The sequence below is a fragment of the Cannabis sativa genome, chromosome 8 (genome assembly GCF_029168945.1).
Source record: "Cannabis sativa cultivar Pink pepper isolate KNU-18-1 chromosome 8, ASM2916894v1, whole genome shotgun sequence".
Classification (NCBI taxonomy): domain Eukaryota; kingdom Viridiplantae; phylum Streptophyta; class Magnoliopsida; order Rosales; family Cannabaceae; genus Cannabis; species Cannabis sativa.
Window position 1 is genome coordinate 42,188,284 of NC_083608.1, and position 72,089 is coordinate 42,260,372.

Here is a 72,089-nt window from a genome sequence, read left to right on the forward strand (position 1 = left end):
TGAAACAAATCTAAAGTCTCTAGGCATTTTGTTGAAACAAATGCATTTTAATTATATGTTTGATTCAACTTTGAATTGTCCCTCGGGCACATCTGATAAAATTGGAACGATACAGAGAAAATTAGCATGACCCTTACGCAAGGATGACACGCACAAATCTAGAAATGGTCCAAAAAAAAAATGATTCAACTTTGGATTATTATTATTATTATTTTTTTGTTCAGCATAAACTCTTAAAATAAACAAATACTATTCTTTATTTCTTTTCCTTTATAGTGTATATTGGTGGGAAAAGAAAAAAAAAAGTTATAGAAAGACATAATTGCATCGATTTTAATTCAATGGCACCATTAAGAATTGTGGCTAAGTAAGTGTTGCTTTCTTTTACAGCAGGGTAACTTTGTTCCCAATAATACCAAAAAAGGAAGCATAATTGAATACATATAATCTTTGAATAAAATTTCCAATAAGTTGATCATATACTACTTACCAGACATGTGTCTCTTCTCATCAATGCCTTTACCCAATTTACTGTATGGCTATGTAAACACGCACATAGTTCTCTCTTTTCATTTGTTCTTTTTGGGCACTTTGTATTTGAAATAGAAGAGAATTATCAACAAAAAACAAACATATATTAACTAGTGGTGAGGACAGGCACAAAAGACATTAAGAACTTTCTGAAGAAAGCTTCCAAGAATTTTTATTATTTAACCTAATTGCCCCTAATCTTAATACCCCTATTTAAGTATGAATTACTTTTCTCTTCTTATCAAATATATATTTATGTATCAACAAAAAGTTAATGGGAACACAACTCTAAAAAGCCAAACATTCATATGACTGATCTTTGTTATGTGGAAAAGGGCCATTACCAACTTTTGAAATTATTCACCAATCCATTTAATATTTTTGTTTGACCTTTTACTTTAGTTCCTGAAACCCACATGGTGCTACTTCCTTTTCTAAGTTTTTACAGAAGTGTATAGCTAACTAAATTAATTCTTAATTGTATAATTTTTTTTTTTTTTTGACAATAAGCATTTTTAGAAGGGGCCCTCATAGACAGTAAGAGTGCAAAAACAAAGTAAGTTTGGCATATTGGCATACATATTTATCTTAAAAAGTTTGGCATATGTATAAATTATAATGAACTTGTGGTAGCTATATATTCAAAAAAAGTTAAATTAAAAACCCTTCAAAAATAAAATAAATAAATAAAAAACAACCCGAAAAGAGGCCCAGCCTGCATGATAATTAATTTGTAACAAACAATAACAGGATTGTCATGTAATCATAACTGAGTTGTCTAGAATTGCCCCCTTTGGAATTTAATTACATCATTATTGTTTCACGTTTTTCTTAGAGGTTCAATCAGTACGTACCTTCTTCTTCTTCTTTACAAAACTCTTTAACACGACAGTACATTATTAATATTGTTTGGCTTCTTCTTCTCAAACTTTGGTTTATTTGTCAATCATCTTACTATCATTTTTTTAAAAAATAAAATAAAATAATGTTCTTGCTATCATTGGTGAAGCTCTGTGTTTTTTTCATTATTATTATATATCTCTCTTTCATCCCTACAAATGGAACATGTTGGTCTTCGATTCTGTTCATGAATACATCACATGATTTGTCAACTGTGACAACCTAATAATAAATATTTTTTATGCAATAATGATATCAATATGATTATCATGCCTTATGATGAAACATACAATTTTACTCCAAAATACACCTTTTTCTTAGAAAAAAACCCAATTGATGCATTTAATTAACATCAACCAAAATCAAGATCGAAAAATTCAAATGTTGAAAGAAAATTAAGGACAAAGTATAATTAGATGATAATATTTATTGGACATGTTAGCAAATTAGCAATGATGAAGCTAGAAAATTATTTTAGATTAGACAAATTAATATGTACTATCAATTTTTTTTTAGATGATATGTACTATCAATTAAAAGAATGTATATATGCAAAAAAAAAAAAAAAATCATAAAAATAAAATATTTCAAAATAATATATAAGTTTAGCAAATATATTCAATTATTTGATTTTGCATTATTTTGATTTTAAACCACAAATGGCTTTTTTATATCGAAAATAATGTTTTTTTTATTACTTTGAAAAGGAATTACTAAAGGGATCCCTTACTAAATTATAATACTTTTTACGATTAACTCAATTTTAACAATTTTAATAAAATAATTTATACAAAAATGATTTTCAATACAATAAAAAAGAAATTAAAAGTTAGGAATATTTTTTCATAGAATTATTTCACAAATACACAAAAATAACATAAAAAATTACAAAAATATAGTTGTACGGAGTTTTAAATATTTTTATGATGTTATAACAGAAAATACAGTCTTTTAATTTTTTTAATGTTGTACTTGTTAGTTTTTGTTGATTTTTTGTTATTTATTTCTTGTTGTTTTGATGTTATTTGGATGTTACTTTTATGTATTTTTTTTTTGTCATTTTCGTATTATTTTTATAAAACTTCGCATAAATATTAAAAAAATGTAAATTTATAAAATTTTAAAAAAAATAATTTTTTATGTAATTATTCTTTTTTAATTGCTAAATATTATTTTAATAATAAAAATTATTAATATGTATTATCACAAAATTCAACATTTCTACTTATATATCATCCTAGATTAGATATATAATATGATATATATAATTAAATATTACAATATATCTATAATGATATAGTGTATTAATATTATTAGTCTGTTATATTATTATATTTTGATTTATAGTATTTACTTTATATAAATATATATTTGATAAAAAAATTGAGGTGAGGCAACTACACTTAAGATAATTTGTCCTTCCCTGTTAGGATCACAATTCCAACACCAATTTTGAGATCAATATACACACACACTAAACAATTCACTATTACAAAAATGCATTTTTTTTGACGTCTTTAAACAGTCGTTTAAAGTATTCTCGTCGGTTTTTATAATTGTCGCTTATATGACCGTCGTAAAATGGGCAGAATAGGCGATGGTTCAAAACCGTCGCTAATGTGGATTTTCTGACGGTTAAAACTGTCGCCTATAATTGAGTATACGCGATGGTTTATAACCGTGCCCTATACTATAAGCAACGATTTTAAACCATCGCCTATAGTATAAGGCACGGTTATAAACTATAGGGAATGTAAAAAAAAATAAAAAAATAAAAAATAAAAAAGAGAAAAAATACAGTTTTTTCTGCCATTAATGGCAGAAAAATCTATATTTTCCTCCATTTTTTTCCTGTATTATTTTTATAATTTTACCTAAATTAAAATAAAATAACTAATAATTTTGTTACAATAACAACTTAAATTGTTGTGTATAGGGGTTGCAGACTGGTTTGACATCTTGAAAACCAAATCTACTTAGGATCATAGAAATGTAACCACATTGAGTAAGCATTAGCTTCCTTGCTGATCTGTCCCTGGTGATTTCCATTCCTAGAATCTTTTTTGCTGGACTAAGGTCTTTCATTTCGAATTCTTGGTTCAACATCTTCTTAACTTTTTTTATTTTTCCAATGCTCTTGTTGGCTATGAGCATTTCATCCACATATAGGAGAAGATAAACAATTCCTTTTGTACACCACTGTCATATGCACTTCTCTTAAACCATGTTCGATCAGTACAAAGTCATTAAACCTCTTATACCATTGCATCGGGCTTTGTTTAAGTCCATATAGGAATCTCTTGAGCAAACAGACATGGTCATCATTTCCCTTGATTTCATATCCTCTAGGCTGCTTCACGAGAATTTTTCATCCAATTCTCCATGTAAGAAGGCTGTCTTCACATCCCGCTGTTCCAATTCAAGATCTTCAATTGCCACAATGCTCAAAAGTAATCTGATTGAAGTGTGTTTCACAATAGGGGAGAAAATTTCATTGTAGTCTATTCCTTCCCTTTGTGAGAAACCTTTGGCAACTAGTCTTGCCTTGAACCTTGCCCTTTCAACACCTGGAATGCCATCCTTAACCTTGTAAACCCATTTGCAGCCTATGACTCTATGTCCAGCAAGTCTTCTAATCACAATCCATGTCTTATTTTTTCTCAAGGAATCCATTTCCTTATCCATAGCATTATCCCACTCTTCCTAATCTTCAAATTGCATAGCTTCTTCATAGGAAGCAGGTTCTTCACCTTCAATGCCATCTATGCTAAGAGCAAAATGCACAACATCAGCATAGCCAAACCTTTCAAGGGGTTTTACTGCTCTTCTTTTCCTGTCTCTTACTAACTGATAATCAAGAGTTTCTTGTTCATGATCTGACACCTCTTCCAGATCTTCTTCATGGCCTGAATCTTCTGCTGCAATCTCATTTCTCTCTACAATCTCCTGATCTGGTTCCATCTCCACCTCAAACTGAGATTTCTCTTCATTCTCCTTTGCTGCAGCATTCCCAATTCTTGCTGCAGCATCACCATCTTGTGGACTAATCAAATCTTTGTACATGGTTCTCTCATCAAACACCACATCTTTACTGATACAATTTTTCTGGTGATTACCATCTTCGATGCTCCACACTTTATACCCTTTTACCCCTTATGGGTGTTGCGAAAATTATTAATTACTACGCAAGTGCACGCAATCAAGTAGTATACTCACGCAAGTGAGGTCGAACCACAGGGAATTGGATTAATTACTACTAAACTATACTTATAATTCTATTTGGCAAATCAAAAGTATTTATGATTGAAAAAGGAAGAAAGAAATTCAAGAAACTTAAAGAAACAAGTGAATATTAATCAAGATAAGAAAATAGGGAGACGAATCCTGTTGTTAAGTTACCAATGTTAATGTCTAATTGCTATCCTTCTCTTGAAGTGAATGACAGATTATAAATTAACCTAGCTCTTTTCAGATCTTCTAGGTTCTAAATCTCATGCTCTCTAATTAATCTCTTAATTAAACTAACATGAAATCAGCATTAAGCAATAATCTAAATGTCACAAAGGCTATGTAAATACTTTCGTTTCACATCAAAACCTAGACTATCCAATTTTAGCATTCTCAATTCTCACTTTTCAGATTTCGAATTGAGATCATAAAACATGTAAAAGGTGATCAATCTTGCACATGGAAATTAAACACAAATATGAATAGTGTTCACAATCAAGATGGAGGAATGGCAATTATTCATTAACTAGGAAAAACTTAAACAACATTCATCATTCTCCCTAAATAGGAGTTTAGTTCAAAACATCCATAATCAAATCCATAATTAACATTGAAATAGAAAAGAACATAGAAAAATTAAAGAGAAGAGAAAGAACTAGTTGAAGCAATTGATCCGGGTCGCCACAAGCCGCTCTTCTAGCCTCCTCCTTTGTTTCTAGGGCTCCAATTCTGAATGAACCCTAATTTTCACGAACTCCCTCTATTTAAACCAAATCTCATCTTTAAAATTCGTGAAATTACGAAACTGCCCAAAAATCCCGTCACTGGGGTCCCCGTCGCGACTGGCAATGCCCCCGTCGCGACGGGGTTAAGCAGCGAATTCTTGAAAATCTTTCTGCCAGTTCCCGTCGCGACTGGGATATTGCCCGTCGCGACGGGATTTGGCAGCAACATAATTTTTTGATTTTTCTTCTCAATTCTTTCACCACTTGTCCTCAATTCTTGTAAATACTTTCTTTAAACACTCGAGGACCTGAAACAAAAGAATCAAGCGTAAAATAGTCCTAAAACTAGAAACAAAGAGTGAAAACTAACCGAAAATACGACCCGAAACTTAGACTAATTTTAGCCTAACACTGGGTACCCAAGGAAAATGCATTTCCTAGCTCTGGGTTCAAATTTGCCCTGTTTGATGTGAGCATGTGCCAAACAACCAAAGATCCTTCGATGATCATAACTAGGAGTGCCCCCTGTCCAGACTTCTAGTGGAGTTTTGAATTCAATGGTTGATGAATGACTTATGTTGATTAAATAGCATGCTGTTACAGCAGCTTCTGCCCAAAATTTCTTAGGCAAGCTTGCATATATCAACATACATCTAACCCTTTCAAGAATTGTTCTGTTCATTCTCTTAGCAAGCGCATTTTGCTGAGGATTTCTTGGAACAGTAAGGTGCCTTCCAATGCCATTATCTTTACAAAACTGATTGAACTGTTCTATACAGAAGTCCAATCCATTATCTGTCCTCAGCTTCTTCATTTTTCTCTCAATTTGAGTTTCCAACATAACTTTCAATTCTTTAAACTTGTTAAGTGATTCATATTTATTTCTCAAGATAAACAACCATACATGTCTTGAAAAATCATCAATAAAGATCAGAAAATACCTTGCTCCTTCTCTGGATAAAGCTCTTTATGGCCCCCAAAGATCTGAGTGAAGATAGTCCACAATGTTCCTGGTTTTATGCTTTCCAACTCCAAACTTTGCTTTGGTAGCCTTTCCCATAATGCATTGTTCACATAGATCTAACTCCTTGATTTGATCTTTACCAAATACCCCCATTTTACTCAAAACTTTCAGGCCACCATGGCTTATATGTCCAAGCCTCCTATGCCATTTAAGAGTGACACTATCATAAATTTTCATGACTGAATTTGCTTGGTCCCTTTTGATACATCCTTGTAGCACATAGATACCATTATCAATGGTAGCTTCCATGACCTTTTATGACCCTTTAATCACCTTTAACAGTCCCTTTTCAATCTTGACTTTGAACCCTTCATGATCAAGCATTGCAACAGAAATTAAGTTTCTCTTATGTTCTGGAACATGTCTTACTTGCTTCAGCTCTACCATGTTTCCATTATCGATCTGCAACTTAATTGTTCTAATTCCTTGTATGGAATAGAAATGATTGTCACCTAACTTGACAGTACCACTATTTCTGGATTGATAATTAGAAAATTGACTCTTATCTGGGCAAATGTGGAAGGAACATCCAAAGTCAATTATCCATACCTTATCCCTGTTATTCTTGGTGATCACAAGAACACTTGCACTGTCATAGCCATCAATATCATCACCATCTGAGACCACACTAGCATCTCCATCTTTCTTCAAGTTGTAATTCTTGAGAATTGGGCAATATTTTCTCAAATGTGATGGCTTGTTGCAGACATAACACCTTCTCTTAGTCTTTGAGTTTGCCTTCCCTTTGTTTGGACTGTCCTGTGTCTTGTTCCCCTTCTTTTGAAATTTTCCTCGAACTAGTAAGCCATCCCCAGCATTTTCAACTGAGTTCTCAGATTTCCTCTTAATCTCTTTCGACAATAAAGTAGTAACAACTTCTTCTAATGTCAAAGAACTCTTACCATACATCATGGTGTCGACAAAATGCTCATACTGTTCTAAAGGCAGTGAATTCAAAACAATGATGGCTTGGTCTTTATCCTCGATCTTGATTCCTATGTTCTCCAAAATAAGAACGATCTTGTTGAAATCATCCAAATGATCTTCAACACTTTTCCCTGGTAACATTCGAAAAAGAATACAACTTTTGCTTCAAGAACAACCGATTTGCCAGGAATTTAACCATGTAAAGGTTTTCTAGTTTGAGCCACATTCCAGCTGCTGTTGTTTCTTTGGACACTTCCCTGTAACTCAATCACCAAGACTAAGAATAATTGCACTATGCGCCTTTTTAAGAATCTCTATTTTCTCCTTCTCAGATAGAGCTGCAGGGAGTTTTGATTCTCCCATCAAAGCATCTTGTAGTCCTTGCTGAACCAACAAAGCTCGCATCTTGACTCTCCATAACCCAAAATCATTCTTGCCCGTAAACTTTTCCAGATTAAACTTTGCTTTTCCCATCAACTAAGAATTTCTTCTCTGAACTTATTCAAGATCTTCAAGAACTCCCTTAGCTCTGATACCACCTGTTAGAAACCTACAGTTCCGATCAGCACTCATACCAGAATTCCAAATAGGCATTCAAACACATACACACAATCACAAACTATCGAGAGAGAAAGAGAGTAAAAACTAGAGAGAATAGAATGGTAATTCTTTATTGCTTTGAAATTGAATCTTACAAAATGTACTCAACTCGTTAACCTTGAATTACAAAATATACAATGTATTTATAATAGTCCAAAGTAGACAAAAGACTAACTGTCATAACTGTCAAGACAGTTATGACATTAACCAACTTAACAGTATATTACAGGACACACAATACAACAATTTCTTTTAGACTTATTGGAATTTCAATTTTAGACATAGCTTTTAGACTTAAACTTTTAAGTACTTTTCATGTTGTAAACTTTCACTTTGTTAATACAATTAAATTGTAATTTTATTTCAAATCACTACTACAAAATAGGCTATTCCCAACGGTTTAGAAGAGGGTTAATTATGGGAACCGTTGGAAAAGGTAAGTGTAAGTTTTTCCCATCGGTTTAGCACTGTAGCAAAAAAACTGTTGGGATAGTTATTGCCAACATTGAATAACCGTTGGCAATACTAAATAGATTTTTTTTAAAAAAAAAAATAGTTTATTCCGACGGTTTTTAACTGTTGCGAATAGTAAGTATTCCCAACGGTTTATAACTGTGGAGAATAGTTAGTATACCCAACTGTTTGGGAAAAGATGTATTTTATATCTAATTAATAATTTATTCAAAAAAAGAAAAAAAATTGGGTTGAAACTATTGGGACAGGTGGTTCGAATATTGGACCAAGCTGAAAATTCAGACTAATACCCAAAATCTCATCTCTCTCTCTCTCTCTCGACAATAACCCTAAGTTTCAGACCTCACCACAACGATTTTGTCCGACGATTCACGATCTTGGGAGATGATTCACAAATCTCATCTCCTTTCTTCTCAGATTCTGACGGCAGCTCCTCACCACGAGCTTGAGAGACGATTGACAAGTCTCTCCGCTTCTCCCGCGTGTCTTCCTCCACCAGCGGCCTCCCTTCTCTTTTTCGTTGTCGATGTCAACAACGGAAAAAAAACCAGCAGCAAATAGGCGACGCGGTACCTCTCTCTCTCTCTCTCTCTCTCTCTCTCTCTCTCTCTCTCTCTCTCTCTCTCTCTCTCTCCCTGTCGGATTCAATGGCACCTCGTCGTTGAGCTTCAATTTCGGTGATATCCCTCTCTCTATTTATGGGTTTCATGAATGCTTTGCACACATATATATATAATTGTTCATTACTGTATAATTACACGCCAGACTTGGGTTTAGAACATATTCCTATGGAATTTTAGTTCAGAACATACACTCATAATGTGTTTCTTATCTTGTCAATAGCTGTGAGTGAAGGTACTATGGTTCAATTTGTTATGTTTCTTCTTTGTTTATTAGACTTTGAAAAATAAATAAATGTATGACACATAATCAAATAAATTTCTTAAATAATTATAAGAGAGATGTTATACCATACTCATACAAATCTCTTCTCCCTTCCACGCTCAACAGCTCTTCCCACCCTCTGAGCTCTGTTATTTCTCCTTTCGCTTGAGACAAAAATGCAGGTTTCAAACTCATACTCATGGTTTCTCTTTGTTATTTCTTTACTTTTTCTAATTGCAAGGTCACATCCATGGTTTCTCTATGATTCTTTTTCTTATTCAACCATTTGTCTACAACATTTCAGATTTGAGGTAATCTAACCTCTTCTTTATTTGTGAAAATTTTCGGTAACATTTGAATCTTTTGTTTAATTCAGATTTTTGTATATTCATGTGATTGTATATATGTGTTCAGTTCAATAATGGCGTAAATTTTATTTTATATTGTGTTTGTCTCATCTGTTTGTTTTAAAAATTGATGTTGAAATTAATATCAATATGTATGCCTATATCTATATCTTTCTTTTATAATATTTATAATTTAGATTAGTTATTTGCGTTTAACATCATAAGTTTATATTAGAAGTTGGGTTTAGTTATAGTGCAAACTTTGTTATAAATCTTTTGAGAAAATAGATTAAGTCTGAGAATATCTGTGTTGTTGGGAGTATAGCTTATTATATTAGTGCACCTTCAAGGTAACTAATTATAGATTTTCTCTCTTAATTGTTTTAAATAATTGATTGATTTGGAATTAATTTAATAAACGTACATTACTGCATTGAAGATTTTGATTCATTTACTGTGCAACTTGGAAGATATGGATGCTAATCCTTTCCATTCATTGTACAGAAGTGTAGTTGTTGTTGTGGTACTGGAGCAAGATTAGGAAGATATGTTGCATGTTCGGAGGTGTTGCCGTGTGTCCCCTCCAAGTGCTTGGTTTTGATTCAAGAAAAGTGTGTCGTCTGCTCAAGCAATTATCAAGTTGATCAAATGGATTCAGCGAAGAAGAGGATTAGAAAGTGAAGAAGCAGGTGTATATATTGGTAACTACTGCTCTTATATATAGAATCTGGTATACTAGGAATGATAAGTATTGGAATCATTCAAATAATTTTGTTGATTCAATTTTTCATCATACAAAGATAAATATGAAAGGGAGGCTTGCAGGAATTAGCTTCAATAAAGTTAGTCAAATAGATAGAGAGTGAATGGAAATGTTGCAAATGTTACAAGTCTATTATCAGGCCTTTAAGGTACTGTTGAACAATTGTAAAGTTTCAAGTTGTGGAATATATATTTAAATGATGATTCATAAAAAAATATATTAGTCCAGTGAAATAATAATTTGAATTTATATTTCATGATTTTTATTTCATTAATTTTTATTTATATTATTATTTTTGTTAATTTTTATTTATATTATTATTTTTGTTAAAATTCATTTATATTATTATTGTAATTAGATAATAATTTATATATAATAAATTAGTTTAAATGATTTTTTTTTTTAATTTACATAATACTTTTGCCAACAGTTATAAACAGTCATTTAAAAAGATTTTTCCCAACAGTTGTAAACTGTCATTTAAAATAACTTTTCCCAACAGTTATAAACTGTCTTTTAAAGTTCCGTATTTTTATGACACCCACATAGCCAACGGTTTTAGGAACCGTTGGGAAATAGTATAAAAGACAGTTATAAACCGTTGGGAAAAACTAATTTTGTAGTAGTGAATTAAACTTTTATTATTATAATTCATCTATAATTATTTATACAAAATTTAATATATAATCACTAAAAATATTAATATATAATAATTAAAATTAAAAAATAACATTTAAAATTATATAAATAAATAAAAATTTAAAAAAATGGACACACCTTCATCTTCGATTATTATTATTATGTAATAATCGAAGATATAAGGCATGCCCTTCGCAATTTCGACAATTAGGTTCACCTATCTTCAATTATTTTGTACTAACCGAAGATATAGTTCCCTTTACGTTTTCGGTGTTTTCGAAACATACATCTTCGCTTCAATTGTTTTTAGCAGCGAGTATTTTAAAAACCGATAATAAATGAGCTTAAAAACCAAATTTAAAGCCTATATTAATTTGTAGTAGTGTTGCTCTAACAAAATTATAATAAGTGAGACTTTCGTTTGTCACATTATTTAATTAGATTTATATTTGTAACCATTACAAATTGAATAAAGACATGCATGATTGAAATCACTACAATTGTGGGGGCATAACATGATTTAACATCCAAAAATAAAATACAGAAATCTAAATATGTACAATTGAATGTGTGGGGCAATTTGCAAGGTTGGCAAATCGTATTGGTAGGGCTGTAACACATTAATGATATACATGTAGAACAAATTTTGGTTTATATAGTATCCAAATTTATATATAGAGAACATCATATAATATCCACAATAATACTAAAAATTTAACAAGTAGAAGTAGCCAGTGACATTTCATTTTCATCTTATATATATATACATATATATAAATATTTATTGTACAAGTCTCCATAGGATTCTACTTTGTACACGATCGAGTCAACCCCAGTAGAAGTAATTAACTGAATAGAGTTAATTTAATTAATTGAATATTATTGGGAGAGAAGTTGTATTGTAATCTGGGAGACAAAAAGCTAGCTAGAATGCCTGAAGAAGCCAATTAGCTTTAATCGAGTGTTTTTTGATCTCCTCAAAATGTTTTTGAAGAGCGTTCCTTTTTTTTTTTATTGAGTGGGAGAAGATTAGGAAGGCTTGCTAGCTCCTTCTCGTAATCCTCAGTTTAATCATTGATATTTGGTACCGTTTCTTTCACTCTTTTTAATATTTTTATTATCTCTTTTTGGTTATATATAATTGCCTTTATTTATTACTTTCCTAGTTGGGTTTCTTCTACTTTGAATCTTTCATTGATATAAATTATGGGTTCTCTTTTCTCCACATTGGTGCAAGAGAAAGCCTTATTAAAGAAAGACCAAAGAAACCATGTACTCTCCCATCCTTTTTCTTTTCTTAATTCTCTCAATATCTTTTGTTTTCCTAATTTAAATAGTTATCTCTCTTATAAAATAATATAAAATTATATAAAGTAGATGAAAAAAAATAAGAAGAAAAAAATGAAAAGAGAAAGAAAAAGTGTAAAAATTTCTCAGTTGTTTATTCTAATGGGGTGAACTCCTATTTATACAAATACAAGAGTGAAATATTAAGAAACTAAGATAAAGAGAAACTAAAAAAAAAATGTTAATTACAATTAATAATAATAAATAAAAAATTTAGACATCCACATAATTATTAATATCTATACCAATCTCTTATTATTATTAATTCTGTACAAAAGTCTAAAAAAAAAAGTCTTGTACAAAAGAGGAGGAAAGCAGCGCAGAGACTACGTAGATTAACAAATTAGATGCTTAAAAATGATAACATAGTATTTTTTAAAAGTACTAAAATTCTTCACATCACTTAAATATTTAATATTTTATTTTTGGCTTATTAGTTCTAAAAATACTCTAATAACAAGCTATTATGGTTCCACTTATTATTATTTATTATATTATTTATTTTAGTTATTGTCTCACTAAATTTTAAAAATCATATATTAATATAAATAAAACATGATTTAAGGTACTCTAAACATTTTGACAATAATAAATGTTACACTAAATTAAAGAATAACTTGTAAAATATCATAATTATAATTAAACAATATAACATAAAATTTAAGTTAAATAAAATTTAAAATTAACACATAAAATAACATAATTAAATCTAATTATGTCATAATTAAGAATTATGACATATATTTAAAAAAATGCTAATTAAATCTACTATAATTAGTAAGAAATATAATTATAATATTGAATTGTAGAAGAAAATGCATGAAAATTTATGAAGAAAAATTGGTATGAGAAATAAATGATTGTTTGTGATTATTATAGGGATAATCAGCTAATTTTCAAAAAAAAAAAAAAAGAAGTGAGTATTTACGAGGAGAAAAGAACAAAAAGAAAAATCGGTAAAATAATTAAATAATTAATAAAGTTTAAATTGAATTTATATATGGTTTTTTCATAAAAAAAAATATTGCAAAATGTAGTAGAGTTTACTTTTATACAACATAAATAATTAATGAAAAAAATATGAGATTAAAAAATAATTAAATTTTAAAATATGAGAAAAAAATAATAAATAAATTTAATAAAACTTGTAATAATAAGTTTTGCCAGAAAAGTCACCGATACCGAAAAAGTCACTGGCATCGAAAAAATTGTCAGAAAAGTTATTGTCGCCGAAAAAGTCATCATCACCAGAAAAATCACTGAAAAAGTCACCAGAAGTAGATGTCTCAGATATAAATAAAAATAGAACCGGTTCTAAAAATAATGAATAAAAACAAATAACTAAAACCAGTTATAATAAAAATTAAACTTGTTCTGTAAGATAATGAATAAAAAATAAATAACACAAAATAACTCAAACTACTTATAATGATGATAGAATCAGATTCATAACAGTGTTATAATAAATAAAAACAAATAACACGAAATAACTCAAATCAGTTATAACTAAAATAGAACCGGTTGTATAACACAATAAATACAAACAAGTAACACACAATAACTCAAATCGATTACATTAAAAAAAATCAGTTCCTAAAACACTGAAACATAAATTAAAAACAAAACTAATTCCACAACAAAATATCTCATAACACATAATACCTCATCAAATGGTTATAATTTTTTTCTTAAAAAAAAGTAGGGATTAATTTCAAAAAATATTGCGGCATAAATATGAAAAGAACCGGTTTTACAACAAAATAAATAAACACAAATAATAACACACAATAATCCAAATATAATATAAAAAAATCTGGTCATATCAACTAGTCAAAAATTTGAGACAAAAAAACTGGTTCTGTAAAACAACTAAATTAAAAAATCACAACACAAAAATCAGTTAAATAAAATTACTCATACAAAAATACCCATTCAACATGCTCCAACTTACCAAATAATTACACCCATACCATATCTACCCTAAAAATATGCATTCATTATGTTATATAACTAGTTCTATTTTAGTTATAACCAGTTTGAGTTATTTAGTGTTATTAATTTATTTTTATTCATATTATAATACTGTTATAGAACCGATTATATTTTAATTATAACTGGTTTAAATTTTTTTGTGTTATTTATTTTTATTCACTATGTTACAGAACCTGTTATATTTCAATTATAACATGTTTGAGTTATTTAGTGTTATTTGTTTTTATTCATTATGTTTTAGAACCAGTTCTATTTTTATTTATATTTGAGACATCTACTTTGGTGATTTTTCGAGTGATTTTTTCAGCACCAGAAACTTTTCTGGCTATTTTTCTGGTGTTGGTAAAACTTATTTTTGTTTTACAAACATGATTTTTTTTTTTTTTTTACAAAAATATGACATAAAAAAACTCATATAACTGTAAAAAAAAAAAAAAAAAAAAACCTCATAGCCACATGATATTATTTATTTATGCCATAAAAAAATACTCTTATAATTTTCCCATGTATATCTTCACACTCCAAAGTCCAAATCCTCAAAGTTAACTTCAAATAATAAATAAAGAGAAACTTACAAAAATATTGGAATTTGGGTTAACTTTTATAAAAATACTGTCACACGAATTTTTTTCAAAAATACTGTGTTTATATAAAACACCAGTAAAACACAAAGCAGAACAACTCAAAACAACAGTAAAACAACTAAAAAACATCAGTATAACACCAGTGAAAACATAACACAGTATACTGCAGTATGAAAGTTATAAAAAATACAGTAAAAAAGTAAAAAAAATACCGTATGACAGTATTTTTGTAAAAAAATAGTAAAAATTAATATACCATGTAAATTTCACTAAATAAATAATAATATTTAACATTAATAAAAAACCAACCTATATAAATACAACAATTACTCTTATGCATAAAATTAAAAATCAAGATATATACATCTCTCATAAAAAAAAAAAAAAAAATCCAACCGCACAACCGTGACATATATTTATTACTATTTTTATTTAGTAAAAAAATAGCTGTTATGTAGTGGAAGCATTATATTTTTTTAGAATGATATCTATATATCTCTAATCTATAATTCTCTTATATTTTGCCAAATAAATAATTTATCTAAGTTAGTATCCTCTAAATTTTAATGATGGGCTTTTTTCATAAATGTACAATAAAAATAAAATAATTACAAAAAATGTGCAAAAGAAAATTATTTTAAAAATTTATACATTTTGAAAACTTATTACATGAAACCATACATTTTTAATATGTTTATTAAACCTCAAAATAAACAATTTCGTAAAATTAATTAAACAGTTTTATAAAAATAAACAAGTTAAATATTTTTTTTATTAAAAGATAAATGTTTATTATCTATTTTAGTATGAATTATTATAATTTAATAAGATTTTTTTTAATAAAATACAATATCAAAATTATAAACATTAATGTATATAAATATAAATCAATACTTAAAATTACTAAAAATAAACATGACACGTAGAGTGATATAATAAACATATGTGAATATTATTATTTTGTTTATTAAAGTAGTATATTTAATAAATAGAAAACAAAATAAACATATATATATACACAAAGTATTTGAAATTTTTACACTAAAAATCTAAAATGATAAATTTATTACATTAATACCTATACACGGCTAAACCAACTTTTTTACACATCTTTTATATTTTATTACTATTTTACCACATGCACACACAATTCAACCTTTTTTGACACGTGATTGATTGATTGATGCATTACATCAATCACTCTATACATCATTTCTCTCTTTTTTCTCTTCTTTTTCCTTTTATTTTCTATTTCTTTTTCAGTTTTTTTTTTTTAAAAAAATAATAACCTTCATAGCTAACACTTCCCTCTTCACAATCACAACTCCATTTTCACTCTTCTTTTTGTTCTTCAAATTTTTTTTCAACTCCCATCAACCGTTTTCTCTCTTTTTATTTTTCTCTTAATATATAAATATGGTTGTAACTTATTCTTCATCAACTCCTTCCCTTGTTCAAAAAAAAATTTCTAAAATGGAGTTGAAATCTTTAGCTAATAGAAACAAGGGTAAACGACATGTTGTTGAGGATGATGACTCTAATTTTGCTCCATTGTCGAAACGTGGGCGAGCTCTTCCAAAGAAGAAATCAAAGGTAGCAGCCCATGAAAAAATTCCTCAAGATGATGCTAAAAAAAATGATCAAGATGGAGTTGGTCTTCAGTATAAGGTTTGATTTTAGTTTCTTTTTGGTTTCGCCCCTATTTAAAATTTATTTGTATTTGCCATTTGTGTGTCTTGTGTTTTTCGATTTTACTATTCTAGGTTTTTTATTTTAGCATTTCGTTTGGTTTTTTAGGGCTACTATTTTTTTAGTTTAATTTATTTGTTCTTTTTATGGGTTTTTCATTTTCGTTTGTTTAGTCTTAAAAACTGTTTCATTTTGTTGTCTTTTTTTTTCTGTTTTATGTTTTTCCAGATGTTTTATTCTTTTTCATTTCAGTTTTTTCATTTGATCTATTCTAAGTTTGTATTAGTTTTTTCACAGTTTTTTAATAGTGTAAACACGTTCTGTATCTATTTTTTTGGAAATATGTTTTTGTCTAGTTATTTCCTATCCATTTGTATATCATCAATGGGTAACAATTAAATTTATCATGGATGTTGATGTTCAAAGAGTTTTTTCTGTATTTTAGTTTGTTTACAGTTATTTTGTAGTTTTATTATAGTTTTGCTACTTGCATATTATATAAACTATCTTAAAACGATAATGCAACCAAAACAAAAAATAAACAGACTTATACGTAACGTGTTGTCCCTTAATTCAAATTTGCTCTTCTTATTCTGTTTTTTTTAAAATATATTCCACATTGGAAACCAATAATCAACCAAAATGCAACTATATATAACGTAGATCTATTATTCATGAGATTTTTTTTTATAAAAAATTTCACATCATACCTTGTTTTGGATTCGGGGGGAGCTCTAGATCTATTTGTTACAGATCTACATTTCATGAATCCGGATTTCGATATTAGGGGGAGTTGTTTTGATCGAATAAAACCGAAAATAATTGTGTAATTTTAGTTTCTTCCCAGTTTTTCTGGTTTTTTTTCGTAAATTTCTATTTAGATCATTGCAGGTCTTCTTTTCCAGTTGATTTCGCCGGAATTAATGGTTGTATTTTCTTCGTTTTGGTTTCATTTTAGTTGTTTTGCGGTTTTGAAACGATCAAGGTATGTCAGCTTCAATGTTCGCTCCGTGCAGCTAAAGGTTTAGTGCATGTGGTATTTTTGTAAATATTTGTATGTGGACTGTATAAATGTTTAATGGGCCGGCCCATAGTATTTTTGTAATTTTTTTTCCTTTTTTGTATTTTTCTGTTTTTTTCCCAAAGTATTTTATATTATTAGTATGTTTATTATAATTGTAAACATAAAAATAGACATAGTCAATATACTAAAATAAGTATATTTTCTTTCTATTGTTTCTATATATTGATTATTTTCTAATGAGTTAGTGAACAAGTTTTTTATTGAAGTATAATTCTTACATCAAAAAATAAATAAACAAATATAACTTTATAAATTCCAAAAATTATTTAATTAAAAAAAATAAACACGACACAATTAATAAACAAAGAAAAAGATAAAGATAAATAATTTTTTATATATATTATTTATTTTCTAAAAAATTACTAAAAAAATAAGCATGACACACGTAGAGTGATATAATAAACTTATGTGAATATTATTATTTTGTTTATTAAATTAGTATGTTTAATTAATAGAAAATAAAATAAATACATATATAAAATATTTTATATTATTAGTATGTTTATTATAATTGTAAACATAAAAATAAACACATCTATAAAATGTTTTATATTATTAGTATGTTTATTATAATTGTAAACATAAAAATAAACATAACCAATATTACCATATATATACTAATCAATAATTATTACCATATATATATTATAATAAAAATTGAAAAAAAGTTTTTAGTTATATATAAAAGTGTATGAAAAAATGATAATAAGTTTTTGAAATTTTTACACCAAAAATCTGTTTTGCACATTTTATTACTGTTTTACTCCTACACGCCTACATCAACATTTTTACTTACCATCTTTATTTTATTACAATAATACCACTTACACACCATTCTCATGCACAGACACATATGTCATCCCCATCACACATCAATCAACTTCCACTCTCTTCTTTCTCTTTTTTTCTTTTCTATCACACATCAATCAACTTCCACTCTCTTCTTTCTCTTTTTTCCTTTTCTTTTCATTTGATTTTGGATTTTCTTTCAGTTTTTTTTTTGTTTGGAAGATCAATAACCTCCATTGTTGAAGCATAACTACTCATTATTCATCACGATTTTTTCTCTCTCATTTTTTGTTCTTCCAAAAAATTTCAACTCTCACTCAACCCACGATTTCTCAAGTTTTTTTCCCTCTCAGTTTATTCTTGTTTCAAATTTCTTTATAAAATGGTCATCACTCGTTCATCCTCATCTCTTTCCCCAGTTCAGAAAAAAAAAATCGAAAATGGGCTTGAAATCTTTGGCTAACAAAGCAAAGGGTAAACGTCCGATTGTTGAAGAGAAGAAATCGAAGCTCAATGTGGAGGAGCAAATGGTTGAAGAAATTTCTAGTGAAAAAGCTAGTGCCTCTGCCGAAGTTTGAACAGAGGTTGGTTTTCAGTTTCATTTTCGTTTCCCCCCATTTTAAACATTTTCTTGTATTTCCATTTCATCGTTTTGGTTTTTTCTGGTTTGTGATATTTTAGGTTTTTCATTTTAAAATTTCGTTTGGTTTTCTTTGAATTTTTAGGACTTTATTTTTGTTTAATCAATTTTATTTTGTTCTTGGGTTTGGCATTTTAGTTTGTTTCTTATTATTTTCGTTCCATTTTTGTTGTGTTTTATGTTCTGTTTGTGTTTCTAGTTTTTTTTTTAAATATTTTGAAACATTTGTTTTTGTTTTAGTGTCTCTAATCAGTGGGTTTTAGTTTTTTTTTTTCTAGTTTTTTAATAGTTTAATATGTTTATGTATGATGTGTTTTGGGAATATTATTAGGTATAGTTGTTTGCTGTTCTTTTTTAGGTAACAATTCGATTTAGATGTTTGTAGTTTATATTCGTAGAGTTGTTTCTGCTTGTCAGTTTGTTTTTAGTTTTTTTATAGTTTTATTCTAGTTTGTATACTTGTTTATTTACAATTTATATTTATTGCTGTTAATAAACTATAATAAAACTAAAATGAAACTATTAAGAAACGTTTAAATTTATTTCAGAAACTAACTATTTCTCAAAGTGTTTTCTCCTTTTCTTATTTCCAAAATAAATTCTTGCAAACAATTGAATTAAACTAATATAAAATAATGATGCAACTGTAAATCAACTTGAAAAACCACAACACTTAATTCAATTTAATATAGTTGTGGTCATTGTGCTTTTTCATCAGTTTTATTTGAATCAGATCAATTGAATTAATAGTTGTATTTTTCTCGCTTTGGTTTCATTTTGGTTGTTTTGCAGTTTTGAAACGAGCGCGTATTTTCATCTTCATGGTTCGCTCTGTACAGCTGAAGGCTTAGTGCATGTGGTATTTTTGTAAATATTTGTATGTGGACTGTATAAATGTTTAATGGGCCGGCCCAAAGTATTTTTGTAATTTTTTTTCCTTTTTTGTATTTTTTTGTTTTTTTCCCTAAGTTTTTTTGCACATATTTTGTAATTAATTAAAATAATGTATACAAAATTGTAAAATGCCCTTTAATGATTACAAATACACTATAAAAATATATATATATATAAATGTATTTATAGACGCATATATATGTATAGAATACTTCTTTATGGGTTCCATTGATGGTTACGTACTGAACAATTTAACTATACATATTAATTTTAAAAATATTAAACTATTAGATTTTGATCCAACAACGAATAACAAAAAAAAAAATTTGAAATTCTATGCTTAATTTAACTATTTAATTAAAAAAATATATCAAAAAATATTATTCTTTTACACTATATTAAAAATATGTTTATATACAAAATACTTAAGTTAAATTCAACTTTTTTTTTGCCGAAAAACTTTTTTTTTTAATTTTTTTTTCAACTGATAGAACAATCTCAACTCATATAATATAAAAATGAGAGATTTTTTATAATTAGATAGAAAAATTAAACATAAAACTTAAATTTTTATAACACTACGTAATACTTATTAGAAGTGCATCCATATATATAGGTATAGGAGAAGAAAGGACAGATTTATAAGGAGTGTCACATGATGATGAATGTTGCATTGCATGTTCCACGCCATACACAAACCAAAAACCATGCAGAGGCAACACCATCATTGGATGTTTTTGGCTTTGCAAAATAAAGGTGTAGACAAGCTATAGTAGTAGTGGGCCTTGTTCTACAAAATCAAAAATACCCTTCCTCTATAATCTATACCAATTATTTACTCTTTTTCTGAATAAATAATAAGATGGCTTCTGCCTCATTATACCCCCAGCCATGGTCCATATTTATCTCGCTACCCACATACGTGGAGATGTACACTTGTTCTTTTGTATCCATAATTTTTCTTTTTTGTCCTCATGCATATAATAATTTTCCCTTTTTTCCTTTCGGCGGTAAATTATTTTGCTGTTACTTACTTTTGATAGACATTGGAGATCATTTTGTTATGTGCAGTCAAACTGGGATGGCTGACCAAATAGTGGACTAAAGACACATGTAATGATCAAGGGACTCTCTCAACGAATATGGCTAGGCTACCCCTTTGACTTTTTTCTTATTAAATCAATTAACAATAATTACAATCCAATTTTTATTATTAAGAAAAAAATGGAGAAAACAAAATATTCCTTGTTTTCCTCTTACTCCTATAACCCTCTCCACTCTCGATCTTACTCGAATCCTCGTAAAAAAAGAGACATGCATACAGAGTGGGGAACGACCACGATGCTCCCTTTTTCAAGGAAAACCCTATAAACTCCTAATTATAACTATAACAATTAATTAATTATAATGTGAAGAGTATAAAGTATAACAATAATTATACTCATTAATTAAGTCATACAATAAAAACTTATATTTGTGAAATATACCAACTTAAGATTATGTAATGGATACATACCTATATATAGTTGATGTTGAGAGCTTTTTATTTTTGAGCTTTCTACAACCTTCATCACACAAAAATAAACAAGAGAAAATGCTTAGGATGTACATGAACACTTTTTCTTTATCTTCCTTTAGAACCCTCTAACATCTCTCTTTTATTTCTCTACATGATAATAAAAGGGATTGTGTCCTTTTTAAGAGAAATAATAGACTTATTGGGCCTAAATACCCAATGAGAGAGGATTAGATGTCTTGACCCAATGAGCTGGCGTAAAGACATTGGGAGCGTTGTCATGGGTTCCGAGCATGTACATTATATCCATCCCATTATGACCCGATTATGTATTATCGATTATATAGTTATCATTAAATGTTAATGCCGATACTGAAGAGCAACACTTCATTATGTTAGTCCACAAAATATTTTAATATTCTCCCACTTGGACTACATAATTACACATATATGTGCTCTTACTATGCAATGGTGTCAACAGACAAAAATTTCAAAAAACACTAGTGTTTATAAAACTAATTATGCATCATATTGTACTGTCAGGATACAAATATAAAACGTAGTGAGACATTTGAGATTCATAAAACATGATAACTACTGATCTGGATCCATTCGAACATAGGACCGAATTTAAGCCGCTGGCTTGCATCAACAAGTGAACATATCAAAGAGTTATCCAAAATATGCATGTATTCAACAACCAATAACAATCCTTAACATGTATAACATACATGAAAACAATGACTCTCACCGACCAAATACACCTTTGGCTTCCCACAATCTGAAAAAAAATGACTTCTTAGTAGACACGTTTAGGTAAGTCGTGTCTGTGTAATCGTTGACATGTGTATGTAAGCCCCCCCCCCCCCCCCCCCCCGGCCAAGCAACCAAAGCCGGGGACCTAGGTGGGAATAGTGAAAGAAAGAGAAGGGGAAGAAGCGGGGTAGAGGAATTGATGCCATCAATGATACTCTTCAAGTATCTCTGGGATTACTTTTTCAGTCATATTACTGAATTTTAATATTCTTGAACTTTCTTATTATATCCTTTGAATCTTTCATGGGCTTTACTTATATTCATTTAGTGGGCCTTTCCTATTTTTCTAGCATCATGGGCCTCTCGTTGACCCACCAAATTTTCGTCCCAAACAAAGATTATTGGAGAACAAAATCTTGGAAGTATATTTATTTTTATATCAATACTCTAAGATTGAATGTTTGATCTTTGAATACTAAAAAGCATTAATTATGTTGATCATAGTATATTAAATTTAACAATAAATATAATATAAATAAACAGTGTTTCTATATTATACGTGAACAGTCAATGCTCTACCACTTCAGTAGAACGTATTATTATCGATCAATGACAAAATTGTCATGATAACATTACTCAGAACTGATTTTTTGTTTTGCTAACTCAAACAAATAAAATCATAAACAACACCCAAGCTGAGCTACTACGTACTTGCTCCCCCCATCAAAACCCAATAATATAGATCAAATTACACAAAAGAAATATCTATAGAAACACCTTTTATTTTTTTCTAAAATCAATTTTTAGATTTAGACAGTTCATCAGCCCCCTCCTTGATCAACTTCCACGCGGCAATGACGTGGCACTCCTCAGTAAGTGTGGCCCCCAAAGCAAACCTCAACATGTATACCCCACCCACTATTGTGTGCGTCATATATAGCTTTCCCGTCGAGTTGACCCAATCAAGCAGCTTACGGTTCAACACCTCGGCATGACCCGGCTCATCTAGCGGGTTCGGATTCAACCGAAAGCACACCAACGCAAAACGCCTGGGCACAACGATTTCGAATCTCGGGTCGGACCTTACGAACCACTCGAACTGTTTCGCCATCCTAATATCGGACCTGATATGGTTCTGAAGATTTTCTACGCCGTAGCAGCGCAGAACGAGCCATAACCGGATCGACTTGAACCTCCGACCCGTACCCACTTGCCAGTCTTTAAAATCCACCACCGAGTCGGACTCACTGAGTTTGTTTCTCAAGTACTCGGGATTTGTACTCAAAGCTTTCACCAACACATCAGACCTCTTAACCCATAAGCAACAACAGTCTAAATAAGTGAGTAGCCACTTATGCGGGCTCATACTCAGTGAGTCAACTCGCTCTATTCCGTTCAAATAGTGTCTGAACTCGGGACAAATGCATGCACTGCCACCGTAAGCAGCGTCCACGTGGAACCACATCGAATAATCTCTCGCCACGTCAGCTAAAAGCTCCAGTGGATCAACTGCAGTTGTAGAAGTCGTTCCTACCGTAGCGCACAGATACAGAGGGACCAACCCTTTTGCCACGTCATCCTCCACGACCCGCCGGAGCTTTTCCGGGCACAGGGAGAAACCTCCGTCAAGATTCGTTTGGATTGTTCTTATGTTGGAAGGGGAAATTCCCGCAAGCTTGGAGGCTTTACTGAACATCGAATGGGTCTGGTCGGAGCTGTAGACGACGAGCTTTCGCATGTGGTCGGCGCCGCCGATTCTGTCGAGCGTTTGGTCACGTGCCGCAATGAGGGTCACGAGGATCGATTCGCTCGTTGTATTCTGTATAACGCCGCCACCATTTCCGTTTTCAGAAAAGAAGAAAGAATTGGGAAGACAGAGCATGTTGGCGAGCCAGTCCATGACGACCATTTCGAGCTCCGTCACGGCTGGAGATGCCAACCAGTTGAATCCGACGGCGTTAAAACCAGTGCAGAGCATTTCGCCAATGAAGGCGGCGGTACTGAACGTGGCTGGAAAAAAGGCGAAGAAATTTGGGCTGAGCCAATGGGTCATACCGGGGATTATGATGCTGTTAATGTCTTTATAAATGGCTTCGAGAGATTCGGATCGTGATGGGGCCGTACGGGGCAACCGGGTCCGAATATAACCGGGTTGTACTTGACTGAGTACTGGGTAGGATTCAATTTTGGTGTAGTAATCGGCTATGAAGTCGACCATTTGGTGGGCTTGTTTGCGAAATTCTTCTACGTCTAATATTGGTTTGAAATCGTTTGAAGAAGAGTCGTGATCACTTAGGCTACCCATCTTTTCAAGAAAAAACTAAAAATACGGTCACGGGGACACTTCTAGCTACTCCTATTTTTTGAGATTTATAGAGCTTAATATGGGAACTTGGATTTTGGAATCTATGAAAATGGTCCACTGAAAATGACAATATATATATATATATATATATACTATATATTCTAGTTTCAGTGGTATATATAAATATTTAGTGTTTCATAATATATTTTTTTTAGTAGATGGAAGGTATGTATAATATAGTATACAACACAGCTTACAAATTATGAATAATATATAAGATGAATAGATTAAAGTTTAAACAAGAGTTTTAAACGTGTATATAAATATGAAAAGAAAAATCATAAGGGAACCGTGCAATTCAATATGAAATTTTACCAATTTTAATTATATAAACAATTTAAAACAATTGATGTTATTAAAAATATTATTTCACATATTTTAAATTTCCTAAAAATTTATATTGATTTTTATGTAATTTATATTATTTTTAAATGTGGTTTTTATTGGTGTTAGATAGTCTTTTCTAATACCTATTATTTTTTGTGTTATTTTTTTAGTTTACATAGAATTTCAGTAGTAAAAGTCGAAACTTTAGTTCTTTTGGTAGGATTCAATTGGGCTCATTTTTGTAGAATATCAATTAGCTAGAGAAATCTATTCAATTTCATTTTTTTTTTTTACTATTTGAGTATAGCTTTAGTGTTTTAATTTTTAATTATAGTAGTTTTGTTTAATGTGGCTCGCGATAAAAATTTTGCAGCTCATAATTTGTTAAAGCATACCATTCGGTTGAACGATGAGCTATTCTAATTCGAAGATGTTTCACCACCAATTATAAATAGCAGCATTATTAATTCAGGAGTAATTTTATTTACAATATCAAAATATATATATTGGTCTATCTAATATGAATGAATATAACATCATGAATGTTATAATTATTATTTTATTAATTTATGTTTTTATATTTTGTGTGAATTAGAAGTAAATGTTGCCACCATTGAAGATACTAATTCTTCCTAATTAGTCAAAATTGCATTTACATCACTCACCTTCTACACGTCACATTTTCTACACATGTAATAATAAACAAAAATTTGACATTATTTAAAAAATATTAACAAGTATGTTAGTAATTTTTACAACAACCTCCTTAGCAACCTAATCTAGCAGTAACCACATTAACTTTGTTAACAACCCTTGCAACAACTATATAAGAAACCTAATTTTATACAATTACTATGTTAGCAACCTTTATAGCAATCTAATCTTAGAAACCTTTATAGCAACCTTTATAGTAAAACAACAACAACTATAAAAAAAATATAAATAAACAATACATAAACAAACAAGAACTAAGAACAAATAAATAAACAAATTATAAACTTAAAGAAAACAATAATAGGGAAAAAAAACCATAGAGTATATGCATTTGTATTTTAAAATAGAAAATAAAACTAACAACATCAAAGAAACAATAAATAAACAAAATATAAACAGAAAAACCTAAATATCAACAAATAATCAAATAAAATATAATTCAACAAAAAACTAACAAAATTATACAATTACTAATTCAATCTCATACAATAACTATGTTAGAAACCTTTATAGCAATCTAATCTTATACAACAACCATGTTAGCAACACACTATAAAAAATAGTTATTTTTAGTGACAATGTTTTAGTCACAACATAATTGTTTTATAACTAAATGTGACTTTTAATCACAACAAAAAGTTACTTATGACTAAAACATAACATTTAGATACAAGTTGTCACTAATTTAGTTTTAGTCACAACAAGTATTGTGACTAAAAATACATTTAGTTATATCAAATTATAATTTGGCTTATTTGTATCGGAGGTCCCTAAACTATACATGTTTTGACAAGTTGGCCCTCAAACTTTATTTTTTGGCAAATTAGTCTCCAAACTATGTAAGTTTTGGCAAGTTATAGTCCCCAAACTTTATATTTTGGTAAATTGATCCCCAAACTTTTATTTCTTTAGCAACATTAAGTTCCCACTATTAGACACTACAAGAAATGTCACTTTTACCAGCACATTTTTGTGCTGGCAAAAGTTAGTATTGCGCTGGTAAAATAGAATTTACTTGTGCTGTGTTGGTAAAAGGGGGTTGGCAAATCAATGTTGGTATTAAAACTTTTGCCAGCATAAAATAAAAAGCGCTGGCAAAGATGATTTTTCCCAGCACGTAAATGCGCTGGTAAAAGTTAGATTTTAGCCACTGCAAATGTACGCTGGTAAAACTTTGACCTCCTGGTAAAAGTTACTTTTACCAGTTACTTTTACCAGCGCAGTAACGAACTGTGCTAGTAAAAGTGACATTTCTTGTAGTGAGATATTGATATTTTTATTATTCATTTTACTTACTTTAATTTATGTTGTTGTGTTAAATTCAAATAATTTTATTTTTTAATTTTAATATTTTGAGAAAAATAATTATATTATTATTTTTTATTTATTATATTAATATTAATATTTTAATACTTTAATCTAATCTATTCTATATAAAATGTGGTTATATAGATGTTGCCACGTCAGCATGCATGTAGTTAGTTAAACCTAAATATAATTAATCCAGCTAAAGTGTTACAATTAATAATAAATTTGTTCATATTATTTATTTTTTTATTAAAAATTATTTTCAAATTTTGATATTTAGAATTAATTAAATTTTAAATATTATTTTAAATTAAATTTGAATGTTTTGATAGTTTAACCATATCAGCATTTTCATTAAGTCCGAAGATAAATTTAAGACGAATAATATATTTTTTTTAATTACTATTACAAAGTATATAATAGTAATTTTTATTTTTATTTAAATCTTCTCTTTCAAATTTCAATGATTATCACTATATTGAATATTATTAATTTTAAAATTATGATATTAAAAAAAATTGAAAATTCAAATAAAATTAATATACGTGACTTGACACGTAACATCTATCTAGTATATTCATATACATTAATAATAAGAGAATAAAAAAAAAAGATAAATACTAGCGGACGTACAGTTAGAGAGAATTTTAGCTCATCAAATTTTTATATTTATTTATAATATATTTTATTGTTGATTTATGAATATGTGGTATTATAATTTTAATAAGAAAAATAACAATTAAAAATACCTAAAAAATAATATACAGGCCTGATCGATGATGTTAGGCTATATATGCATGTTTAATTAACATAAGTGTGGAGGATTACTATATCTAACAACAAACAATCACAGTCAATTACTATAGTACTATGTGGATATATATATACATTATACACACAATCATGTAACTTACAATACAAATGTATGAAAGCTTCCAACCACAATACAAATTACCATTATTAATTGCTTAATATTTTTAATGAAACAAATTCAGATTATAAAAAGTAGTAAACTATATGTGCTCTGAACAATCGTGGTTTATATATATAACTTATTACGAACCGAACCAAATTATTAAGTGTATATATACCTCAATAAATATGAGTTTTGTCATAGACTACGTACTACGTACTACTATACTACATACAATCAAACTCAAATCATGAACACAATTGAACTCTGCCGTATGTTGCATTCGGTTTCAGACTTCATAAATAATATTGTACGTTTCTGCATGAGGTAATATGGCTATATATAGGTCAACAAACTTGTCATTTTGTTCGTTAGGATATTCTTGGATATTAATTAAGTCTTACAACATCCAAATAAGTCTAAGCACTTTTCAATATTTTTTATTTGGATTGTGCAGTAGGCTAGTAGCTGGCTGTGTTGATATGTATGTAAATTTATAATTTTATATAACGTAGCGGTGTTCGTCTTATTAATTAATTAAGGTCAAAATCAAGTGGACATTTGTTAGTTAGACAGTGAAGAAAAAGTAGTTAAAATTAATGTAGTTCAAACCTATATCGATGAGGTGGTTTCTAATGTCATTAATGAGTACGTGATTAATTTTGTTGTAGCCATCAAATATTTTCCATATCTAGTTTTCTATTTGTCAAATAATTAATTGTTTTGGTAGCTTAATCTACTTTCTAATTTGTTGGTTAATAATTTGTGTAATAGTAGTTACCCACTTAAATTGTACACACTATATATTACACATGATAATTTGTATAAATATTAACTATTTTTATGATTAAGTAAGGACCGCATCACTTTTAATTGTATGATTGAGATTAATTACACATCATTATACGTAAAAAAATTGAATATAATTTGAAAGTGTCCCAATAATATTTTTATAATTTAAATGCGTTTTGTTATGTATCATTATAAATTCATTTGTTTACTTTAAAGTGATAATGCATCTCCCGTGTTTTTTTTATAAAAATCACGTTAAATTAACATAAAAATTAATTAATAATGGGTAATTTTTGTAAAACTATCAAAATTTTGCTATTTAATATGCTAAATTATCCAAAGCAATGATATTGGGGTGTAAATTCTATTTTAAATTTTAAGGTTCTGTTAAATGGACTCTGTTAATATCATTTTCTCTAGCGTGGTACGGTCAACTACAATACAATCATCACAATTTGACCTTCATGTAGAAGGTTTTTATTAGTCCATGTAATTTTAATTATTCAATATGATTAAACTATTTAAAATCATTTAAAAATATTAAGAATAATTAAAAAATTGTAATAAAATATTAAAAAAATATACTTTTCTTTTTCTTTACTTTCTAAACCCTTAAACAAATTCAATCGGTATCTTCTTTCTCCCTTTTAGCCATCAGTGACTAACAAACTCAATCAATCTCTTCTCTCTCCCTTTCAGCCATTGGTAACCCAAGAGAAAAGTTAGGTTTTGGGGAGGACAACTAAAAAATTTTATTTTTGCATTTGCCAAGAAGTTTCTTTAATAAAAGTGAAAAAAAATGAGATTTGTAGTAATAGATTGGAAACTTGTTACTGCAGAACACTAATTTGCAGTAACAAAATAAAAATAATAGTGCAGAATATAAAAACTTGACACAAGATAATTATACGTGGTATTAGTGTTCTTCAAACACTCCTAATTCACAAGGTAACGCTCAGAGAATGAAATCAATTAGTAAAGTCTCAAACAATCACAAAATGCAATTGAATTAAATAAGTTTAGATTCCCTCTAAAGCCTTGCCACACTCTTTTGTGATTTACTTTGCCAATTTGATTTCTAAATGCAATTGATTGTGAGTGCTTACTTCCTCCTGAAGTAACGCTTTCACAAGTTTTCTCTCAAAGATCCTTCTCTTATTCAATGAAGTTCTTCAACCTATTCTAAGAACGGTAGAAGAACAATAAACAAAGACTAAAACCTAGCTGAACACTCTAGGTTTTCACAGAAGAAACTCTCTCCTCACAAAGATGAAAATATGAAAATGAAACTAGAAGTGGAGAGAAACGTTTGACTGTTCTCTAGGTCTTATTTATAGAAAATAGAAACCATAAAGATAGCCACAAACACGTTTACACAACTTTACAAAACTTTTCTAAAAAATGCCTTGATTTGCAGCAGCAAAATCGCACTATGCAATGGCAAATCAGTGTCAAACAGGGAAACTTTCCAAATAAGTTCAAGATCATGATTTAGACTTTAATTCCTATCATATAAAGATTATATGATCTGCTATACACATAGCAAAACTGAAATTAACAACTAGCAAAAGAGAAAGTCAATTCTTCCAAATTTAGAAAACTTTCCATAAAGAGAATTCCTTCTCTTATATGAGAAGTTTCCTAAAAGAAAAAGATTAGCTATAAAAAAAGTTTCCTAAAAGAAAGAAAGACAACCATAGCCACGAAATTAGCACAATAAAATACTATTTAATTCACAAATAAATTAAACAATATTTTGACAACTAAATTGCCAAAAAAGGACTTAACAATCTCCCCCTTTGGCACTTTAGATAATCAAAATATTCGTTAATTTTTAAATGCCTACAAAACAAAGTTAGCAAACTCAATCCCCCTGAATGGCACCACCATTAACACAAAATACAATGCTAAATCTAACAAAAGTTTAACACATAAACCAAACTCAAGTCCCCCTGGAAAAAGAGTCTATAGTTTGAACATACAAACTAAAAATTAAAACTTACTACTCTCTCTTTTTGTTTATCTCAAGGGCTAAAAACTCAAAGTGTTAACTAACCTTACAAGAATCCATCCTTCATAGAAAGAAAAAAAAAAACACTTTCCTTTTTAAATTTTTTGATTTTTTTTATTAAAGAAGACATGAAAATAATAAAAAAAAAAATGAGCAAGTAATTAAGATATCTCACAATATTTGAAATAGGTGTTGAAATGGAAAGAATCAAGGTAAAATATCTCTCAAAACATAATTAATAAGAAATAATTTATAATAGGAAACTCATAAAAAATTTATCAAACAAAGCACAAATCAACACTTACCAAAAGAAAGACTTTCGCCCATAAGTCCAGTCACATGACTCCCTTTTTTTATTAACTTTTTAAAGAAATAAAAAAGAGACAAATAAACTAAAATATTCTATACAAAAATCAAGTTATTCTAAAGCATGTATCTTTCCATGTTTCATAAAAAATACAAATATCCATGTTATGCTTTCAAAGATGATAAAAGATTAGTGTCTCAAATACAAACTATACTTACCAAATGTTGTGAAAAAATAAACAAAGTTACATGACATTTTATCTGAATCAGGATTTTTTTTATTTGAAAAGAGGAGACTTACAAATTTATACACACTTATCAGACATTAGTATGTGCAGTGAAAATTAGGATCATTGTCCTTGGCATGCTTTTTATTTTTCTTCTTTTTCAGTTTGATCTCGAAATAGGATGCTTTCACACCATACTGAAGGTAACCCTTTTCTATGGTAGTGCATCATCTTCATAACTTCTAACTACAAAGTTTCAGCTTGCTCAAAAGATGGCAAACAGAAGTTTCTTGCTCGAACTTGCAGAAGGTGATTTATGAGGGTATCGAGACACTCGTACATCCTCCGGTGAGAAGGAAGGTTAGGTTCGAAGTTCTTCTGTCCTTAGATTCTAAGAAAGAAAGCTCTTGTTCAAATTTGAAGGCAAAAGGATTTAGAAAGCTTAGAGATGGTAAAAGGGAAAACGATGTGGGTTTCATACCTATTATTAGTGGATAAGTTATTCCACGTGATTTGAAATCAAAGGCCTGGATCAACTCAGCTAAAAAGCACAAAGTGATCCAATGGTTGGGGAGTTGAGAGGACTACATTTAATGCTCCTTGGCAGAATCAAAGGTATTAAACTGTCATCATTATTTGCCTCAGGCCCCCTGCGCATTAAAGAGTCGCCACATCATAACCCTGCCGCCATTTTGTTTTTATGCGATAAATGTTCTACCTTCAGGCGTGTGGTATTCATAGATCCAAAAGATACGCGACACATGTGCACTGCCATTTGTTTCCCATAAAATTTTTTGATATCTCAACTACCAAGTGCCAGATGAAGGAGATGCTTTTGCATTCTTGAGATTCATCCACGTGTCCCAAGTGTACTTTGATAATCCGGAAGGAGACTACAAGCTTCCACCACTGAAGAGTGCCAGAAGCTTGGCGGTAAATGTTATCCATGTTTCCAGATGAAGGACATGTGACAAAAGGTGGAAGGATACTATCCAATTAACTACTAATTAATAAAGTCTCCTTAATTACAGAAAGTCGTGAGAAGAGTATATCAACCTGGGAGAGGTCCAAATCTATGGAAAGCTCAGAGATTTACCCGAAGGTAAATCACCATCGGGGACCTGGAAGCCTTGTCATTCCTCCGGGACCTGGAGAAGACCAAATCAATTGGGTTTACAAGAAGACACCAATGAGCCATGCAAAGAGTCTAAGACGACTTCCAACTACACATGGAAAATTAGAGGCCTATCACGAAGCTAAAGTTGGATGACTCTTGTGACGGTTATACTTTTTTGATACAAGATCAGATCTTGTCCCTTGTGTCAGATCATGGTAGTGCGCGCACCTCCTTTGAATACTCCTTTTTGTCTGACGGCTACTCTGAGTGTCTTGTCTACCAAGTGCAACTTCTGCCTGACATGCGTCCTGCACCAACAATGATCCCAGTTGTATGGAACCTTTGACCCACAAGAAAGAGTCTTCTTGGGGGCCCAATAGTCAATACTTTTATGTATTTTACTCTAATAGTGGGTGGACTTTTTACAAAAAATCCTAGGCGGGTCATGGGCATGCCCATACTCGCACTTTAGCCTATATAAGTCCCTCTATTTTTTCAAAAAGAGGGGATCAAAAAATTACATAGCCGAAGCTCTGCTAAAATACTCTCTAAACTTTCATCTTCTTCAAGAGAAACCTAAAAAACTAGAGTTAGGGTTTCACTGTAAACACTACTTGTAATACATTTAAACACATATAAGGCCAATATACTGACTCGTGGACTAGGATTACCCAATGTCTGAACCACGTAAAATTCTTTGTCCCATTTACTTAATAGTTATTTACTTCCTAAAGCTTTCATTTAATTAGTTTCTAAAAATCTTGATAACACTGGCCATCACAACTAATTAACTAATTATAACTAACTAGATAACTAACCTAATGGTTAACAGTTCAAGATGTTGATGGTACAGTGGTACGTGTGTTCGCTAAGTTTGTACCTAGGTGTCTTTCTCCTTACGCAACTGAGATCCTTGCTTGTTTGGAGAATCTGAAGTTGTGTTTCCAGTGCAATATTAGATTTAAGTGTTTGGAAAATGATTATTCCAATGTTATTGGAAGGGTGGTAGTTTGATTGAAGATGTGATGTTCAACACTATCTTTCTTTATGCAATGTTGGTTCTTGTCCATTTATTTTTCGGGAAGGAAATATGTTGGCACATACATTAGCAAATTTTGTTTTAGAGATGACTTTGATAGTGTAATACCCGGAATTAAGAAATGGATTAGCAAAACCCTAACTAGATAATTATGTATAATTAAGGAATTATATTATTATATAGTTCAATATATGTGATTTTACATGAATTTTAATATATTAAAGACCCCGTTGGTGAGCCAGGGGCATTTTGGTAATTATGACCCGAGAAGGGTAAAATGAAAAAATTAATTTAATTACGTGCTTAATAGAACTATATTATTATATAGTATGCCTGTGTTGTCTTTTCAGGTGTGTTCTGACAGGTTAGCGCGGTATAGTCACAACCGGGAATTTCGGGCCGAACTGGGTTCGGGCCCGAAATGTAAATTGGATTGATTATTTGGCATTTTATTTAATGAATGATAATCTGAAATTTATTTGAAATTAATTGAGTATTGAATGACTATTTTACCCTTGTGAGGGTGTATGTGGGTATTTAAGCCCTAAGGGCATTTTGGTCATTTGACCCCTAATTACTATGTTTGGAAAATGTGATTTTTGAGGAAATGAAATGTTAATTTCTGGTGGCTTTCCCCTCTCAACCGAACCCTCTCATCCTCTCTAACCCTCTTCTCCTTCAAACTTGATTTTTGAGAAGAAAGCTTGATTTTTAGCTTGGTTTGGAAGCTTGATTTGTGTTGGAAGCTTGGAGCTTGTTTGAGCAAGAGATTGAGGATTACCGGCACCTGGTCAAGAGCACCCGGGGATTCGGAATCTCTGCCTTTGCGGGACAACAGGTAAGACAGTAGTTGCACGTAGAGATATGCACGGTGGTGCTTATATTGAATATTATATTGGTGATAATTAGAAACCGGGATTAGGGTTATTACCCTAAAGTGAGCGGTTTAATGGCCTAGGGTTATTACCCTAGTAATTATTAATGTGTAAATGCTATGCCATGCTAAATATATTGTACTAAAGAATTATGCGCACAAGGCATAATTAAGTTAGACTCGGTAAATTAGTACCTTGAGTTTGATAGTAATGCGGTCTAGGGTTATTACCCTAGAAGTTATGTGAAGGTAAGAAAGTCATGATGTACAATAATATTGCTAATTAAGTGAAAGCATGAATTAGGGTTATTAATCTCTATAAGTGTTATTTTGAGCATGCAATGATATGTTATATGAGAGACTATTTGGTATGTAATTTAGGGTTATTACCCTAAGATTCTATATGTTTTGTTATCTGTTGAATACATACATATATTTCAAGAGTTATGTGCATAAGACATAACTTGGTTAGACATAGTATATTACTAGGATAAACCACTGAAAGAACGTAATGTATGGATTACGCAAATATATATGAATAGGGTTATGTGAGCAAGGCATAACCAGGTTAGACTCGGTAATTATAATCGAGATAAACCTTACTAAGGCCTTATTGTAAATAGACGTGTGAGCGTAACACGTAGGTATATGCTACATAGACATATATAGACGTGTGGGAGCAACACGTAGGTCTATGCTACATAGACATATATAGGCGTGTGAGCGTAACACGCAGGTCTATAGCAAATAGACAAATAGTGCAGTGGCACCAATAATTATATGATAAATGTATATGTTGAGACTAAGGGTTATGCGCTCAAGGCATAACCAGGTTGGACTCGGTAACAAGAACCGAGATAAACTGATCTAAGGCCTAATTGTAAATAGACGTGTGAGAGCAACACGTGGGTCTACGCCACGTAGACATAAATAGACGTGTGAGCGCAACACGTAGGTCTACGCCACGTAGACATAAATAGGCATGTGAGCGTAACATGCAGGTTTGTGTCACACAGACAAATTTGAATAGCATTGTTGTTTATATTGTATGATGAGCATATTATTGATATGTTTTATACTGTCTTGCTGGGCTTGGCTCACGGGTGCTCTACTGTGCAGGAAAGGGTAGGACTTATGCTGATCAGCCATGAGTGCAGGAGCTGGACGAAGAATGTACATGTCCGGGCCATATCAGACCAAGCGGGTTAAAGGTCTATCAGTGATGAACTTTTGAATTCTATTTTGCCGTTTAGGTCGGCTAGAAATAAATGACTTGTAATAGCGTTTGTAAATATTTTTGGGATCCCAACTATTTTAAAAGTTTAAATATATTACAAGTTTATTTTCATTCTGTTTAATATAAAAGTTTAAAATCTGCGCTATTTTGATTAGTAATCCCGTTTAGGGGATTAGGGTTTCATAAGTATTTTGGGTAGCTGCCTATTTATTCAGGGTGTTACAGATAGTCTTTCTGAGGATGTTATTATTAGTTGTATTACCCACTTAGTTGATGGAAAAACTATATAAATAAGAATCGACATACTTCAAAAAGAAAAATTGAAAGAACCCTTCAGCTCATTAGAGGAGAAAACTAGGGATCACAAAAGCGGATCCCTCTCTTGGATTACATCCATCAAAATGTAAAGACTTTAACGCATTTTTTTGCTAGCAAATTTGCTGTTTGAGTCCAAACACTTAATGAAATGAAAATACCCCAATTAGGAGGTCTTCGGCGACAGTTAAGAGCTTCCACCACCATTTTTGCATTAAAGAGTTTGGAGATATGTTGCATTTGCTTTTCAACTGCAATTCTCAGAACCCATAACATCGCCAAACCTCAGCTTGACACGGGGAAGAAGCTACTATCTTGGAAGAAAAGGCATCCCAATCCTCAGACCATAATTTTGTCAGTCTGACATTAACTATATTTAGCTAAGTACTATTTAGGTCAATTTTTGAGTTATTTTAGTTAATCTATATGCTATTTTGTTGATGTTTTTAACTCTTAGCTATATATTTACCTTTTTACCTACTGAATAATAATAATAACAACAACAACAACAACAACAAACAACAACAACAACAACTAACAACAACAACAACAACAACAACAACAACAACAACAACAACAACAATAATAATAATAATAAAAATAAAACTGAAAGATAAAAATTAGAACTTGCTAATCAAAGATAAAAACTTTTTTTTTTTTTGAGAAAAAAATTCTCAACCACCAACACCTAAGGAAATGAATCTCAACAAAGGTGGGGGTGAGGATGCATTACTGAGTAGCATCAGCTACTAATAAGTTCTGAATACAACTAGGATAAATCAGCCACCAAATAATGCTAGAGGATGCTGTAATAGCGACTTTAGCTAACGTGTGGGCAACAACATTAAAATCTTTAGGACAGTGCATAAAACAAACATTTAAGCAATCTACTTCAAAGATGATATTTTCATACCCAAAGTTATGACATTAGACCATGGCATTCTGAAGCGTCAAAGCCTCCGCCACTTCAGGATCAAGACAACCATCCAGTCGCCATACATTAAAAGCTAGAACAGTACCCAAGTGATCATGCACCACCATACCAAGGCCATGCAAGTACAACTTTTATCAATAGCAGCATCACTATTAACCTTGATAGAACCAGCCAAAGGAGGAGACCATTTCAAACCAATCTCATCAGAAGGTAAAGAGTTCATCTGTCCTTGAGAGAGAGAAGGCCAAGTCGGAGCCTGACTATGTTCGAAGTTTCAAAGAAATTCTTGAGCCCAATGCACCACCACGTCAGGAGGGAGTTTAATGTTATTATGCATCATTTTATTTCTTTTGAACCAGATATGCCACAAAGTAACCATAACTAATTCAATTTTATCCTTAGGAAAAAGAACAATGCCATTGTGAATAAAGCTAAAAAAAAATCTGTATGAGTGGAAAGAGGGTTACCCAAATTAAAATCACAAAGCTCCAGAGTCAAAAAGCTCCTTACCCCATAAAGTGTTTTTCCACATAAAAGAGCCTTGTTTGGATTGAACTATATCACCAAAGTTTCGATTCCTGAGATACAAACCTTTTAGGACTCGACCGACCAAAGAAGTGGGAGCATTGTAGATCCTTGCCGCTTGCTTCGCGAGAAGAGCTTGGTTAAACAAATGCAAATCTCAGAAACCCATGTCACCATCTTCTTTATGCATGCACAATTTATTCCAAGTACACTAATGAGTAGCATCAACTACTAATAAGTTATGAATACAACTAGGATAACTCGGCCACCAAACAATGCTAGAGGACGCTGTAATAGCGACTTTAGCTATCGTGTGGGCAACAATATTAAAATCTCTAGGACAATGCATAAAATAAAAATCTTTAACACCCTTACAAAGTTTACCAATTTCATCCAAGACAAGGCCCAAAGAGAAAATAAGAGAAACTTTGTTCACCACTTTTTGTACAACATTCAAGCAATCTACTTCAAAGATGATATTGTCATACCCAAAGCAATGACATTAGACCATGACCTTTTGAAGCGCCAAAGCTTCCGCCACTTCAGGATCAAGACAACCTTCCAGCCGCCATACAGCAAAAGCTAGAACAATACCCAAGTGATCACGTACCACCATACCAAGGCCACTACAAGTACAATTTTTATCAATAACATCATCAATATTAACCTTGATAGAACCATCCAAAGAAGGAGACCATTTCGAACCAATCTCATCAGAAGGTAAGGAGTTCATCTATCCCTGAGAGAGAGGAGGCCCAGCCGGAGCCTGGCTATGTTGGAAGTTCTAAAGAAATTCTTGAGCCCAATGCACCACTACGTCAGGAGGGATTTTAATATTATTATGCACCATTTTATTTCTTTTGAACTAGATATGCCACAAAATAACCATAACTAATTCAATTTCATCCTTAGGCAAAGGATCAATGACATTGTGAATAAAGCTAAGATAATCTGTATAAGTGGAAAGAGGATTACCCAAATCAAAATCACAAAGCTCCAGAGTCAAAAAGCTCCTTACCCCATAAAAAAAAATTTCACATAAACAAACCTTGTTTGGATCGAACTCTATCACCAAAGTTTCGATTCCTAAAATACAAACCTTTTAGGACCTGAGCGGCCAAAGAAGTGGGAACATTATAGATCCTTGCTGCTTGTTTCGTAAGAAGAGCTTCGCTAAACAAATGCAAATCTCAGAAACCCATGTCACCATCTTCTTTATGCAGGCACAATTTATCCCAAGTACACTAGTGAGTAGCATCAACTACTAATAAGTTCTTAATACAACTAGGATAACTCGGCCACCAAACAATGCTAGAGGATGTTGTAATAGCGACTTTAGCTAACATGTAGGCAACAAAATTAAAATCTCTAGGACAATGCATAAAACAAACATCTTTAAAACCCTTACAAATATTATATATTTCATCCAAGACGAGGCCCAAAGAGGAAATGAGAGAAACTTTGTTCACCACTTTTTGTACAACATTCAAGCAATCTACTTTAAAGATGATATTGTCATACCCAAAGCAATGTCATTAGACCATGGCATTCTGAAGCACCAAAGTCTCTGCCACTTCAGGATCAAGACAACCTTCCAGCCGTCATACAGTGTTGAGAATCATGGGGTTCCATCTCAAAACCAATTGGCAATGAGTGGAGTAGCCCATGTTCTTTATATATGGCTCAATACTTTTACATTTACTCCATGTGGGACAATGTTCTCCAATATCCCCCCTCAAGATGGTGGCTATTTTTGCTCACCAATCTTGAATCACCTCTTATCACAGGCCCTGCCATTTTGCTCGCTTATTTTTTGTTCGGATCTCAAGCGTCTTTGCACCATTTGGATCTCGTGCGGCTGGCTAACCATCTGGATAGGTGCGGATCGAAAGCCCGCTAGGGATATGGCTCTGATACCATGTTGAGAATCATGGGGTTCCATCTCAAAACTAATTGGCAATGAGTGGAGTAGCCCATGTTCTTTATATATGGCTCAATACTTTTACATTTACTCCATGTGGGACAATGTTCTCCAATATACAGTAGAAGCTAGAACAGTACTCAAGTGATCACTCACCACCATACCAAGGCCACTACAAGTACAATTTTTATCAATAGCAGCATCACTATTAACCTTGATAGAACTAGCCAAAGGACGAGACCATTTCGAACTAATCTCATTAGAAGGTAAAGAGTTTGTTTGTCCCTGAAAGAGAGGAGGCCCAGCCGGAGCCTGACTATGTTGGAAGTTCTAAAGAAATTCTTGAGCCCAATGCACCACCACGTCAGGAGGGAGTTTAATGTTATTATGCACCATTTTATTTCTTTTGAACCAGATATGCCACAAAATAACCATAACTAATTCAATTTTATCCTTAGACAAAGAATCAATGACATTGTGAATAAAGCTAAGAAAATCCGTATGAGTGGAAAGAGGGTTACCCAAATCAAAATTACAAAGCTCCAGAGTCAAAAAGCTCCTTACCCCATAAAATATTTTTCTATATAAAAGAGCCTTCTTGTTTGGATCGATCTATATCACTAAAGTTTCGATTCCTACCTTTTAGAACCCAAGCGGCCAAAGAAGTGGGAACATTGTAGATTCTTGCCGCTTGTTTAGCAAGAAGAGTTTGGTTAAATAAATGTAAATCTCAAAAATTCATGCCACTATCTTCTTTATGGAGGCACAATTTATCCCAAGTATACTAGTGCATTTCTTTTATTCACATTATTCCTTCCCCCCAACAAAAAACGAACAGACATGAACATTCTTGATAAAACTTTTAGAAAGTTTAAACAAGTTCATAGTGATTGATAAATTTATCTCTGATGGACCTCTACATTATTCAACGAATGAATATATTATACTAATCCAATTAACGAAGGAAAAATTGGAAACCGAAAATACCGCAACCGTTTTATCCTAATATCATTATCAATTAAATATCCTAAATTATGTTTCAAATAGTTAAATAATATATAGAAGTATCATTGTATCTATAAGATTCAAAATGCTGATATTCTCCTAAAATTATTTCTGAACTCCTTTCATGCTCATCTTCCTTTTAAATGGTAAGTTAGTAAGTTACATCATCCGGTTTATATTTCCTTTCTATTGAATGTTGCTTTGTTTATTATCATTTATTTCCTAAAAATACTAAAGAAAGAAAATGAAGAATATCTGTGATTGTTTCCTGCGGACTATACTATTTCTGTGAGATGGGAACCAAATTAAAAAGATTCCCAACAAAGAAAAATAACTTTTGAGTGAAAAGATCTTTCTCTTAGAAATTAGTAATGTTTGATTTCAAAAAAATAAATAATTAGTAATGAATATTACCACATTAAAACTTTTTTAATAAGCAAATTTTCAAAAAAAAAAAACTTTTTTAATAAGCAAGTTCTCAATGTTTATACTTGAGAATTTGATATCATTCAAATCCCATAATTAGTGTGTTTAAATATGTATTGTTAATTAATAGTGTGAAAGCAAAACAATAAGTCAAAACCTTAATCCTAATTTTATATTATAGAGACCCAAAGAAACAACTCACCGTGACTGATTTCCATATGGGTATAATTAATAGTTCACACACACGATATTAATTGGTATATTTATCCTAATTTTATGTGTTGTTTTTTAAAGTTGTAAAAAGCTGTGGTCGAAGGAAGCATAATAGTCATGGCCAACCTTGGTGATAATGCACCTCCGGGGAGGCTTGAGGTTTGTGATTTCATCATATTTTCCTTTTCTTGGATTTTAATGAAGCAAAGGGTATATTTGCTAATGGGAATTTCTGAATTCTGATACATATATGTTTTTTCCTATCAAAGGGGAGGTATGCTGCCATGGTAGTATGCTGGCTTCTGGGAAATGGTTGCCTCTTTTCATGGAACAGTATGCTAACTATTGGAGATTATTATGGTTATTTGTTCCCGGTAAAGCAAAATTATTTCCCCTCTTTCCAATTTCTCACTTGCTATGGCTATCTGCATGTTGAAACATTGACATGGTTTAGATGTTTTACCTATACAATTACTTCATACAAAAATAATCTTACACAATCATGTTTTGGATTTAATTCATTATGATATACATCTAATTTAGTTGGCATATATAGGAACTGATACTACTTATTTACTACTAAGAATTTTTTCAATTTTCTTAGTACTAGAGAGAGGGATTAGAATTATAAAATGCGGGTATTGAGTAGACTATTTCATTGAATTTTATACATATGAAGGATTAGAAATTAAACCTGTGATACATTCTGCGTTGAAACTATGATCTCATGTATAAGTCAAGCTCATGTGATTGTTCGAGTGATTAAATTTAGCTCCAATGACATTCAAATCAATCTATGGATTCCTTTCATCTGATATACATTCTATTGAGTTATAAATTCAAGTTTAACTTTTTGATGCAGCGATACCACTCTGCAAGAGTACTTACTTTGGTATACCAGCCATTTGCGCTTGGAACACTAGCAGTACTCGCCTATAATGAGGCAAACCTTAATACTAGAAGGCGGAACCTGTTGGGATACATACTCTTTTTCATAGCTTCTGCTATGGTTTTGGTCGTAAGTGTGTTTTTGTTACTATATCTAATTCTAATGTTATCCAATGAACTAACAACTCATTGTGATCAAGTCCTAGTAATCTGATCCCTTATTAAACTTGATGTTTTGCCATTTATATAGTTGGATTTGGCAACATCAGGGAGAGGGGGGCTTGGGACGTTTATTGGAATTTGTGTCGTTAGTGGTGCCTTCGGAGTTGCAGATGCTCATGTTCAGGGTGGAATGGTCGGAGACCTTTCCTTCATGCAGCCTGAGTTTATTCAAGTTGGTTTCTACTCTTCTTAGCATATTTTAGAGCTCTAGTTTCTTTTGTTGTTTTAGTTTCTGCTTCTGAATTTCTTAAACGCTTCTCTTGTTTTTGAAATTTGTTCAGTCTTTCCTTGCTGGTTTGGCTGCATCAGGGGCTCTAACCTCTGCCTTGAGGTTAATTACAAAGGCTGCTTTTGAGAATTCGAAGAACGGTCTTCGTAAAGGAGCAAGTATGTTTATCTCTCCTGATTGTTGTTTTGAACTCTTACTGCTTTCAGTTGAGGTCTTAACAACTAACACCTTTCTAGCATTACACGCATATTGTTATGCATTAGTATTTCTGAAAGATATAGCTTAGAGATAAAAAATTTATTAGTTAAAGTGAATATCATGCTTTGTTATACTTTCTCCTCGTCTTGCCAAATGGAAAGTTATGCCAAATTCTTTTACACACAAATTGTCATACCTGTTAGCAAATTTGTTGTATTTAACATAAAAGTTGCATCTTTTGCTGTGCTTAAAATCTTTGTTTTCTAATACTAGTTGTGTTTCACAATCCACTGCAGTTTTATTCTTTGTCATCTCAGCTGCTTTTGAGTTTCTCTGTGTACTTCTCTACGCGTTTGTCTTTCCAAAACTGCCGATCATCAAGTATTACCGCTCAAAGGCAGCCTCCGAAGGATCTAAAACTGTTTCTGCTGATCTTGCCGCCGGTGGCATCCAAACATTACCCGAAGGAGTATGTTACTTTCATCAATATATTTTTAAAGGGAAAAAAAAAGGCTATAGCCATTTCATAACCTGACATTAAGCAAGAATCTATAATCTTGTGCAGGATGCAGAAGACCCGAAAAGACTAGAGCGGTTGGGGAACAAGGAATTGCTACTTCAGAACATAGATTATGCAATTGATATGTTCCTCATATATGTACTGACATTGTCAATTTTTCCTGGCTTTTTATCTGAAGATACAGGCTCACATAGTTTGGGTACATGGTAATGTGCTCTTTGCATTCATATTCAACCTTGACTAAATTAGCGTTAAATTGATAAGCCTAATAATATTAACATATGGTGAAAATATTAGGTATGCCCTTGTTTTGATTGCTATGTACAATGTATGGGATCTAATTGGGAGATACATTCCACTCATCAAGTTCCTGAAGTTGGAGTCGAGGAAAGGACTCATGATAGCCATTCTTTCTCGTTTCTTGCTCATCCCAGCTTTCTATTTCACTGCTCAATATGGTGACCAAGGCTGGATGATAATGCTCACTTCCTTCTTGGGTTTAACAAATGGTTACCTCACTGTCTGTGTCTTCACTTCTGCTCCTAAAGGTTACAAGGTTAGATCAATTGAACATAATACTTACAAACTTGGTTCTTGGTTTTTTATTTTTAATTTTTGGGGGTCTCTCCTGATGTTATGTATTGAAGCATGTTTTTATTATTATTATCATTATTTTGTACTTTATATAGGGGCCAGAACAAAATGCCTTGGGAAATCTGCTGGTGCTGTTTCTAGTTGGAGGTATATTTGCAGGGGTAACACTTGACTGGTTGTGGCTAATAGGCAAAGGTTGGTGAGGACTGGATAGCATGGCCTAAATCAAAGGCAGGCCCATTAAGACAGTGGGAGCTTGGATTCATTTGTTTTCTTCTAGTTATTTTCATTTATATATTTTTTTAATTCACTCAAATATTTCGTGTAGACTTGAATCCGTGTAATTTGTACAGTGTTTTTTCTTAATGGTCAGTTTTCTCAAAGTTCTGATTTATTTGGTGGTGTTTTGCTGTTCTTTATTGGATAATGGGAATCATTTGAGACTGAATCAAGTTCATTTACCTTTATGAGGCCCTTAGTCAAATCAAATCAAATCTGAAAATGGGCCTTGTTTCTACTCAATCTTATTACGGCATTTTAAACCAAACAAACTTGATAAAATCAGCTAAGAAACAGTCCTAGACTACCTTTCATATAAAAATTAATAATGTAAAGATAAAGAAAGAAATATCTGTAATTATGATTAAAGGAAGCGAATTAGCATATTTATTTACAGGTACCAATGGGTCCACATTGTGAAGAGTACCACAATAAGACAAACATTTAACCGTGATTCCCTCCCTTGAACATGTGCAATACTAGTGTTAATTACACCAAATAAAGCATAAACTAATACAATAACTTGGATAAAATATTAAGGGTATTCTTGATATAATAATACCTGTTTTTTGTTCCCAATTTTTCAAGTGTCGATGCGACCAACATACTCAAGTCATAGGGAGTTGCTAATTCTGATTAAAACCTTTTTAACTGCCACCAATAATATCAGTACTGCCTAATTTTCTCGATAATGGTTTTTCTCATTTGTGGAGAAGTGGGTCCGCCGTCGTTTGGGAAAGGCTTCAGGCTTTGTAGCAATTAGGTCCCAAAGAATGAAATGGACGTTTTACTAAAACTATACAACAACAACCCCATTAGCCACATAAACCACAACACCATATATATGTACATATACTCACCTTGCATAGAAATGGAAGTTTATTATGCTTTACACATTAATAAATTTTGTCTATATGACGCAAAACAACCATCCATTTGCCAATAACATGGTAACATGTTAAAAATTATGAACTTTGTATTCCAATTTTCGAAAAGATGGTAGTAATATGTAAAAAGAAAAATAAGTAAGACGAGCTGAAATTTACAGTGGGGGTGTGAAAAAGGACAAAAACAACCCAATAAGCTCGTTTGTCTAGTAGCATCACGTGACCCGACAACCACTACCGAAAAAAAAAATACAAGGCAGAGAGAGTAGAAAGTTGAGAAGGGAGATTAGAAAGAGATAAACAGGCCCTACAATCCTATATATACTAAACAAACAGAGTCACCAAAATTATTAGGGGTAGAATCGGAAACCAAATTATGGACGGTGACGATGAGGCTTGGGCCTTCTCGAACTGCAGTGAATCAACGGCCAGTGGCATGTTCTCTTGGTCCGGACTGCACTTGGACTCGTGTGGTGGGTGCGCACTGTACATGATGGCGCGCAGTACAGCCGAGACGGTGGGTATGTAAGCCGTTTTGTTTCGTGCCAGAAGCCACGTCAGCCCCATGAGCTGGCAATCCCTGTTGAACATCTTGCTCGCCCGGTCACTTGGTCGTTCACCGTTAGTGCCGTTTTTGTATCCTCCCTTAATCTGAGAAGATTTTAGAGACGAAACAATGTTGTAACTTTAATATCTCAAAATTATATAAATGTTGTAACATTATTAGAATCAAAGCATGGGAAATTATGGATAAAGAAAATATTAGGGGAATAAAGTTTGAAAAATGATTTTGTTAACAAAATCACATGGGACTTGGAAAAATTATGTCCTTTGGTTAGGTCGTTTTCCACGGTCAACTAGGATGGTTTGGTTTGATTTGTCGGGAAAAAAAATGTAAAGATTTCTTTCCACTGCTTAAATCAAATCTTCATTAGACTTTTCTGAGCTCATGACAGTCTGTATGGCACTATCACCATAATATTCCATCTAATTTCAGAACTAAAAAAAAATATCCAGCAATTATTTTGCATAATTAAGCCAAATTTTGCATTAATTAGAAAATACTTTTGCATGTATCAAGCAAGAAAGCAAAACTGAATCAATAATTTTCTTCATGATTTGAAGTTTGATACTAGTGGACACTTGGTAGAAAAGCAATGCAGAACATAGATTTTTCAACGTAAAACTGGGCTTCTTTTTTCTTTGTCAAATGCAAGAAAGAGTGCTTTTTCTCTTTTTGTAAAATAATTTGTTGTATTGGGGTTTGAAATGTGTAAAAGTAAATTAAGTTTTACCTTTTGGAGGGCACCAAGGCACTTAGTGCAGCCAGAATAAGAGGAGTTACGGCAGTTCTTCTCCAAATTCTTAACGGCAGCAGTAGGCGTGGCGTTATGGTGACCTGAGACGTTAAAGGCCGCTGGGCAACTAAGGGAGCCAATCTGATGAAGCCTAATCCCACAGAAGCACAACACAGCATCGCACGTCGCATTAGGCTGCGCAATCCGAATATTCCTACTCAAAAGTGAACTCTGCAGCGAGTTCACACACTTTTGAGAATCGTCCGGCATCATCGGCAACTCCCCACCAACCTCAGCTGGAGCCGGCGCAGCCGAAGACAGCTCAAGAGCCGACCTAGCATGAGCTGCGAAGAGCCACGCCGCTAAAACGGGACAACATCGGCTGCGGTCGAGGTCTCTGCCGCAGGCTTCCCTAACGCCGCCGAAAAGCTCGTCGGAGAGGTCCAGGCGGCATGTCTTGGCTTGGGTCTGGACTGGAAAAGCCGGAACCGTGTTTGGGCTTGAGTACTCTCCGGGCTTGACAGGCTGGTCGTGGCCACTGACTGGTTCGGCGAGAATGTTAGCCTGAGAGGAGTGGAGAAAATTGGACGAGAATAGAACTAGAACAAAGACTAACATAGAAGTAGTGAGCGACATCATTTCTTTTTCTTACTTTAAATATTTGAGAAAGTGAGAATATGATGATGATGAGGTTTTAGACTAAAGTTGGTTATGGCCAAGGGTAAAAATGAGAAAAAAAAATTAAATAAAAAGAGAGAGAGTGGCCGTAGGAACTTCAGTATAAGGCTTTGTAAAGCTTTATATAAGAAAGCCCTACTTTCCTATATTCGTGTCTGAAACTAGAGAAGGTAAAGGTTAAAAAGAGATATTCAGATAGATATATGTATTCAAAGAAATGGTGGATTTTTATGTATGATAGGAAAATCTTCCTTTTGTTGTTTGAAAGACTGTTTGAGTGTTTTGGAGAAACAATCAAATATGGAAAGAGAGAGCTAAATTGATTTTCATGAGTTCCTTACTCTCTCTCTCTCTCTCTATTTCTCTCTTTAAAAAGTAAGACTAGACTGTAGAATGTAGACACACAGACTAGCTAGCGAAACGCTCCAAGTTCACGAAACTATTGAGTTTTTGGATTATTTTATTTTATTTTGTTTAAGAATGAAATAAAAAGTGTGTGGAGAGGGGGGTCCATTTGGAACAGAGGAGATTCGTTTGAGAGTAGACAGTGGAGTGGGCTTCGAAATTTTGCATGATACTGAATATGAAAGGCTGTCTCAAGATTTGTCACCATCTGGTGTCCTTTTCTTTTTCATTCCTCAGGGACTGATTTACAAAAATGCCTTCTTTTGCATAACCATCCTTCTCTACATGCAAGTCCTCCTTAATTTTTATACACCCAACATAAGTTTCCACACAAAATAAAAATATTTTTTGTGGCTATTGTAACTTTTGAACTATTTCTTAATGCTTATTATATGTGTTATGTCTCTCACATAATTTAGATTTTATATATCTTAATCAGAATATAAATTATTTTATAATCCTCTATCATATAGATAAAAGAAGAATATTAGTTTGCCTTATTAAAATAGGAAGTGGATATTAGAATATTTTTAATATTGGTACCAAATCATTTAAATCGATTTTATTTTATTTCACTGACTCTATCATCACAAATTAAAATGTGATAAGAGTAAATATTTTAAATATGATCATTGACAATTAAATTTATCAGAAATTTTGATAGAATGTCTTACTTATAAAATATACTAAAATAGGGTCTCGGTCCTCAAGCTCACTACTCATTTTGTGAAAATAGTAAATCTATCTAAAGAGAGCAGAGAAAGTTTGGACGTTCGATTACACACACTAATTAATTTTCTTTTCTTTTGCAGATCTAAAGCTTGTGTGGAATTGAAGCTCAAAGAATTAATAACTGGAGGTATTTCGATCATTTAGTTATATCGTGTACATATTCGTTTAATTTTACATTTAATATACACATTCATGTGTTCTATTTTTTTCTTACAGTTGGTATCAGAGCAAATTTTATCTCTATTTTGATTTATTTACATACATTTAATTATTAGTGTTTAATTAATGAAATCTTATTTATAGTCAATTGTTCAAAATTTTGCTAGTTGTTAATATTTTTTCAATGTATATTCATCATTAGAAATAGTATAATTTTCTTATTCTATATGGAAAATAAATCTTTGAGAACATAATAAATAAATATGTTCAATATTTTGAGATTTCATATTTTGGTTGATGTACTAGTTTGGCAATTTTTTTTTTATTTGCCATCTTCATTATTAAAAGTTATTTTTCAAATTATATAACACATTAATAATCTTATAATACACATTTGTATTTTAAGATTTTGAAGTTTTGATTTTATTTATTTTTATCATATTAATAACATTAAAATTCCTTAAGTTATTGTTCTCATGTTTATGCATGAGTAACTAGGTTCAAAATACATTAAAATTGAGCTTCTGAATCTAGGTATACGTAGGTAAAATGAGAGTTATTTTTTTTAAAATTAAAATTAAATTTAACATGTTTATTTAGCTTAAAAATGTGTTGAATCTCTTCATATATTCATTTTTCATCAATTTGGGTTGAAAAACATGAAAATTAGTGTCAAAAGCGGTGTTTTAGGCTGAGTTTTGAAACGGGTCCGTTTGACCTACTTGCAGAAAATCGGGTCAAGACAACCCATTACAGAGGAAGGAGAACAGTTCATACAACAAGTCATTTTCCACATACCGTGAAAAATGACATGTCATTTTCAGAAGTAGAATTTTCAAAAAAAATGAAAAATTTTGAATTTTTTAATTAAATTTTCATTTATTTGAAATATTAATTAATTTCCTTATTTTTGTTAGTTTGATCAATAAATTGTATTTATTTAATTTTTTATTTTTATTTAGAAACATAAATTTATAATTTACATGTTATTTAATATAAATTAAAATTGGAAAAATATAATTTGGTAATTAATTACATAATTTTATTTAGACATGTAATTTTAATAATTGTGTTGACTTTAAAATTTTAAGTTATACAATAATTATATTTATTTATCAAATCAAGTAATTTGTTATTTAAATTATTTATTTTTAAAAATTATCTGTCATTAATTACAAATTATGGAAGTTATCATTTAATTTATTATTAGTGCAATTAATTAAAATTTATATGATTTAAATGTTGTATATACATTCTATATATAGTACTAGATATATTAAGAATATATTCAAATATTAAGATAGGTTGATATTTTATTTAGCACATTAATTTTCATAAAATTTCATAAAATATTCACAAAACGCTCATAAAATGAATAAAACGTAAGCAATTTAGTGGTTTGACATAAGAAAGTATGAAACTAAGACAAATGCTCAAATCTAGAAAGGTTTTTAATTATCTTCAAACGACCACACTAAGAGCCCTAGTCTCAATGATTATCTATTGTGTTAATAACAAACTAGCTTTTAAGTAGAGCGCAATACCTAATGTCTAAATAAAAAATATAATTTTAAATAATTAGGAAGTAGCTACAACATTTTTAATGATATAAAATTATATACTAATTAAAAATTCACCTTAATGGACATAACTTATAATTAATTATGTAGGTATAATAATCTTACCTCACAAGGATACAAACCTCTCTAAGTCTGGCCAATTCAAAGTATTCTCCTAGGTCCACATGAGGCTCACCAATTACTGGTTGACCAATTCTCGGCCCCGTTTCCCCAGCATGATACCGGGGACCAAAATCAGTCGTAGTGTGCGGGGGCTACTCCACATTGATAAAACCCTCTGTATGAGGTGCCAATGACAGATCTACCCTGGGCGAGAGAGGCCGGTCATTGGGATCAGCCAGGTTAGCAGGGTTAACTAGACCAGTTGTGTTGGTCAAGTTTGTTGGGTTTGTTGGGCTGTCAGGGTTGGTAGGATTGGCTACATCTGTTGGATTTGTGGAAACTCCAGTATTGGCTGGAACACAAACATCAAGATTAACAGCCATGGGGTCTTGAGGAAGACCCAATGAGGTAGAAGTTATAGTCGGAGTTCTCCTTGTTATAGCCATGGTGATTGATCAGATCAATAGACAATGCTCTTAATAAAAGTACCAAATTGTTGACCTCAAATTTGGCCAACTGACAGTAGAGTTATATTTATGATCGAAATCACTACGTGTACACAATTAGAATAAGTAAATAAAAAGGACACAATAATTTGATAGAGGTTCGACCCCTTTATTTAGCAGGTAACGACCTACTCCCTTTTTAGTTGTATTGATATGAGAGATAATACCACTTAGATCACAAGTGTTGTGAGTTCTAGAGTGACTATCTATGTATTACAATAGTGAGAATGTGAGGAAATTCTCAAGTAGATGAGATTAGGGAACTTAGTCTCTACTACAATGCTAACGGCGTGTAGAAGAGAGCGAGAGCTAGGGTTTCAAGTACTTGAACTCAATAGCCTAGGAATGAGAACCTAGCAATAATGAGAACTTAAGAGCTTTTTGTTGGAATTATTTTACCGAGATCTTAGATCTACTCACAAGTATGTTAATTAACAACCTAAATATGAACTTCTAAAATGAAATTAAGTAAACACATATAATGTATGAGAAACCTTACATTGAGTGCAGCGGAATAATATGTCTCCTTCCACTCAGATCTCTAACCCTTGATTCCTTTCTGTTGCAGAGTATAATCAAGATCTGAGCCCGAATGTCCTTCTTTGTTGACTCTGAATTCTACACAGTCTTCCTCACTATGATTGGGGTATTACTTGATGTGTGTGGGCACTACTCTATCACTTAGAGGTTTCGAAACAAACAAGAATAGAGAGAGAGAGAGAGAGAGAGAGAGAGAGAGAGAGAGAGAGAGAGAGAGTGGCGGCTCAGGAAATTTTTCTATGAAAAGAAAATAATGCAATAGCGTTGTGTGTTTTTCCTGAAGCCTTTACCTTCTATTTATAGAATACCACACAGGGTTAGGATTGAATTACTTGGCATTAAAAAATAAAAACTAAATGATAAAAGGCAACTATAGTGGCCAGCCATGGCATTATGGAAACAAGCCTTTCACTTTTGCAACTTTTCTATTTTATCATTTATGTTTTCCATTTTCTCAAAAACTGCCAATTTTCACATTCAACCATATAAATGTCAATTCTAACTATTTAATAACTATAATTAATTATTAAATAATATTGTCATTTATTATATTTATTAATTAAACTAATCAAAGTTTCTTAATTAATAAATATACCCTATAAACTCTCTATTTACAGTTTCGCCCTTAATAAGTGATAAATTCACAAATAGACATATATAACTTGAGAATTATAATTGATTAATTAAAACCAATTAAATGAGTCTTACAAGTAATATTGTCTCAACTAGTGTGGGGACCATGTGTCTATATATCCGAGCTTCCAATAAGCAGATCAAGAATTTACATCTTAAATTCACTGACTTATTAATTCTTCGTTGAATCCACGCATAGAACTTAGAATTGCACTCTCAGCTATGTAGAACGCTCTATGTGTTCCACCATATAGATACGTCATTAATTATCCATTGTTATAATCCTAATTTGATCAATGATCCTCTATATAGATGATCTACACTGTAAAGGGATTAAATTACCGCAACACCCTACAATGTATTTTATCCTTAAAACACTTAACCCTGTATATATAAATGATATTTCAGCTAAGTGAAATGAGTACTCCATCATTTATTTTCGTTTGGTTAAGCTCGAAGGAAATCATCCTTTACTTTCTATTCGCCAGATAGAAGCTATAGATTCTATATTTATGTTAGCGCTCCCACTCAATTGCACTACCGTGTTCCCAAAATGTACGTATCACCCTGACCCAAAAGTAGGCTTAACTAACAAATCAAAGAACACGAATTACACTATTGAGATTGAACCTAATCATATCAGGATTAAGATCATTTGATCTAGGATCAACTAAGTGATATTGAATTGAATAGATATTACGGTAAGTTTAATAAATCTACATCAAAATTCAATATCGGTCCATTCCGATGCATACTCCATGCATCCAACCCAAGCTTTACTTTAACCAATGCTCTGGAAAGAATATAGCATTTCTCCAAATGCAAGTAAACTCTGTTGTAGATTGTCATATCAGTAAAATCCCAGTGTTTTGATAAATCTAAGAATCTTTAATTACATAGTCATGTTTACTTTTCACTATGTTGACAACACAATAAACATGATTAAGTATGTGAAAAGGGTTTGGATGAATTTATAAATCAAATAGACAAATAATTGATAAGGTGAACCAAAACATACACAAATGAATGAAAAATACTTTTGTTTCTTTATTGATATTGAATAATCTGGATTACATTGAAATAGAGTTTTATTTAGGGCATAAAATCCAACACTTTTAGGTCTAGCCTAGTACTCTTTATATAGGAGAGAGCTTACCAAAGATAGAGGTTGATATCCCTTATAATTAGGAAATATCACATATTTTTTATACATTAAATAAATAAGAAATTATTTTTTGAAAGGTAAAATCAATCTTTATTAACCTTCGAAATCAGTCACCAAAGTAGGCAACAACTCAATTGGAATATTTTCCATACTGAAAGTACAATCATGATAAAATAAAGACGCTCTAACAAACTCATGAGCGACTCTATTAGCTGACCGCTTAACAAAACAAAAATAGACATTATTTAAACTAGCCGACATGGCTTTGCACTCCTGAATCACACACCCAAAATGAGAAGACCGACTAGCCGAGTTAAATAATAAATAATTGAAGTTAAACACTTATTTTTTGTGGGTTGTTTGAGGCCAATTCATAGCTGAAAATGTTGTCCAGGTTGAAAGCTACAGAGGCACTAAAAGTGTCTGCCAGAGGAGAAGCTAGCTGACCTACCCTTTACTAGAGGTTGGCCGACCTATGTTGGCATTAGGGCCAGCCAAGGGTGGTCCGACCAGACACCCATGGTTGGCCAATTTGCTGTCTCTTTATCCTGCTTAAGTATTTGGACTTTTCGTCAACTAGTACGTTGAGCATAGTGACTCAGTCCTCTTACTAACAAGTTATACTCTACGTGGCATCGATCTTGCCTATGTGGACATGCCACGTCACGTGAACAAAAATTAGGATAACAAATACCTAAGTTATATATATTTTTGAAACTTTGAGGTACCTGGCTGTTAAATGTCAAATCCTTATCCACGTATTATTTTTTTTTATTGGTATATTTAAACTAATTTTTTTAAAAAATAAAAATTTAATGACGTGGACAATCAGAGTATGTCACATGACAATTTACTTAACGCTTAACAGTTAGGTACCTACAGAAGTTCTAGAAATATAACTTAGGTATTATTACCGCCAAAAATTAAACTTATGTATGAGTTAAATTTAGGAATTTATGCCGCAAATTACTCTATGATATTTATTTTTTATATAGATTTATCGATTAAAAAAAAGTAATTTGTGGCATAAATACCTAAATTTAACTCCCAGTTGCAAATAAGTATCTAAGTTTAATTTTTTGCAGTAATAATACCTAAGTTATAATTGTAAAACTTCGTGGGTTCATGATATTTAAATGTCAAGTCATTATCCACGTGTCATTTTTTATTGGTATATTTAAACTAATTTTTTTTAAAAAAAAATTAATGACTTGGACCAATCAAGAATTGCCACGTGTTAATTTACTTAACACTTAACAGTCAAATACTTACAGAAGTTCTAGAATTATAACTTAAGTATTATTACCACTAAAAAAATTAAATTTAAGTATTTATTTACAGTTATAAATTAAACTTAGATATTTATGCCGCAAATTACTCTTAAAAAAATCTCAATTTGGTATAAGGATCTCTAATCAAATAAAAAAAATAACAAAAAAGTTACTCATACTAACAAAAATGCATAAAAAATAAAAAAATTAAAAACATAATATAATTTTATAATTTAATTATTGTTGAACAAAATACAGCCCCAGTTTATTTTATAGTTAAATATATGGCAAAAAATTCTTTCAAAAATATATATGGTAAAGAAAACAGTACTAATGTAACAATTAAAAAGATTTAATTATTATTATTGCAAATATAATTCAATATAAAAAAAAAAAAATTGAAAATTATAATATGAACTACAAAAATACATGAAATGCCTTAGACTGGATTAAACCCTGGGAGATCAATCAAGCGAGCGAGCGATGATTGAACTCAATATATGCAAAGGCTGCTTTTTTATTGTCTACTTTAATTTTCCTTTTTTGTGGTAACGTATAGCATCAGAATTACCCATTCACCCCTGTAAAAGTATTTTTATTTCATGATAGGACAACAATAAGCAAACAAATAATGGTAGACTAAGCAAAATATAAAACAGAAGAAAAAAAAGAGAAAAACTTGGGAAAAGGGAAGGTTGTGTTGTGTGCATTGGAATGGGATGGGATGGGAGGGCATCCTAGGAATTTGACAGTTTCTGTTTAGGACTCTTTCGAGCAAAAGTACGTGTGTGACTTATTAAGCGTGTGGAATGTGATATGCATCATATGTGTGGATTCTACTTCTACTCCTTTATATGAATGTTAATGCCTAGCTTTTCACCTTTAGCGAATAAAAACACAAGTATTTTTCCAGGACCAACATTATATTAAAGTAATCTTTTATCTCAGACAATTACAGAAGTAAAATATACGTATGAGAGAGATTGGAATCTGGTCACTGTGCCCACATCGAAACAGGATGAGGTGAAATAATAATATAGTTATAAATAAGAAGGTGCATTTGGTTGTGTTGATTGGATATATATTTTAAAATGTTGTACCTGCATAATCTATAATGAGTGGATGCATAAAAGTTTTAGCGTTTTTTTTAATAGCAACTATATATATATTAAATCAACTCAAAACCTAATAAACTTTACACGCATATTCTCGCTTTACACTCTCCAGGTTCGATAATAATTTTGATATAATTAATTATCAGAACAAAACAAAAGAAAAATAATGTTTCTTGTTTTGTTTAGATTATATACATTATATGTATTCTTTTTCATAGCATAAAAGACAAATTAGCACAACCAAGGAGGTTCCACCACAGAAGATAAAGATAAAATGGGAGATGGAGAGAGAGATATAGTATGAACATTATAGAAGGAAAAAAGAATAGTACACTAATCACTCGCTCAAAAACTCACAAGTGGGAAAAAGGTACTACAGCTAAATGTGTTCAAGACAAACATAAAGCGTTAATCAAGCCAACATTATTCCACCCTAAAGTTCCTTTAGAAAAGAAAAAAAAAAAAAGTCTTATTTAATTAATCTATTCCTATTTATTTAATCAGTTGAAAGTATGAGCATTTTATATACGTTGAAACGTTGTCTCTTTCAAATTCTTCTTTTTCAATTGGATTTAGTGCTGAACGCTTTAATTTTCATTTAAATAAAAAGGCAATGGAAAAAACATAAAGAGGAGTCGTAGATAGCTTTTATCTATCTTCCAAAGCTAACTTTGGTATCATATTATATGGATGAAAGAGCTGTTATTTTATATTGGTTTAGGTTGGAAAGAGAGAGAAAAATATGCAAAGTTTTTGGTAATTGAGCTCGAAAAGTATGGTATAAAGGTATAATGATGGTGTTGACGGGCCCAAAATCAAATCAATACTAACAGTAACTTGGCCGGGTTTACAAGAAGAACGGCGGATATTGGTGTCTTGACTTTGGTATCTCGCTCTACCATACATTATTAATTATTACTTCAACATTTTGAAAACAGTTTTTTTTATGATCAACTTCATGATCCATTAATCATCTTATTAAACTATCTAAGTGGCTCTGCTCAAAATACCAAATTGTCCCTTTCTTTTACTTTTATAAGCCAATCAAGTTTAAGAAAAAAATAAAATAAAACTTCATGTTGCTTGGCAGTAGCAATGCTTATCTCCAATATTTAAGAGCATCTTCAATTGTAGTATTGTGAAAAATGTTTGATGAGGTGAAAAGTTTAAGTGGAATAATAAAGAGATACTATACCATTAAGGATAAAAAAAAAATACTATTCTTAAAATTTGTGTATTGATACCATACAATAATATTGATGCTATATATTTTTTTTCAAATAAAAAATTAAAAAGTGTAATATATATAATAGTTTAATAAAAAAAATATTTATATATATTATAATGTGTGAAATCAGTGACGGACTTAGAATTTTTACTTTGTGGGGGCTTATTTATCATTAAAAAATAATTATACTTATATTATAATCACTCTTACTAGATTTATTTAATTTTTGTGGGAGCTTTTTTATTATTTTAGTCTATAATTATCAAATTAAAAAAATTATATTTAATTTTTTAAAAGATAATATTTTTGTTAGTGGGGCCTATAGCCCCCATATTGATACTACTAGGTCCATCCCTATGTGAAACCATAGTTAAAGTATTCTTAAAATGTGTTATACTAGTGGAGTATTTTCAAAAATAAAAGTGTCAAAAATAATGTAGAAGAAAGATAAAATAAAATATTGTATTTTTGAATGATGTGGAGATATATAGCACATTTAAAGAATGTTACTATTAAAGATGCTCTAATGGGTTGCCCATAAAATTATTTTTGCCACATATAATATGGTGATCATTTTTAATGTAATTTTATTAATATTATTGTTTATATTTAACAGCAATGTGCCATTACTTTATAAAATTTAATAATTTAAATGGTAATATGTGAGACCATGGTGGACAACTTTTAGAGTTATCAACCATTGCAGTAATTTTTGTATGAAAAATTGTCAAATCTTATGTGGATGAGAGAGAAAATAAAAAATAATATTTTAGGATGATGTGTGCACTTTTGACAACTATAAGAGCATCTCCAACTATAAAATTCGGGAACCTGTATCTACATTTTTCAACTGTACATAATCAAAAGATGTTGCACAGTGACTACAAAATTGTGAGCCCTAACTGTCCCGAAGATCTAATATTTCAGGTCAAACTATCTCGATATGTACAATCTTCATCCAGATCCAAACTCACTGTCGTTCAACAACACCTTTGTCTTTACCTGCACAACATAGCATCTGTGAGTCAAGTAAAAAAGGCATAAAACATAAACATACAGCCGACCTGCGGCTAAGCATCCATACACCTATCAACAAGTCATAAACCATGTTAAACATGTAGAATTGAGTCTCAAACATTCTTGACCATAGTACAATGACTATAATACCACATGCATTCAGTACTCTAGTCGTACTAGTATTGGTAGCATCAATCCATACTATAAGTACAACCAGTCATAATACCACATGCACTTAGTACTCTGGCGTACTAGTGTTGGTAGCACTAGTTTATAGAAGTATAACCAACCATAGTACCACATGCACTCAGTACTCTGGCATACTAGTGTTGATAGCATTGGTTCATACTTTCTAAATTCCAAACACATATATTCACGATATCAAGATGCAATCATATATACACTAATTATCGTTCTAACTGATATGTCATACATTTGACAAACATAAACATGTACATATATATGTTTGTGTTATACTAGTCTTACCTCAATACTTGTACACCAACTATCTAGAGTTCAAATACTTGTATAAATTATTAGGCTTTTACAGTCTTATCGTAATAATATTGACTGGTGGACAGGGCTGACCTTGAGTAAAATTGGGCCCTAGAAAAAATAATTTTTTGGACCTTTTTCTTTTTTTTTTTTTTTAAAAAAAAAATAAATGATATTTTTAAAAATTATTAAAAAAAATAAATGACATTTTTAAAAAATCTCATTCCTTAATTTTTTTTTTCATTTGAGCTTATAATAAGAGTGGGCCCTAGGCGCGGGCCTAGCTTGTGTGACAGTCAGTAGTCTCATGATCCGTAAGGGGAAACACCGGGTACGCTGTGCAATCCTACGCCGCCTGGGGAAGGTCGAGTGGGATGATTCTGAGACTGTGTAGGTATGGGACTGTATAGTTGAAGATAGCGTAAATGGATTGATTGGTACTATATAAACAAGGTGCATCTTGTTTTCTGGTTGCCCATCTCGAAAGAACCCCACAGTTAAGCGTGCTTGACTTGGGGCAATTTCAGGATGGGTGACCTCCTGGGAAGTTTTCTTAAGAAGCGTGCGAGTGAGGATAAAACACACTGGAAATACTCGTATTGGTCTGTAGGTTCAGTCATCAGTCCATGAAGCAGTTAGAGTGACGTATTCGTGTATAAGAGTCATTCTTCTGTGGGTGAAAGGGCACAATGGAGGCTTGAAGCGAGGACGTTACAAATGGTATCAGAGCCTTGACCCACTTGGAAGTGTAGTCGACGAGGACGTCGGACCCCGTAAGGGGGGTGATTATGACAGTCAGTAGTCCCGTTATTCGTAAGGGGAAACACCAGGTAAGCTGTGCAATCCCACACTGCCTAGGGAAGGTCAAGTGGGATGATTCTGAGATTGTGTAGGTATGGGACTGCATAGTTGAAGAGAGCTTAAATAGATTGATTGGTACTACATATATCAACAAGGTGCATTTTGTTTTCTGGTTGCCCATCTCGAAAGAACTTCACAGTTAAGCGTGCTTGACTTGGGGCAATGTTAGGATGGGTGACCTCCTGGAAAGTTTTCCCAAGAAGCGTGCGAGTGAGGACAAAGCACGCTGAAAATACTCGTATTAGTCTTTAGGGTCAGTCATCAGTCGATGAAGCAGTTAGAGTGACGTACTCGTGTATAAGAGTTATTATTCTGTGGGTGTAAGGGCCCAATGGAAACTTGAAGCAGGGACGTTACAGCCTGCTTTAGCCTAGGGCCGGCCTTGCTCGTGAACTAAAGCTCGTTAGCGTCCTAATCACATAAAATTTCTGGTGTTATTTCTTTATTATTCATCTAAGTATAATGTAAAAAGTAGAATTAGAAGTATCGTGCCTAAGAAAGTGGCTAAACAACATGTATCAGAATTTGTTAGATGTAAAGTTGATTGTGGTAATATACTTATTTGATTTACCACAAAAAAAACCATCAAACTGTTTTTGTTTTTTTCTTTTCGTATATATGTGTGTGTAAGAAGATCAAACTTAAATATGAGTTGTTCCAAAAATATTTTAGACTTTTATGCTGTAAATAAAATTATGAAATATTAACATAGTCTCCATAGTAGTAGTACTATATAATATATAGCATTTATTATATATAGTATTAAATTTCAATTAGAAAAATATCAGATGGGCTAATGATATATATTATGCAGCGATGGAAATCTAAAATGACGTTTAGTTGAGAAAAATAAAAACATAAGAATGAGAATGAGAATAAAAATGAAATAGAATAAAATTTAAAATGTATAAAAAAATTAATAAAGAAATTATTAAATTTTTTCTCATCATACATGAATGATCTTTTCTTCTATTTTAAAATAGAATTGTCATTCCACTAAAATGGTGGAAAGGTCATTCCACTAGAATGACATTCCAACACTTTAATATGCAACTAAATAAAGAAATAGTATGGAAATTAGTTTCTTTCTTTTTTATTCTATTTTATTACCTCTAACCAAACACGACCTAAGATTTATAATAAGGAAGGATTTGTTTAAATTTTGGGCATAAACACTTTTTTCTCTCTAACAGCAATTAAGTAGAATGTTTTTGTTAAAGCACTCCTAACAACTCTTTTAAAATTAGTTTTTTTTTAAAATGAAGAAGAGAAGAGGCCAAAAAGTATAAAAATGATAGTCCAACAAGTTATGTATTTTAGAGAACTATGCAATAGTACTTCTTTAGATGTAGGGAAACACTATTCGTCCTTTAAAAATATTTTAATAATATATAAATAGTATTTTATTCTTATTTTGTTATTTGTATTATATATATATATATTAAAAAATTATTATTTAAATGATATAAAGAAAAAAATAGAGAAATTGTTGTATGGTATAATGTAAAAGTTTGATGTAAAATAAAGAAACTAAAATTTTTTGTTTTTTTTTTGAATGGAAGAAACTAAAATTTTAATGATGTATTTTAAAGAATAAAATAAAGAATTAGGAGTGCTCTTATGTTCTTAGCATGCTCTGTCAAAGTAGAGATATATTAATTGGCTTATATTTTTAAGTACCGTACGTAATGAATAGTTAATATGATTATTTTTTCCTCACTTAGTGATTGATCAACAATTTCATCAAAGTAAATTAATGGAATCTTTGTCATCCAAGCACTGTCTCTGTGTACTCTCAACCAAAAAACTGAAAAAAAAAATATTGGAATCGTATCTTCCACGATTTTAGTTAAGTTGGAAAAACAAAAGTATAAGCCTTTTGAGCTCAAATTTTGTCAAGAAAACAAAGTAAGCTGCCCACTCATTATAATCCCAATTGTTTCAGTTTAATAGCATATTAATTATATATATATATCCAAATAATAAGGTTGTTACATCGATTAATGCGTATGTCTTTTTGTTCATGCAATTTTGGTTTTAATTTTATTTTTTTTCTTTTCAAAAGATGATGGTCTTCTTAAAGTTATTGGTTGATTTTTGTTGGCTCTCTTTGCTGTGTCTTATCTGCGATCATATTTGATAAAAGAAAGTTCTTTTTATTAGAACAATGACAGTACTAATATAGTCATTATTGATTTGTTGCCGGTTGAGTCTCGCATCATTACACCCTTTTTATCTATACCTTTTTAGCTTTCCTTCGTGAACCACTCAATCACTATTTTTTCTTTTTTTGTTTTTTGATGAACCTATTTAAAAAAAAAAAGTAGCTCAACTTTTTTTTGGGGTGCTTTTGTAATACAATTTATTTATATTAATTTAAAACATATCGTAAAATTTAAGAAATTTGAGATAATTTACGATATAAAAATATTATCCAAACAATTCATTTTATACACATAAAAAAAATTATTATATTTGATTTTTTTAAATTTTTTAAAATTATAAAAAATATCTTAAATAATTACAATATAAAAGGTCATGAAAAAATTAAATTAATTTTTTTTTTCCTAAATGTCAAAAGAGTGCATCGATACACTCCTTATAAAAGGTGCATAGAATATATATAAATATATATTTTCTCTTAATAAAATACCAAAATTTGGTTGCTACTTGAAATGTTTTCCAAATTTTTTTCATTTCTATTTTCACTACTTTTTTTTTACTGTATTAAATTTTAAAAATATAAAAAATACATTTATATTTTTCTAAGGCATTTTTTTTTTCATTAACTTATATCTTCTTCAGTTCACTTCCGCTGCAAATTAACTCCCATTGTCGTCAGAGTCGCTAGCTCTCCCTCATCGCTAGCTCTGTCACCCACCTTTATTTCAAGTCCCTCCCAACATCCATCTCTCATTCAAGCCGATTCCCTCTTGTTTAAGGGGTTTTTTTTTTTTTTTTCAAAGCTTGTAAATTTTTACATTATTGTTATTTAAATTACATGATTATAATTAGTTTGGATCTAAATGTTTTTTTTTTTCTTTTTTACAATGTTATTGATTCATCTATTTTTCTCAAAAGTCTTGTGTTTTTTTTTTTTCTTTTTCAAGTTCATTTTTGTATATTTTTAAAGCTTGTAAGTTATTTTCTTAATTTAAATTACATGAATATAATTTAGTTTGGATCTAAATATTTTTTTCCTTATATTTTAACTTTTTACATTTGTTATTTAACTAAAAAAAAGCTTTTTTTTTTTTTTTTTTTTTTTGGATTGTATTGCATTTTCTTTTATTTTATTTTTTTGGCTTTTTTGTTTTCCAACTTTGCAATCCACTGGTTTAAAATTACTTAAGTAAAAAATAAATAGGATTGTGCTATAAGCATCTGTCACTTGTTGTGCTCTGACTGAGGCAATTATGTCCCTTAGTGGTATTGTATTAGTTTTTTTTTTTTCTCAGTTTACTTCAACTTTATCTTCTTTTTTTTCTATAAATAACTAATTTTCAACTTAATGTTCTTGTGAGAACTTTCATAAATTGCTCCCTCAATCTAAAAAATAACTTGCTTCTTCTTTATTTTGTGTTTTTTTAGGATTCAATATGGATCCGTTAACTGATAGAATGAAAGCAAAAATGACTTTAACTGATGAAAAATAAGCAGTGTTCGAGTTTGATGCTGGAGGAGTTATTGATGTTTAATCAGCCTCGAATGATGATTTTCCAAATCCAATTACTAATTGAATTGGATTGAATGAGGAAACAAATGTTGGATTGGATCAGATGCCCACCCCTACCTTTGCCCATGTTGCAAAGTTTAATACCTTAAAATTACTGCTTGCTATTGCGGCCATTAATAATTGGTCTTTGTACTAACTTGATATTAACAACGCCTTTCTTCATCGCAATTTACATGAAACTCTCTACATGTCACTCTCTAAGGGATATAAATCTAAAGGACATATTCCTCCAAATGTTGTATGTAAACTAAACAAAAGTTTCTATAACTTGAAACAAGCCTTTAGACAATAGTTTACCAAACTCAGTGACTAGCTTTTATCCACTGGTTTTACTCAATCTCTTACATATCGCACATTGTTTATTAAAAATCACAAAGGCATTTTTCTTGTCCTTTCAACATATGTTGATGACATTGTGGTTACTCATCAAATAATGATGTTGTTGTTATTTCATTTAAACAATAACTTAATTCAATTTTTTAGCTCAAGGATCTTTTTCCTTTACGTTTTTTTTCCTAGGCTTGGAGATTGGTCGCTTTCTCTCTAGAGTTTCTGTATTCCAATGACCATTCACCTTTCAACTTCTAATTGACACGAGTTATTTAGGAGCTTCTACTGCTTCTACTCCAATGGAACCCAACATTCGGCTCTCATAAAACCATTAAAAAACTCCAAAATATATCGCACCATCATTGGTAAACTCATTTAATTAACCATTACTCGCCTTGATATTTATTTTGCTATAAATAAACTAAATTAGTTTTTTTTTTTTTATCTAATTCCGAAATTCCTCATCTTGCTGCAACTCATAAAGTATTACAATATCTTAAAGGCACCTCTAGCCAAGGGCTATTTTTTCACTCAGCATTTTTTATTAGCTTATCAGCTTATGCTGAAACTAATATGTCCAATACAGACTTTCATCTTAAGATTTTTTTAGATACTGATTGGGTTTGTAACTTGAAGGTCTGTTTCTGGCTTATTGTATCTTCCTTGGCAGAACATTATTCTCTTGGAAATCCAAAAAATAGTCAACCGTCTCTCATTCATCCACTGAGGCCTAATACTGGGCTATGGCCAATGCCACATGTGAGATTACTTGGTTGTTAGCCCTCCTTCGGGACTATGGCATCCACCATAAAAATCGTGCCATTCTTTATTATGAGGGTGAGCAACGGTCGGTTTGGTCGGTTTTTTACACAAAAAAAATCCAAAATTCGATTTTTCGGTTTTTATGGTTCTAATCCGAAAACCGACCGACCATTATAAAAATATAAAAAAACCGACCGTTTTAATCCACGGTTTGGTCGGTTTAAACCGACCAAACTGAACTTTATTTTTTTTTAAAAAAAAAAAGTTTTAAATTTTTTATAATTATTTAAAAACTAAAAAATTAAAGTATTGTATCAAATATCATATAATTTAAAAATAAAACTTTCTTAGTTAAATAAATAATGTAAAATAAACTTTTTTAAATTTGTTCAAATTATTTGTGCTACTAATATGGTAATGAGTTATATTAAAAAACTAGTATTATTTTATGAATGTGTGTATATAATATGTAAATGCATCAAATTATAATAAAATAAAATAATGAATAATTGAGACTTTAAATAAAAAAGATATAAGTAAACTTAGATTAATAAAATTGTATATTAAATATGTACAAAAATAATATATATTACATATAATATATATATGTTCGGTCGGTTCTCGGTTTAATCGGTCGGTTTGCAATTGACACTAAAACCGACCATATTAAAGCAGTTTTTTCGGTTTTTGATTTTTTCGGTGTCGGTTTTTTCGGTGTTCGGACGGTCGGTTTACTCGGTTTGGTCGGGTTCTTGAATTTTTTGCTCACCCCTAAATTATGACAATACAACCGCCATCCACATTTTTAAGAATCCTGTATTTCATGAACGAACAAAGCATATTGAAATTGACTGTCATGTTGTTTGAAAGAAGGTCCAAGAAGGCACACTAAAACTAATTCATGTCACCACCATAAACAATATCGGTGATATTTTTACAAAGCCTCTATTAAACTGCCAAGATAAACTTAAAAAACTTATATAGTTCATCTTTAAAGGAAGTATTACAACTTATTTAGGCCCAATATCTCAACCCATTTTATTATTAGGCCTTTACTTTTGTATTATACATTTACATCTTATTATTATTATTCTTTTTTGTAAAAACCTAATCAGCCAAGTTGGATTCAGCTGTACTCATTTAATATATCAGAGTTTTTATTTCACTCTAACATGTAAAAAAAAAGTATATATGTATATTATATATGATATAATATAATCTCTTTCTATACAAAATATAGTATGTATATGTGGCAAATTAATTATTTAGGTGAATGTTTTTGTCTTCTATTGTAAATTGTAACCAATTAATAATGTTTGAAACGCGTATACATAATGCAATCATTAATTCATTTATCTCTCCATGCATATGATTTCTCTCTTTCCCCACGGTATTAGTCCAAAAGGAAGCCCCTTTATTTGAAATAAGTTCAACAAGAATAATAGTGTTATTATAATAATTAAATTGTGTAATTAATACTGTATTTCTAGCTATAAATAATGCATCTTTTTTTTTTTCTCGAGCTATTATCGCTTATAAGATCATATAAAAACAAACTAACAGGAAGCAATGGACGGTGGAGAAAAAGAAATTTTACACTACCTAGATTTAATAATATATATATTTCTGGAGAGACATCTCATAATAAAAATTAAAATATCTCACTTACGTTTTTCGTTTTATTCCTTATATTGATCGGACATGTTGAATTTAATTTTATTAATTCAGTTGAAAAAGGCATTAAAAGACAAGAAACCACTTTTGTGATATTTTTTTTGGATTAAACAATAATTAGAACTTATTAGGTAGTACTTGAGAAAGAAATTAATAACATACATACACTATAAAAAAATGTTGTATTACTTCTGGAATATCATACACATGCTTATATTCATCATCTTATGTTATAATAAATTTAATTAATAAAAAAGAAGAATGCAAATTAAATGAAAAACTGGCTTTGTGATCACAAAACATATCCTTTGAACTATCATCACCAAATTAAATTTCACACCTTTTCAAATTTAACTACTCGAACCGCACCACAATCAGTGACAAATTTGTTTTCTCCTTCCTCAAAAGATAAATAAACAAATATATAAGAGCACTCCTGATGAGCTATAAAATAGCTTAATTTTTAAATTAGTAAAAAAATTATAAAATTAAACTTCTATTGAAAAAGCTAAACTTTAGTTGTTTAATTTACATATTTTTTAACTTAATGAATTGTGTTTAGCTAAATACAAGAATAATAATTCATTGAGCTAAACATATTTTATTATTATTATTATTTTAATTTTTTTTTTTATATATGTGTGTGATATTATAATTTTATTTTTATAAAAATGAATAAGATATGTTAAAATATGATATTTAAATGATATAGGAAAATAATAGAGCAATTATATAAAAATTTGAGACAAAACAAAATTTTGGTGATATAATTAATTTATCGATATTAATATAATCAAAGTAAACAACTTAACTCTCTGCAAAAGCATACAATGTTACATAAAATATAGAGTAAGAAATATTTTTAAAACAAAATTCGTTTTTGTTTCAACTTATTGTTTAGTTTAGATTAATATATTTCATATGTTTCTTCCAATAAAATATTTTATTTCTTGAATATAGAATTAACCAAGCTGTAATACTCGTTCACTTTACTACATATTGTTGAAATTGCACTACTAATAATTAGCGATCAATGTTAGTTTTTTTTTTCCTTTTTCTTTTTTAGCTAATTATTTATATATATATAAATATATATGTATTTATATATACAATTAATGCAAATCTTATTCAAAAAAAAAAAAAATACCGTGCTATTTTAACAATTATTAATGATGAACATGTACGTAGTGTTGCTAAATTTGCTATTAATATGATGAGAATATAAGGTACATGGGGAAGAAGGGTTATTGATAATTTAGGTGGCGTTTGGTTGGAGGTAATGAAATAGAATGGAAAAGAAAGAAAACAATGAAGTAGCTTTTCCAACATTTGGTGGAATGACTATTTCATTTTGAAATAGAAGGAAAGACCATTCCAATACATGATGAGAAAAAAATTTAATAATTTTTTTTATCAATTTCTTTTTATGTATTTTTAATTTTTTTCAATTCTATTTCTACTCCTATTCTCATTTCCATTTTTATTCTTATATTTTATTTTTCACGTCAAATTACATGCTTTTGCTAGCTTATCTCTAGTGCTGCGTGGTAATTACATTAGCTTTTGTTATTTATTTATTTTTTTTTCTATTATTGATCACGAAATTCAATCTGTTAAGTATTTTATATATCATGATCATTTGCAGTTAGGAGCTTGCCTCAAATTTTGTGGACAGATATAATATATATGTATAAATAATAATGCAACTATAAATAAATATATATGTATATGTGATTAAAAATGAAATATAAATACATATAAATATGAATTATTAAAGTGAATGAAAAAACCAAAAAATAATTTCATCAACTTCATCTACTTACACACGAACACGATACAAAAACTAGGGAAGAAAGAAAACCAAATAAAACAAATGTTTATCAACAAAAACTCATCAAATAAAGAAAAACAGAAGACTAGAAACTCTAGCTGATGTATATCATAGCAGTCTAGCTAAGTATACTATAATCGATCTCTATTATTATATGTATATATATAAATATTAATTTACAAGAAATCATTGATGTCCAAGCTCTCAGGGATTTCGAACTTTAACAAGTTGCTGCAGTAGCTAATTTCTCTCTCGTCCTCGGTGCTGCTTGTACTGTTGATATTATTATTGACCGTAGTATTATTGGTCGATGATGAAGGCGTTGACATAACAGAATTCAAGCCAAAAGCCTCGTGATGATCATCACTATAACTATCCAATAAGTTTTGGAAGTATGAACTTTCAGGAAAATCACCAATATTAAGGCTTGGAATATTACTAGTACTGCTATTATTAGACCTACAGTCCACATAGTTTGGTTGTGAAATTATATTTTCTTGGCTCGAAAGTATTGGACAAGATGAAGAGATGATTTTTGGCATGTTTGATTGATTATTATCAACATTATTTGGAGCTAGCATAGGATTATTAAAGCCTTCTGATGAGATAGGAGCAGTTTGAAGAAACTGATTGTTGGGCTGTACCAATTGTGGGATTTGACCATTAGAAAATAAGTGATGACTTTCTTGTAGATTTTGGGGATTATTAAACAACTCGGGATTGATATTTTGATGGTCTAGCTTATTATTATTATTATTGAGTGATAAAATGGTGGAAGCTAACCTTAGGAGTTCTGGATTGAAAAGGGGTTGAGTACTACCCAAAAGGCTTGAGAGATTTAGAAGTGAAGGGTTACAAAAAGATGAGGAGTTAGCAGCAAGAATGGAAGACAAGTCCAAAAAATCAAGACGAGGTGCATGAGTCACTGGATCAATTCCCATTCTAAGCAACCTTTTTCTTATGTGGGTATTCCAGTAATTCTTTATTTCATTGTCAGTCCTTCCTGGCAAACGAGCAGCGATAGCTGACCACCTAAAATATTGTTTTAAAAAGAAAAAAAAAAATATTAGAGGGTCAATCCAAAAATGATAATTAAAAAAAAAAATAAGATTAATTAATTGGACATGAACATACTTGTTTCCCAAAACACTGTGTAGTTGGATTATAGTCTCTTCTTCTTCAAATGAGAATCTTCCTCTCTTAATGTCAGGCCTCAAATAATTTGTCCATCGGAGGCGACAACTTTTGCCACATCTTTGTAGCCCTATAATAATAACAATATTAATAATGTATGCAATTAAAATTATAAAATAAAGTAATAATAAGATATATTTAAACCATATTTAATTACCAGCGTTCTTTGGAAGGTTTCTCCAGTTTCCAGGTCCATTCTTCTGAATATAGTTGATAAGATTAAGATCTTCTTCAGGGGTCCATGGACCTTTCTTGAGACCATTTTTGTCACAACAAGGAGCTCTTCCCATACTTGTTTTTCTTCTTTTGGATAAGGTAGGAGTGAAGACAGTACTATAGCCTGTTAATTAGAAAGGTGGTATAGGTACTTTAATTGTGATATGTTTCTAAATCAAGGTAGAGAAATTGTTGGTTTATTGCTCCAAAAGGGAGAGATGCCATCATATATATATACTAGGAGAATATCAACCTTGACATATCATTTGAAGTCAAAGAGATTTGGTGCCGTCCCTTGCCACGTGTACTTTGATTATATGTACTTTTTTTTTGTTTTGGGATGAGTATGTGTTACATATTTCACTTCTATTGGCCTTAATTCCCTTTATTTTAGCAAATATGGGACCACAAATTTAGTCTCGTGGAAAAAATAATTGTGACGTCGATTGTTTTCTGGCCTCCTAATACTGTTTGACTACAATAATATATAACTTTTTAAAAACGCTAGCTATCTTTGATCAATCTATATTATTATTATTATTTGATATGTATGGTAATTTAGTTAATATTAATTTATTTTTTATACATGTATTACGTTGAGACAAGATCTGTGGTTTGTCGACAACCTACATTGATTTTGTACGGGCTTAATAATTTAAAATACATGTTCTTCGGAACGAAATACATTTCTGACACGTACAAAACCTAATGCATTTTTTCTTAGAATAATACAAATAGTGGGATTTGCTTAAATAATATATAATTAGCTCACATGATTATACATGCCTTAATGGGAGATGCACACATGGTCATTTACATGTCGGGTAGTTAAACTATCCAAAATTCTTACTATAATTACTAACTTATTATGATTTGATTTCTAGTGAAAAAAGTGGATAATTTACCTTTATGTATAGTTTCTTTCTCTTATATATGTATAATAGATAAAATACGTGTCTGCTTGCGTGTTAGATATACTTGGCTAAAGAGAAGAGAAAAAGAGCACTAAATAAACGATGTATTTGGTATATTGTCGAGTAATGTAACGGTAATTGTCAAAAGTGTATTGAAATTAAAATGGCTGCTACTAACTCGAGGCTTTTTTTTTCTGTGAATTTGTCAATATATGGTTCCTTCTTCTGTTATTTATTTAATTATAATTTATTTTTTTGGCAAAGCTCAATTAGTTAGAAAGAATTATATGGGGTGGTAAGGTAGTTAGGCCTAATATCAATAACTTAGAGGAAACTTTTGTTCTTAGTTAAAAAATCATCATTCGTGATCACATTCTCAAATTACTTGTAACTTGAGCTAGCTAGGAGGAAATAAAGAATAGAAACTAGGCACCATTTTCTCTTAACTAATTAATTATCATTTATTTTCTTCGAAAGTCCAAATACGTTACAATAAAAGTAAATATTTTTTTTCCTTGGAAGTATTCCAATTAGGTAATAATAGTAATTAGCACTGGCTATATAAGGTGGCGGTTAATGATATTCTATAAAAATTATTATATTAAATCATATAGTAATTAATATTTAATTGTAACAATATCAATATATATTTTTAATGGTGACACATGTACACATTTTTATTAAAGACTGAGAAATACTAAAAGATATTTATAGTGTCTAACATCCTTATGATATATATATCACTATATTAGTACAGTTTAATATGGAGTTTATTATATTTTATTTTAATAAAAATTATTAAAAATCACTTATTAATTATAAAACGTTACTTTATAATAATAGTAGTAGCCATCTTGGTGTCTATAGAAATGGTAGACTAAACAAAAACTCTAGTCCGCTCCTAAAATTTTGAGTTTATTCAAACAGATTAGTCATTTTTTGACATCAAATGATTTAAAATAGTTGAGGTTATCTTTAATTTGGGATTTAAAATTTTGTTTGTAATGTTACCGTATTATTTCAAAGTAATACAGATCGCTCTTGTACCTAAAAAAAAAAAAAAATTATTAATTAACAATATACATAAATATATTTATATATATCAAATTTTATTAAAAAAAATCAAAAATTAATTATTATCAGTTATTAATATAAATAATGTGAAATCATTTTAACAAAATATTTTTATTTAGTTTTATATTGGCGTTATAGAAAGAATAAAAATTACCTCATATATTATTTTTTTTAATTTTTTTTTTCACATTTATGGTTTGGATTTCTAAAGTGGTTGTAGCGCTAGTTGCAGTAGGAATTTCTATACAATTTTTTGTTGCAATTTCGGTTGCAGCGCTAGTTGGAATAGAAATTTTTTGTAAAATTCCGTAAAAATGCAAAAAAAAAAAAAAAAACTGTTTTAAAGTGTAAAAATAAAAAAGCCCCTAAAAAGAATCATTATTATAAAAAAAAAAAATATATTACGTACTAACTTAATTGGTTAAAAAAGTAGTGCCACTGTTTACGTAATTTGTTTTAGATGTGGCTCAATAAAAATAAATAAATAAATTTTTCTCTCATTTTGGAATATTCCAGGTATTAAAATTTAAACTAATTAAAATTTTTTTTCTCTAAATTTTGACATGTACCTAAATTATAATTTTTTTAATCCTTAAAAATTCTCTTTAAACTATATTGAGATAATTATTAGATTTAAGGACTTTTGTCCAATTTAATTGATTTTACTAATTCAATGATTGGTTCATGCTCCCCACATTTTGATATGTACCAAATCATATTTTTCGAACTTTGATATGTACCAAATTATGTTCCTCAACTTTCGTCCATATTTTTTTTTTGAAAATGCGTTTATAAATAAAACTGAAGTTAGACCTCCTGGTCATTACAAAAGATATTAACAGGTATAGGAGATATCTCTACCATGCCCGTAACTTTGTTGGCAAACGCCCATTTGGCCACATTATGGGCCACGTAGTTATAATTTCTAGCAACAGAAGAAAAAATTACAATTAGTCATAAAATTACAATTAGACTTATCTTACTAATTAAAATTGAACAAAAGTTCTTAAATCTAATAATTAATCTCAATATTTCAGGAGCAATTTTTAACGACCTTAAAAATTCAGGGACATAATTTGATACGTGTCAAAATTTAAAAGATAAAAAACCTAATTAGCTTCAAATTTACAAATAAATCAGTAAAACTAACAGTTTCCCACTTTTATTATTATTTTTCTTTAAAAAAAAAGGCAGTTTCTTCACCTTGCCAAAAAAAAAAATGAAAATAATTTCTTCACACACGGCAGCAGGTAGAATTTTCATGTAATTTTCTTCTTCTTCTTTTTTGAAGGATAGATTATATAGATTAATTTATTTTATAAAATCATAATGAATGGCTTTGAGTTTATTAAAACAGTGCATATATATTATATATACACTAAACGAATTTTTTTTTAACCCAAATCTGGAAATTACATATATATATATATTTATTGTATGTAATTTTGCAAGCATTAATTCGAAATATACCCTTCTAAAGTACACGTTCCACTCATTCATATTGAGAATTATAATGATCAATATACCCAATATTAATTGTAACATGCAGATATATTAATATTGATATTTTATGTGGTTATATATATATATATATATATATGAGAATCTTTAGTAAGCTTTAGATACACTGTAAATTGTAATTGGGGTGAAAAAAACACTATAAGCTGTTTTACATGAAACTATGAAGTTTCACTTAACCCAATTGAGGATATCTCGTTATTACATAATGCTAGCTACCTTTTTTTTTTTTTTTAACCTATAAAGCGCCAACTTTCCGAGCTGGAACTTATTTTAAACTTCAACCATCTGAATAAGGCCACGTAGCATATAGTGACAGGTGTCTTTCCTACTTC

At 30.6% G+C, this 72,089-nt stretch overlaps 4 protein-coding genes, 1 long non-coding RNA gene and 1 other non-coding gene across 6 annotated transcripts; 3 read left to right on the top strand and 3 right to left on the bottom strand.

The window, feature by feature from the left end:
* Window positions 1-75: 75 nt before the first annotated feature.
* On the top strand, window positions 76-179 carry LOC115701768 (U6 spliceosomal RNA). The gene has a single exon (XR_009684224.1). It is a non-coding gene; the product is annotated as a U6 spliceosomal RNA (small nuclear RNA).
* Window positions 180-8,294: 8,115 nt separating this feature from the next.
* Window positions 8,295-10,566, top strand: LOC133030327 (uncharacterized). The gene is made up of 2 exons (XR_009684182.1): window positions 8,295-9,605; window positions 10,146-10,566. It is a non-coding gene; the product is annotated as an uncharacterized LOC133030327 (long non-coding RNA).
* A 12,321-nt stretch (window positions 10,567-22,887) lies between these two features.
* On the bottom strand, window positions 22,888-24,673 carry LOC115700874 (tryptophan decarboxylase TDC2). Its single transcript, XM_030628537.2, has one exon. The coding sequence runs from the start codon at window positions 24,637-24,639 to the stop codon at window positions 23,131-23,133; it is 1,509 nt and encodes a 502-aa protein (XP_030484397.2). The 5' UTR covers window positions 24,640-24,673; the 3' UTR covers window positions 22,888-23,130.
* A 16,089-nt stretch (window positions 24,674-40,762) lies between these two features.
* Window positions 40,763-43,948, top strand: LOC115698727 (equilibrative nucleotide transporter 3). The gene is made up of 9 exons (XM_030625873.2): window positions 40,763-41,062; window positions 41,173-41,277; window positions 41,766-41,921; window positions 42,042-42,185; window positions 42,295-42,400; window positions 42,737-42,909; window positions 43,006-43,166; window positions 43,258-43,516; window positions 43,650-43,948. Exons 1-9 carry the CDS (start codon window positions 41,021-41,023, stop codon window positions 43,755-43,757), a joined length of 1,254 nt encoding a protein of 417 aa, XP_030481733.1. The 5' UTR covers window positions 40,763-41,020; the 3' UTR covers window positions 43,758-43,948.
* Window positions 43,949-44,789: 841 nt separating this feature from the next.
* Window positions 44,790-47,233, bottom strand: LOC115700866 (uncharacterized GPI-anchored protein At4g28100). Its single transcript, XM_030628529.2, has 2 exons — window positions 46,016-47,233; window positions 44,790-45,371 (listed from the first exon to the last, which is right to left on the bottom strand). Exons 1-2 carry the CDS (start codon window positions 46,655-46,657, stop codon window positions 45,045-45,047), a joined length of 969 nt encoding a protein of 322 aa, XP_030484389.1. The 5' UTR covers window positions 46,658-47,233; the 3' UTR covers window positions 44,790-45,044.
* Window positions 47,234-66,714: 19,481 nt separating this feature from the next.
* LOC115698973 (transcription factor MYB102) lies at window positions 66,715-68,437 on the bottom strand. Its single transcript, XM_030626187.2, has 3 exons — window positions 68,190-68,437; window positions 67,973-68,102; window positions 66,715-67,870 (listed from the first exon to the last, which is right to left on the bottom strand). Exons 1-3 carry the CDS (start codon window positions 68,320-68,322, stop codon window positions 67,015-67,017), a joined length of 1,119 nt encoding a protein of 372 aa, XP_030482047.1. The 5' UTR covers window positions 68,323-68,437; the 3' UTR covers window positions 66,715-67,014.
* Window positions 68,438-72,089: the final 3,652 nt, after the last annotated feature.

Excerpts from the sequence above, each read along its gene's own strand:
- LOC115698727 (XM_030625873.2), top strand. The coding sequence starts at position 41,021 with ATGGCCAACCTTGGTGATAATGCACCTCCGGGGAGGCTTGAG. Across the intron at positions 41,278-41,765 it reads ATTATGGTTATTTGTTCCCG|CGATACCACTCTGCAAGAGT; the intron begins GTAAAGCAAAAT and ends TTTTTGATGCAG. Across the intron at positions 42,910-43,005 it reads TCCAAACATTACCCGAAGGA|GATGCAGAAGACCCGAAAAG; the intron begins GTATGTTACTTT and ends AATCTTGTGCAG.
- LOC115698973 (XM_030626187.2), bottom strand. The coding sequence starts at position 68,322 with ATGGGAAGAGCTCCTTGTTGTGACAAAAATGGTCTCAAGAAAGGTCCA. Across the intron at positions 68,103-68,189 it reads AAACCTTCCAAAGAACGCTG|GGCTACAAAGATGTGGCAAA; the intron begins GTAATTAAATAT and ends TTATTATTATAG. Across the intron at positions 67,871-67,972 it reads CACAGTGTTTTGGGAAACAA|GTGGTCAGCTATCGCTGCTC; the intron begins GTATGTTCATGT and ends ACAATATTTTAG.
- LOC115700866 (XM_030628529.2), bottom strand. The coding sequence starts at position 46,657 with ATGATGTCGCTCACTACTTCTATGTTAGTCTTTGTTCTAGTTCTATTC. Across the intron at positions 45,372-46,015 it reads GCCTTGGTGCCCTCCAAAAG|ATTAAGGGAGGATACAAAAA; the intron begins GTAAAACTTAAT and ends AAATCTTCTCAG.
- LOC115700874 (XM_030628537.2), bottom strand. The coding sequence starts at position 24,639 with ATGGGTAGCCTAAGTGATCACGACTCTTCTTCAAACGATTTCAAACCA.